Source organism: Hevea brasiliensis, chromosome 6, assembly GCF_030052815.1.
Source record: "Hevea brasiliensis isolate MT/VB/25A 57/8 chromosome 6, ASM3005281v1, whole genome shotgun sequence".
Classification (NCBI taxonomy): Eukaryota; Viridiplantae; Streptophyta; class Magnoliopsida; order Malpighiales; family Euphorbiaceae; genus Hevea; species Hevea brasiliensis.
This window is the reverse complement of record NC_079498.1, coordinates 99905079-99977167: the sequence shown is the minus strand read 5'-3', so window position 1 is coordinate 99977167 and position 72089 is coordinate 99905079. Positions and strand designations below refer to the sequence as shown.

The window sequence follows — 72089 nt, the reverse complement described above, 5'->3', positions numbered from 1 at the left end:
AGCATAGGCACGATTCAAATTGGGCAAGGGTTCAGTGCTCAAAATATTAGAGCGCACTGTTCTGTATCCTTCTTCATCCAAGCCCATCAAAAATTGATGAACTCTCTCTTCTTCACGCTTTTATTCCAATTCAATGGTAAGATCGCATCTGCAGCCTGCATAGACACACACTGGTATCTGATCATAGTTGTTTATTTCATCCCATAACGTTTTGAGTCTTTCGAAATAGGACACGACTAGTTGACCTTCCTGCTTATAATTTGCTAGATCCGATCTCAGTTGCTGCACTTGTGGACCATTCCCAATCGAGAACCTCTGTTTAATATCCTCCCACAGATCCTTTACGTTCTCCATGTGAGAGATGGTTGAGCGAAGCGTCGGTTCAATAGTGTTAAACACCCAAGAAACCAGCATAGAGTTAACCGTCCACCAATCTTCGAGTTTCAGTGAGTCATCCGCTGGTTGCTTGACAAATCCATCAATAAAACCATATTTCTTTTTGGCCCGCAATGCAGTCCGCATAGCTCTCGCCCATTCTTCATAATTCTCGCCCTTCAACTGAACTTGGGTAATCAAGTTACCCGGATTGTCATTCAAATTCAGTATGTAAGAACTAGAAGTTTTCTTCCTTGATCTAGAACTCTCGTTTTTCTTTTAATCAGCCATGGCTCTGATACCAAGTAAAAGAATTAAGGAATTTTCGAATGAGAATTCTGATATTTATTACCCCAGATATCAAAGATATATATAAAAAATTACAGCTAACAAATAGGTTCCTAATCAATCTAAACTACCAAAATTGTATCAGAATCATATAACAAAAGGTAAGAACATATATGTACACAAAAATTTTTAAACAAACGCCCTAAATAAATGCAAAATAAGTGACAGTTAACAGCTGCCTTTCCAATACTGTGCAATCCCAGCAATGTGAGATTGTATCTTCAATTGCGGTTGGGATTGAGCACAGATTAATATGGAAAATTAATGAGGTTGTTGAGAGAAATGCAAGAATAGAAAAACGAAGAGCGCCAAAAACCTTCCAGATGGGAGGAGGGAAGATTAGGAGAGAAATAAATAAATAAAAGAGTAAATTACTGTAAGTTTCCTTGTCAAAATTCATTATTTATTCTTATTTAAAAAAATTAAATAAGATATTTTTTTACTTTATAAAATTAAAATTTTTCTCATAAATAAAACGTTAAACAACTTATTTTAACCTTGGATGGTCATACTTTTTAATATCTGTAATTGCTAACTATTTATATTATTCGGTGCTTATAATTTTAATTAGAAAAAATTACATTTTGCTATCATGTTGCGCATTTATTAGATAGGGTTTTAAGATTAAATTTGTGAAAAAAAATAAAAGTATCTGAGCTTTAATTTTGTTAGTAAATAAAAGAAATTACATATATACTATCAACAAAGTTACGGTAAATTATAATTTAATTTTTGAGATTTAATAAAATTTACATATTAATCCATACTTTTAAAACTCATCTATTTAGTTTTAGATATTTAAATGAGCTTACAGATTAATCATTCATCCAATTTATCATAATTATACTAAAAATATCAAAATAATATAATAAATTTATAATATAAATTTTATTATAAAATACTCCCCATATTTTATAATGTTTATTATTTTAATTATAATATTATTATTTTATTTTATCAATATTTTAGGTATATTATATATTTAAACTAAAAGAATTTAATTGAAAATTTTATTATTATATTATATTATAATTAACAGAAAAAATTAAAAAAATAATTTAAACACTTTCGCGTTTATATACATCAAAGAAAAAACAAATATGTAAGTTTATAATGTCACTAATATATATATTTCACTAAATATCAAAAATTAAATTATAATTTATTCTAACAATATTTAGGTAATTTATTCTCTTCGTTAATGACAAATAAGTTTGAAACACCTTTTTGTTAAAAAATTAACTTCAAGACCTTACTTGAAAAATGCACGAAATCATAGGATAATTTTTTATAATTTCCCTTTTCAACTATCTATAATAGTTAGCTCCTGTGACCAAGACTAAAATAAGTTAACTATTTTTTTTGGGTAAAAATTTAACAGAATAACTAAATTTTAGAAAAGAAGAGACTAAATGTTAATTTTGAAAAAATACAAGGACTTGTAGTAATTTACCAAAAAAAGATAATGACACGAATATGTGAACATAGGGGAAAAATATTAAAGGAACGTTAGTTTTTAAATGATAAAATTATAATTTTATCACCAAAAAAGGAGTGGAATTTAAATTTTATTTTCTTTTAAAATTTTTTTATTCATTTTTTTCTTAACTAAATATAAAATTAATGAAAAATAAAATTATTTTTCTCTTTTATTTTCCATTCATTCAAACACAGTAACGAAAACAACATGAACTTGATATTTAAGATTATCCCAATTTAAATATGGGTTTGTTGAGGCTAAAATCAGTTGCATTGTAATGGATAATGCATAGAAGTTTCCTATTTCATTAGCGTCAACTGCGCCTGTGGGAAGGCACTCAGAAAGATTGGTCGGCATAGCGAAGAAGTTTCTTCGTTGGTCTCTGAATTAGACTAACGAGGACAGGTTGTTGTGTGATTGCTTACCGGTCAACGGGGGGCGGACTAATTAGAAATCAACCCTATGACTGCGTTCGGCTGAGGGACTGTGACATTATAGGCTTAGCACAAAAATAAAAAAATCTACAGTCAATTTCCCTTCGAGTCCCTTCTGGTTTCTCCATGCCACTTCTGCTGAACAAACTGTTGAGCTGGGATGGAAGCTCTTTGTTCGGCTCAGTATCTGGAAACTTTGGAGCTTTTCAGATGCCAAGAAATCAGTGATGAGGGGCTGCAGCTTGTGAGCCAGTTTCCTCGCTTGTGCACATTATGGTTAATGTTTGGGAATTACAGATGATGGTTTAAAGCCTCTTGTTGAGTCATACAAGTTGGAAATCTTGAATGTGGAAGATTGTCAGCAGATTTCTGAAAAGGGTGTTCAAGGAGCAGCAAGATCTGTATCATTCCGGAAAGAATTGCCATGGATGTATTGAACTTGGTACTCAAGGGAGCTCACTCGTTAGTGTAGTCTTCCATGCATGTTTCTTTGATTAGCACTAATGGTTCTCTCTGCATCTGTGATTCATTAATCTTCTTACTTTAGTAGTTGGATTATTTCTTTCTGATTGTAAAGTATGCTGCTGTAAATCACCACCCATTTGTTTTATTAAAATAAATTATATTGTGGTTCATTCATCTTTGTTCTACAGCATATGGAAATGTGATCTGTATTCATCTTGTATTTTTTTTTTTTGAGAAAATCATGTGATTTATTGTTATTGGAGTTTGAAAGCCATTATTATTTGGAGTATATAGGCAGAGCAATTAATTGCAAGTTGATGTTAGGTGTTTAATATGACTGAATCCATCTTTGATGCAAGAATTGTATAATCTACAACTGAGTGCATTTAGTCTAGAGCCTGCACTGTATTATCACAAACATTTTTAGCTTTTCAAAATTTATGTTCTTTAATCTCCGGTCAACTTGTGTATCAGTGTTCAACTTCCTTTAAATGCAAAAAAAAAGAGGCCATTTTTAAATTTTTTTCTTGAGGAAAGGGTTAGGGTTTAGAACTATGATCTTCACCTGGTATTATCAATCTACTGGATTACAACAGAAATGAAGCTAGGAGTTCGAATGATTTGAATGATTATTTTTAGTTCTTTGGCACTAAGAGTTGAGTGATTGTTTCTTAAAGTTGAGTGGGAGTTTCTTAAGCTTTGGGCAGTTTTGTACAGAGATTGTCTTTAGATATGAGAATTGAAGGGCATTACCATGGATGATAAATAGAGAACTTCGAGTCCTTCAAATGGAATCAGATCTTTAGCCTGTGGAACTTCACTCAGTCTTCCTGTGCTGATTATTTCTTCTATTTTAAAGCACAGTGACACTTTAAGAACAGTCAGATTTGGAGCTAAAAGAACCCATGAAAATTCCTCCAGTTTTGAGCAGTTGTCAACATATAATCTGTGAAGACTGTTGAAGAATCTCTTGCTTATGATCCCTGAGTTTCAAAGATTCTGGGATGCTAGGAAGTTTCTTCCTTCCCTGTCAAATTCAATTTTCACCTCTTCTAAGCTTTTGCAGTCGCTCATGCGAAGAACATATAGTTGCTTAATATGCTTCAAAGTGGAAATATCAATTGACTTTTAACCACTGAAAAGCTGGAGAGATAGATCCTGAGTGCAACTTTGGACCATGTGGGTGCTAAAAAATCTGTGGAGATCAGCAACCCTTAGTTATTGTGATACATAACACGCTCAAATGCTGCAGATACTGCAATTCCTCTATGAAGCATTCACTGCTCCTGCATGACAGAAAGCGACAATTGACCAAGTTCAAACACCTTGTGGAACTTCAACCGGTGCACATTTATGATCCAAGTTCAAACACCTCAGCTTTACCAAGGTCTGCAATTCAATTGGAAACTGCCTTATAATTATTTAAAAATAAATACCTCAATATACTGTACAATCAAAGTCAAGACCTATTCATGGTTCAAGTACCTGTCCACCCGAATCTGCCTGTCCCAACCGCCAAGTGCTTTACCCTGGACCATATATATATATATATATATATTCTCTAGAGAACATCGTGTGTAACTTTTCTTTAACAACTTGTCACGTATCATATATACTCAAGAGAATAGGGTAAATTAATAATTATTATTGAACTTATATATTTGTAATACTACATTTCTTAAACTTTAAAACGTCACATAAAATCTCCTAAACTTTTAAATTTTGCACAGTAAAATCTCTCTAACTTTCAATTACTGATTTTTCAATTGAAAACTAATGTAAACAGCTCCCATATGGCTCTTAGTCAACATTTTTCTCTCCTCTCTTATTCAAATTGTAAAATTATTCTCTTTGCACTTTAAAAATCATTCTGTTTACAGTGAGAAAAAAGATTCAATTTACACATAACTTGAGAGAGAAAAGAGAAATATTGATTAAGCTCCATGCTAGAACTGTTCAGGTCAGCGTCTAACTGAAAAATTGACAATTAGAGGTTATAGAGATTTTACTGTGCAAAATTTGAAAGTTGAAGGGATTTTATGTTACATTTTTAAGTTGAAGTTATACTAAATAAGTTCAGAGACGGTTGTCAAAATTTATCCCAAGAGAATATCATGTGTAACTTTTCTTTAACAGCTTGTCACGTATCATCTTTTATAAATAATTCTATTTTATACTAATTATTATTTAATTTTTTTATTTCTCTTTTAATTATTATTATTATTAACATTAATACTTTAACATTTATAATTTAATCATTATTTTCTTTAAATTTTGATTTATAAAAATTAAGACTTTTGTGATTAAATGACATATTTAAAAATGATTTATATTTTTTTTATAAACTTATTTACATAAAAATATTATTTGTCACATAATAATAATAATAATAATAATAATAATAATAATAATAATAATAATGGCTATTAATTTAAACAAACCTAGCCATTACATTTATAAATGACAATTTTTCTTTTATAGGAAAATCAAAACTAACATTTACTTTAAAAGAAAACTAAAATCAGAATATTTTTAAACACATTTATAGCAATTAAATTTAGTATTTAATAGCTGATGATTTGCCAACCCAACATATCTAATTTCAAAATTCAATGAATATTATCATGACCAAGCATCAGGGATATTTGAATTTTTGTGAAAAATTAATAATTAATTTTTTTAAATATGTTTAATTATTAAATGTAATATATCCATTATTTTTTAAATTTTTTTAAAAAACGAGAAAGGTCAACATTAATTTTTTTATATATATATATTTCCTAAGCAATTATAATGTATAACTACTAAATATTATTATCATGTTCCTTAATCATTTAATCAAGATCCACGTTTATTCTGAAGGAAAATTAAAATTATTTATATAACATGCCTAATTTTTAAAATACTTATTTTATATGTAAATATTAATATTTTATTTTATTAAAATTTTGGAAATTTATGTGGAATTTTTTCGAATTTCAGAAATCAAGTTTGATTTTTCAAATTCAATAAACTTTGTTAATTTTTAAAAATTAATTTAAAGACCACGTAGCAAAACCAAAAATATATTTGAATTTTAAAAATATTGTTGAGTTTTTTGAAATTTTTTTCGAAATTTTTGGGCCTCGTTTTTTATCTCAGGGCAGAGTAAAAAATTCAATTTTGGATTTCCTAAATTGAACTAGTCAAAACGAATCAGATCAAATTGGACCGATCTAATCGGACCAGTATTCTTTTTCTTTCCTTCTCCTTTCTCCCGCGCATGACTCCTCCTCCTCCTCCCCTTCATTTCTCTCTCCTCCCTCCTCCCTTGGCCAACCACCCTAGCTCGTCGACGCCCCACCTGGGAGTCCCCCCACCCTTTGCCGGCCGCCGCTTAAATCGCCAGAAAATAGCCCCTTTCTTCCCTTTTCGTGTGCCCAGTGCCTCCCTCTTTTTCAGTCAAAATTTGGCTGATTTGGCTACCAATCAAACCAGGTCTTGTCTCAAACACCTCTATTCATTAAGAGCTTTCCATAGATACCAAGAACACCTATTTTCATTGAGTAGATTGTCCAATTTTTGCTCGGGAAGTTTTAGCTCATTTTGATTTCTGGGCTAAGTTTCTCCCAAACCGGAAACCCCACAGAAAATCCAAGATTACCGACGTGCTCTATACGATGAGAGCTTCATAAGGATATAAATTTCAAAATTTTCTGATACCAAAATATGGATGGGTCCCACGAGTTTTACTGTGATTTTTCTAGCTTTAAACGAGCTTAATTAATTCTGTAAATAATTTTTCCTAATTTCTAGTATTGTGGGCTTCTCGTAGGTACCTTCATTTGGTTGAAATTCGATAGTTACTCGGGTTTACAATTTCGAACTAGCATACAGGCTGCAAAAAATACTTTAAAATCGAGTTGAGGTTATAGGCTACTCTATCATTTTCAAATGCTACAGACGCGTTCCAAGTGCCAGCATTGGCGTAGGTAAACCTAAAACCTAAGTTTTCTTAATTACTTAGTGCCTGAACTAGATTAAAAATCCATAAAATATTCGTGGTAAGGTAGAAAATTATAATTCTTTTTGTATTAGCTTAGTAATATTGCTAAGGACTACGGGGCCAAATTTTAGAACTTTTAAAGCTCGTTTATGTGGTTTTTGCTAAAAAGTTAGCTCCGGGGACTAAAATGTAATTTTTTCAGATTGTGAGTTTGACTGATTTAGAAGACCTAAGAGGGGTCATATGTTATTGATGTGTTATGGTTGTGGGAAATTGAGAATTAGAAGTGTTATTTGAACCTTTTTGCAGAATGGGTAGGTCCTAGATATAAGGGGAACTCTACCGGATTTTTGGCAAAACCTTAGGGCTGTTTTTTGATTCTCTACAGTTTTGTTTCAAGTTGTTTATTGATAAATTTTGATATATTGTTTAGGTGAGTCGAGACAGTCTTCTTCTTCCGCCCAGCCACTACAGTGACCTTTAAAGTGTTGTGAGTAGATATTTATTTTATTTACAATTTCAATATTATTATATTTCTGGCATGCTCATACATCATTTATACTTATATTTATGTAGTTAAATATTAGACATGCCCTGTTTTGCATTTATAATTGATGCATCTCATTCTCGGGGCATGTGGTTTCTAGTTAAGGTATTCAAGTAGATCCCAAGAAAATTGAGGCAGTAACAGACTGGCTTAGGCCTATAACAGTCACTAAAATGCGGAGTTTTTTAGGTCTGGCCTGCTATTACATGCGTTTTGTGTAGAATTTCTCCGGGATAGCAACTCTCCTAACTAAGTTAACTCGCAAGAATTTTCTGTTCATCTGGATCGACAAGTGTGAGGAGAGCTTCGAAAAGCTTAAGGAGTGTTTAACTACAGCCCCTGTGTTGACATTACCGGTAAGTGGTGAAGGGTATACCGTATATTGTGATACCTTCAGAATTGGTTTGGGTTATGTTTTAATGCAGCATGGGAAAATGGTGGCTTATGCTTTAAGACTGCTAAAGAGGCACGAGCAGAATTACCCCACCCATAATTTGGAAATAGGCGAATCCGCAAGTATACGGGTCGTCTCAAGTAATAGAGTGATGAATCAAGTATCGTTCCCACGAGGATTTGTCGTTTGAGTACCAAACTATGAATGAAGCAATTATTTGGGCTAATTATTAGTGAATAAATGGTAAATATAAATGAGCAAAATAAATTAATTAATCTAATTGGAATAGGTAAAGAGCAAGCAAATAAATTCTAAATCTAGATGCAATTGAACCAAATTAATAATGGGTAATTTGAATCAAAGTCTAATTATATTAAAGTTATTCCAGAGTTAGGTGTTTATGCATAAATTAATTGGGATTTGTCTTGGGCATTCCAATTTTTAGGGAAAAATAGAGTTTGAAGGTGATTGGTTCTAAATTCCTTTGATATCTTTTTCAAGCAAACCAAAGTGTATTCTAAAATAGCCAAACCTACTTTTATACGATATTTGATTAATTTAAAACCCATTAAGTTTTGTAACCAATCATTAATTCCTCTTAAAACCCTAATTTATTTCTAAATCTAGGTAATTTTAAATTCCAATCCTTGATTATCTATTAATGATTTTCATCTTTTGGTCCTTCAATCAAAGATTAACACAATACCCAATGGGTACCAACATTAGGCAAGTAAATCAAGCACACAAGGAAGGAATCAAAACTCATATTTATGTAAAATAAGGAAATACCCAGTCCAAATCCACAAATTAATCTAAATCATATTTTTCAACTCTGAAATCCAAAGAGTTTACTCACTCATGTTGGTATTTATAAGAAAGATTGATGGAAAAGTAAAGAAAAACATGATAAGAGGACTAAAAATAGAAAAACCCAGGTAGAAGAACCCAAAACTCTGATTTCTGGAGCTTCAAAAGGTGGTTGCAGTAGCTCCTTTTCTGAAAAATGGCGTCCTCCTCTCTCTCTATTTTTGTCTTTTTCTTTTCTTTTGTTTCTTTCCATTTCCTCTTATGGCAAAAGCTAGGAAATGATGAATTTTTATGGTTCCAAAAAGTTGCCCTAAAAGTGGATAAGAGCCAAGGAGTGGATAGGAAATGAGGTGTAAAATTATCCAAGTCAACAGCATTATTCACGTTTTGGGCAGTCTGCTTAGGATACTGCTTAACCCTAAGCAGCTTCTTTAGCAAATTTCAGCCTCTGGTTGCATTGTCTGCTTAAGGTTAAGCAGACCCTCAGCAAATCTCGGCAGACTTGGAGTAAAATAGACTTTCTGCTCATGCTTGACTTTCAGCTTGACTTGCGCTGCATCTTAAGCACTGCCGCTTTACCCTAAGGATCTTAAGCAATTCTCGGCAGGTTGTGGAGTAAAAGCTTAAATATGTAGGATTTAAGCCATGCTTGACTTTTAGCTTGAACATGCTTAAGGTTAAGCTTATATGACATACCTTAAGCAACATCATAAGCAATGTCTCAAGCAAATTTCGGCTAGCTTGCTCTTTCAAGGCTTGATTTTTTCAACTTTCCTCTATTCTTAAAGAACTCTAAATTTCTTCAAATTACTTCCTAATGCACTTATTAATCTTTGATTTGTCACAAAAACCTATCAAAAATAATAAAATTACAAAAATCAAATATAAAGTATCTAAAGCTAACAAATAAGCTAAAATAAAGCTAAAAATATAAAATATACTAAAATATAAGGGCAAAATAAATGCAAAACTACCCTAAAATGCCTATATGAAATGAGTGCAATACTTATGCTTTAAGACAGCTAAAGAGGCACGAGCAGACACCCATAATTTGGAAAAGGCTGCTGTAGTCCTTGTATTAAAGATCTGGAGACACTATCTGTATAGCAAAGTGTGTGAGATATACATAGACCACAAGAGCTTGAAGTATATTTTCTAGCAAAGGGATTTAAATTTGAGGCAAAGGAGATGGATGTAGCTTCTGAAGGATTATGACTGCAGCATCCAATACCATCCTGGGAAGGTGAATGTGGTGGCACATGCCTTAAGTAGGAAATCTTCTGGCAGCTTGGCGCACATATCTAATGAAAGGAGGCCATTGATTCAAGAGTTGCATGGGTTGATGGATCAGGGACTAATCTTGGATATATCTGATGAGGATGCACTGTTGACACATTTCAGAGTGAGGCCAGACCTGTGGGACAAAATTAGAGTTTCTCGACACAGAGACCCGCAACTAATGAGAATTATAGAAAGGGTACAGCAAGGAGAGGATTGTGAATTTTGGTTTGGTGTAGATGGTGCTCTTATGCAAGGCTCCAGGATATGTGTGCCATATGTGGATAACTTTAGAGTTGAGATCATGCAAGAGGCATACTACACACCCTTCCATCCAGGCCCCATCAAGATGTACTGTGATGTGAAGGATAAGTACTGGTGGAATGGCATAAAGAGAGATATAGCAGACTTTGTATCTATGTGATTGACTTATCAATAGGTGAAGTTTGAACACCAGAGGCCATCAGGAAAGCTGCAGGAACTCCTTATTCTGGAATGAAAGTGGGAAATAATTACAATAGATTTTGTAACTGGGTTGCCTTGTACCACACGTGGATATGATTTAACATGGGTGATAGTGGATCATTTGACCAAGTCAGCTCATTTCTTGCCTGTGTGAACCACCTACACCATTGCCCAGTATGCCAGGCTGTATATTCGTGAGATAGTCAGATTACATGGAGTTTTTGTTTCCATAATATCTGACAGGAGGCCTCAGTTCACTTCTCAAGTTTGAAGAAAGCTGCAAGAGGCACTTGGCATACAGTTAAACTTTAGCATCATCTTTCACCCTCAAACAGATGGATAATCCAAAAGGACAATTCAGACCCTGGAAGACATGCTTCGAATGTGTGTCCTAGATTTTGGAAGTCAATGGGATGATCAACTACCTTTGATAGAGTTTGCCTATAATAACAACTATCATTCTAGTATTGGGATGGCACCCTATAAGGCACTATATGGCAGAAGGTGTAGATCCCCTTTGTATTGGACAAAAGTGGGTGAGACGAAGGTGCATGACTTAGATCTGGTGACTTCAGAGATGATTCCTAGGATCAGGGAACGTTTGAAAACTACCTTTAGTAGGCAAAAAGTTATGCATATCTTAGGCAAATGGATTTAGAGTTTGCAGTGGGTGATTATGTATTTCTGAAGGTCTCTCCGATGAAAAGAGTTATGAGATTCGGGAAGAAGGGCAAGTTAACACCCCGATACATAGGGCATTTTGAGATTACTGATAGAGTTAGAGCAGTGGCCTATCGATTAGAGTTACCACCCAGCCTTTCTCATATTCATCCTGTGTTTCACATATCCATGCTTAGAAAATACATACCTAATCATTTCCATGTGTTACATCCTGATACAGTGGAATTAAACGAAGACTTGTCTTTCGAGGAACGACTAGTAGTTGTAGTGAACTACTAGATGAGGCAGTTAAGGTCAAAACAATCCCTATGGTTCAGGTGTTATGGAGGAGCCAGTCAGTAGAGGAATGCACGTGGGAATCAGAGCGAGACATACGTAGTAAGTTCCCTTATCTGTTCAATGTGTGATCTTGTTCCTTTATTCTGTCTGGTATAAAATTCGAGGACGAATTTTCTGTAAGGGGGGGAAGAGAGTAACACCCCTAATTTTTAAAATACTTATTTTATGTGTAAATATTAATATTTTATTTTATTAAAATTTTGAAAATTTATGTGGAATTTTTTTCGAATTTTAGAAATCAGGTTTAATTTTTCAAAGTTAATAAACTTTGTTAATTTTTAAAAATTAATTTAAAGACCATGTGGTAAACTAAAAATATATTTAGACTCTAAAAATTTTCTTGAGTTTTCTAAAATTTTTTTCGAAATTTTTGAGCCTCGTTTTTTATTTCAGAGCAGAGTAAAAAATTCATTTTTGGTTTTCTGAATCGAACCAGTCAAATCGAACCAGATCTAATCGGACCGATCTAATTGAACTGGTCTTTTTTTTCTTTCCTTCTCTTTTCTCCAGCACGCGACTCCTCCTCCTCCTCCCCTTCATTTCTCTCTCCACCCTCTTCCCTTGGCTGGCCGACCACCTCCCCCTACACCCCCCTTGCCGGGGCCCCACCTAGGAGTCCCTCCTCCCCCTCGTCAGTCGCCGCTTAGATCACCAGAAAACAACCTCTTTCTTCCCTTTTTGTGCGCGCAGTGCCTCCTTATTTTTCTACCAAAATTTGGTTGATCCAGCTACCAATCAAATCGAGTCTTATCTTAAACAACTTCTATTCGTTGAGAGCTTTTCATAGACACCAAGAACACCCATTTTCATCTAGTAGATTGTCCAATTTTTACTAGAAAGTTTTAGCTCATTTTGACTTCTGAGCTAAATTTCTCCCAAATCGGAAACCTCACGAGAAATCTGAGAGTGCCAGCATGCTCTACATGATGAGAGCTTCACGAGGATATAAGTTTTAAAATTTTTTGACATCAAAATTTCGATGGGTCCCATGAGCTTCACTGATATTTTTCAAGCTTTAAACAAGCTTAATTAATTCCGTAAATAATTTTTTCTAACTCCTGGTGCTGTAGGATTTGCATAGATACCTTCGTTTCGTGAAAATTTGACAGTTGTTCAGGTTTGCAATTTTAGGTCGGGCAGACAAGCTATCGAAAATAATTAGAACCAACGCGAGGTTATAGGCTAACCCACCATTTTCAAATGCCCAGGACACGTTCTAAGAGCCAGAATTGGCGTAGGTAAACTTGAAACCTAAGTTTTCTTAATTACCTAGTGCCTAAACTAGATTAAAAATTCATAAAATATTCGTGGTAGGGTAGAAAATTATAATTCTTTTTGTATTAGCTTAATAATATTGCTAAGGACTACTGGGCAAAATTTTAGAATTTTAAAGCTCATTTAGGTGATTTTTGCTAAAAAGTTAATTCTGGGAACTAAAATATAATTTTTCCAGATTGTGAGTTTGACTGATTTGGAGGGCCCAGAAGGGGCCATATGTTATTGATGTGTTGTGGTTGTGGGAAATTGAGAATTAAAAGTGTTAGTTAAACCTTTTTGCAGGATGGATGGATCCTATGTATAGGAAAAACTCTGCCAGATTTTCGGCAAAACCTTAGGGCTGTTTTTTGATTCTCTACAGCTTTGTTTCAAGTTGTTTATTGATAAATTTTGATATATTATTTAGGTGAGCCGAGACAGCCTTTTTCTTTCCCCCAGCCACTACAGTGAATTTTAAAGTGTTGTGAGTCGATATTTATTTTATTTACAATTTCAATATTATTGTATTTCTGGCATGCTCATGCATCACTTATACTTATATTTATGTAGTTAAATATTAGACACGCCATGTTTTGCATTTATACTTGATGATTTAGAGCAGTGTGTGTGAGTTGGTGTGTACGTGGTGTATATGGATATGGGTAGGACGGTTAAACACGGCTGGAACTTGACTCGCTAGGACCCGATCCTTATTATAGATAAGTTAGGATAGGCACGGCTTTGAGTTAATCTCGCTAGCCTTCGCATTTAGATAATAAGAGAAAATCCGGCTTTGAGTTGATCTCACTGGCAGAGGTTGGAACTAAGAGGGCTGGGTAGGGGGATCAGCTCCCTATATATGTATATGTGAGTACGGATTTGACACGGGTGTATGAGTGCTTCAGATTATCTTTGATGTGACTTAATATGATTTGTATGACTTGTATAAAGATGATGCATTTCATTTCTAAGGATGCATTAGAATTAGATAGTTATAGAAATTGTACGTAAAATCAATATTTACTCTCTGAGTCGAACGCTTACTTTTGTTCACCTTATTTTTTCAGGGTGTAGGAGAGTTTTTCTTTTCTTGGGTATTAACTTGCCTTCTTCTTCGCAGGTTCACTTGCTACTATTTTCATATATTGTAATGTTAAATTTGAATTTTAGACCTCCGCATGTGTAAGATCATAATATTTAGTTAGACTGCAATATTTATTAATTTGGGGATTGAAATTTATAAACTTTATGTATGTGTAATTATGTGGTTAGATACTTATGATAGATGAGGGAGCTGAGCTCCTATTGATTTTATTTTGGGGTCGTGGATGATTAATGGTTGAGCTGAAGTCTCCAAATATATTTTATTGAGATTATAGGCCGAGTGAGTTAATAGCTCCCCGTTTGATAGTTCATTTTATGGCCGGACTCTGTCCAATTGATTTCTTGAAATTGAGCTCAATATGGGCTTATTGATTGGTTAAAGTTTAGTTAGGCTTACTACAGGTTTCGAGGGCCTTATACTGATCCAAATCCTAGTGCCGGTCTGACCCATAATTTGGGTCGTGACAGTTTAGTAGAATATTTTTAAACTTAATGACTATAACAATATTTAAAATTTACCCAAAATATTTAATATTTCATTAAATCATAAAAAAATTAAGAATTATATTATTATTATTAAATAGCAACATTAAAATTTTTTCAATTACAAATAACATTTTTTAATTAAAAATAATTTAATCACTTAATTAAATTTGATTTGAATTTTTTTTCTCTTTACTTATAAATGGTTGATGCTTTTTATCATTTGACATACCAAACTTTTTTTTCCTCACCAACCATACTCTTTTCATTTAATTACTCTTAAATCCTTTTTTAATTTTCTCTATTTCTTCTTTCAATTGTTATTGGTCTCAAATCATTTTTTTTTATTTTATTTTTCTCACTCTATTAAACACAGTAAAATTTAAATAAATTAATTTTTTTGTAAAAAAAAATTAAACTGACGTAAAATTTGAATTAAGTTAGTATAATTAAATAAAATTAATAATATATTATAGTCAATTAATATAAAGTCAACATACATTCTTTATATAGAGTCACTCAAATACACAATCTATACTTTTTTTACATACGTTTGAAGTTTTCACTATTAGGGGTTAGAAATCATTTTTTCTCTTTGCCTTTTTATTTGCTATTTTAAGTTGAATTATTTTTCTGTTTTAGTTAAATAATTATATTCTTATACATAAAAATAGAATTACATCGAAAATTTGACTAAAAGTAATAATAATTGGAAATATTAGCTAAAGTCAAATCAAAAAAATAGAATGTACACAATAATTTGGTCAATGAATCAAATGTTAAAATAGTTAAGTTTGTAATCTTATTAGATTAGGCAGTAATTTAGTGTCACTTAGTTTATTTGATCAATAGCATTAATAAATTTTAAATTATTTTTTAAATAAAATAATGTTACTATATTTTAAATAAAATAATTACATAAATTATCATTAATTTATGTATAAAAAGAATTAAAATATATATTTTTTTAAATAATTTTTCCATAAATTAATTGAAAAGTTACTATTAAAACAACTAAAACTCAACTAAGTCTTTATCCCAAAAATTTATTTGGATTGGCTATATGAATTCTCTTTCTCCACTCTAAACGATTTTGTATTAAATCATTTGAAATGTGTAATGCTTATAGGTTATGTTGTACTGCTTTCCTCCAAGTCAGTTTAGGCCTATCCCTTCTTTTCTTTCTATCCTTTAACCCAATGTGCTCTACTTGTTTAACCGAAGCCTCCGTATGTCTATGATTCACATGACCAAACTACCTTAATCTCCCTTCTCTCAACTTATCCTCAATTGGCACCGCTTCTACCTTTTCTCTAATATTCTCATTACGGACTTTATCTAGTCTAGTATGGCCACTCATCCACCTTAACATTCTCATCTCTGCAACTCTCATATTAGACACATCCGGCTCCTTCATTGTCCAACACTCACTACCACATAACATGACCAGTCGAATGACTATACGGTAAAATTTTTCTTTCAACTTATTGGAAATCTTACGATCACATAAAACCCTTGTGGCACGTCTCTACTTCAACCATCCGACTTTAATCCTATGACTAACATTCTCCTCATATCCCCCATCTACTTGAAAGATTGAGCCGAGATATTTAAAGTGATTACTTTGAGGCAATACCACTCCATCCAAACTAACTCTTTTCCTATCACCAATTCAGCCTTCACTGCTCTCGCCCAAGCACATTTAATTTCGAAATTTTGATAGGATCCGGTACATTAATGCTAGTATGATCGCACTCAAAGGAAAGGACGCCGTTGCCAGGGATCGAACCCGGCTCACCCGCGTGACATGCGAGAATAGTCACCACTATATTACAATGACTAACATAGGAAAATTTATTTAAATAAAATTAATAAGATACCTATTAACTATAATTTGTATTAGGTTTATTTTTATAATTATTTTTCATCCAATGATAGTTTGTTTGATTTTAATTTTTATTTAGATATATTTTATTTTTTAAAAATTTATTAATTATAAAATTTGTGTTTTTAAAATAATTTTTTATACCAATAAATTATTTAAATTATAATAAATAAATATAAAATATTATAAATTAGTAATTATATATCTATTTGAATAGTAAAATAAATAATATATATATATGCGTACTACTTAAATTTATCTTAAATTTAATAAAAATTTATTTTAAATTACTCAAATATGTCCTAACTTGATAATTGTTACTTATATATGCAAAACATATAAATAATTTATATTTTAAAATTTTAATAATTTTATAAGATATTTAAATCATATTTATTTAAAATATAATATATAAAATTCATAAATATTATATAAAAATATATGTTTTATATATAATTAATTATTTATATAAATAAATTCAAATAATTAATTCTTAATCTATAAAATCTAAATTTGGTATGATTTTATTTCTCAAATTTAAATTATTTTAAATTTAATTATATACCGTTTGAACTCATTTAATAGGTTTGGATCCAATCCGCTAATCGAAAATGGCCGAGCAGTCCCTAAGCGCTGTGAGTCTCTCTGCTTAAATCAAAACCCCGCCATTTATATAGCATATTCCTCTTTGAAGCATAACGTTCCCAGTACCCACTGCTTTCTCCATCTTCATTGAAGAACCTTAAACCCTAGCCACCCTTTCTACTAAAAACTTCTCTCCCTCTCCATTCTCAATCGATACTCAAAAAATCCTCCCAAAATCTTCGCTTTTCCCCGCATCGAATTGATTCATTTCCTCAATTATTTTCCTGCAAAGCAAATAATTCTCCCCCAATTGAAAAAAGAGGGATAATTTTCCTATATAAACTCAATACCCACAAAGCGTCAAAGACAGAGGACAAATTTCTTCAAGTTTAATCATAATATAGGGAAAATGGGGTCAATCAAGCTCTTTCTCAACCGTCTGATCTCTCTTTCTCCCCCGGCGGTGGATATTCGTCGTTCGGTTAAGACGCAAGCATGTCTTAACATGGACGTGCAGCCAACGGATTCTGTGAAGCTGAATTTGAAGAGTAAGGAGGTGATGGAGATAGAGGCGAAGGTCCTGGTGGGGACTTATGCAAGGAATCCTTTGGTGCTCGCCCATGGCAAAGGTTGTAAATTGTATGATCCTGAAGGAAGAGAATATTTGGACTGCACGTCCGGTATTGCAGTTAACGCCCTCGGCCATGGGGATCCCGATTGGGTTCGGGCGGTCACAGAGCAAGCCAATTTGCTTACGCATGTTAGTAACGTCTACTATTCAATCCCTCAGGTAAAGGTCTTTTTTTTTTCCTAAAAAATGTTATAGTTACGTGTGGGTAATGATAATAAGAGAATAATTGATCTGATTATTTTGTTGGTGTAGGTAGAACTTGCAAAACGTCTGGTGGCTTGTTCTTTTGCTGATCGTGTCTTTTTCACAAACTCTGGAACAGAAGCAAATGAAGCTGCTATCAAATTTGCTAGGAAGTTTCAGAGGGTTTTGCACCCTGATGAGAAACACCCAGCAACAGAGTTCATTGCTTTTACAAATAGCTTCCATGGAAGGACTATGGGGGCTGTTGCTTTGACAAGCAAAGAGCATTACCGCTTCCCTTTTGAGCCAGTCATGCCTGGAGTTACTTTTCTGGAATATGGCAACATACAAGCTGCTAGGGAATTGATTAAATGTGGGAAAATTGCTGCCGTATTCGTAGAACCTATCCAGGGTGAAGGTGGCATTTATAGTGCAACAAAGGAATTTTTGCAATCCTTACGTAGTGCTTGTGACGAAGCTGGGTGTCTCCTGGTTTTTGATGAGGTAACAAGTTTTTTTTTTTAATTATTGTTATTCAGAAATAGCTTCATGTACAGATCCTGAGATGCAAATTTTTTGATAAAATTATTTGGTATGATAGATATTAAGTATCGTGATATTCTATTTTGATATCTTCTATCATTTGCTGCAACTAATGCATTTGACATAAAGGTTAGTAATAGTAATAGTTTTTCAATTCAATTTCAATTAAGTTTGAACCTCTAACATTGTAATCTACACCAAATTCCAAATTGGTGGCATATGCTTGGTAAAACTTAAATCATTCGGAGTAATGCAGGGAAATTTCCTTTCGAAGAAGCTCAGGAATCAAAATTTATATTTATTTGCACTGAATTGGATTTTAATGAAATTCAGAATCATGTATCTGGGGTTGGAAGCAGCTAATCATCATTGCTTTATATTAGATGTCATGAGAAACTTTCCTTCAAACCAGTTGAAATTGGTGCATGCATGTGTGTGTGTGTGTGTGTATTTTGAATGATGGAGGTGGATTGTAGTATTTTATTTGTTCTTTGCTGTAAAAGAGCATAGTCAGAATTCCTGGCTGCATAATGGTTTTTCTTCATTGGAAGGAGTGAAGGGATACTTGTATTAGTGATAAGTCTTTCTTTCTATATTTTTCCCCTTTTTTGAATGATAAGGTTGTCATTGCCAAAGTTTGAAGCATATGTTGGGCCGATATTGTTTTGAAGGACAGGGTGGTGAGCATTGTGCTTCTGCTCAAACTAACAATTTCTGGCACAATAATTGTCTTGCTTATTCTATCACTATAAAAAGTACTTTATTTTGTTTAGGGCGTGAAGTAGTCTGATATTTGATGTAGAATGTTAAATATTCTGTTCTCAGGTTCAATGTGGCTTGGGCCGAACTGGTTATCTTTGGGCATATGAAGCCTATGGTGTTGTCCCAGATATAATGACCATTGCCAAGCCTCTTGCAGGAGGCCTTCCCATAGGAGCTGCATTAATGAGTGAAAGAGTTGCTGCTGCCATGAAGTTTGGAGAACATGGAAGCACTTTTGCTGGTGGACCTCTTGTCTGTACTGCTGCCATCACTGTTTTGGATAAAATATCAAGACCTGGTTTCTTGACCAGCGTCTCTAAGAAAGGTCAGTACTTCAAAGAAATGCTAATTCAGAAGGTGGGAGGAAATTTACATGTGAGAGAAGTCCGAGGTTTGGGGCTTATAATAGGGATAGAGCTGGATGTATCTGCTTCATCTCTTGTAGATGCCTGTCGAAACTCTGGTCTATTAATATTAACAGCAGGAAAAGGAAATGTGGTTAGGCTGGTACCTCCACTGATCATCTCAGAACAAGAATTGGAGCGTGCAGCTGATATTTTGTTTGAATGTTTACCAATACTTGATAAGACATTGAAGTGAGTAGAAGTCATAGAAGTTTCGGGTGACGCCTGTTAAAATTCTCTTATTATTGGACCCGTGTCTTGAACATTTGTTGTTATGCAATCAACCCTGATTTGATATAAGAAATCCTTGAACTTTCCTGTGGCCGTCGTTAACCTTTATTTGTATCTGCTGTGTGTTGTATGTCTACAGACCTTGTTCACTTGTGAGATCCATCCAAAAGTCCTAGCCTAGCTAGAGCTAATACTGAAGCCTTAAAATTGCCTGAACACTAGAGCTTATCATGGATGTGAATTACGTCTCACTGCCCATTAGTATACTTTGGCGAAATCAGTAGCAGTGTAGCGTTTCCAAATTCATAAGGGTTAAAAAAAAATCTAAATTTTTGTTCTGTTATCCTATATAATGTAACATGCCAATTAGAAGCTGATACAGGATTTTTCATGGGATTACAATTTCCGTTGTCAGGCTGTATGTTCCTAACCCATAGTTAACAATAAATATTTGCTATCTTAGTCATTTTTCTGTCTGACCTCGAATTTTTTCACCACTTACATTAGCTGCTGGTCAAGCTGAGAGAGCTCAAATTGATTCGTCAAATTTCCATATCTGGCTTAATTTATCAGTGCACAGGAAAATAAATACTGAAAAAAAAATGGAAGCATCTGAGGGCCTGGCGGCCCGACTGAACTAATGGAAGCAGCAGATGCTAATCCCATTGAATGTATGGCAATAAAAACCTCCATTTGGAAAGGGCAGCCAACTACCAAGTAACAACCTATGTATGATACTGACAGAAGCAGAAAAGGCCAGTGTGTTGGTGAAGACGAACACAGTATAAGCAGTGTTTATCAGAACCTAACATAATGTAGCCTTCCCAGCATCCCCACTAGGGGTTTCTACTCCTGCCAGACTCCGCCAGGAGGATTCAACCCTGCTTGAGAGGTCACAGCCGCAATCAGAGCAGCTACTACAAGAAGGGTATCCCGAGCATTTCTTGGAGAGTCTCGGCTGAGCTTAAACCGGTAGTAATCGAACCACCAGGCATTTGATGGATATTCAGACGAGGTTGTCTCAGTAGCCATCTTGCGCAGCAAACGATGGCAACAACTTGGGTAAGGACGTGGGTAATCTTAAGAAAACACGGGGAAAATTAGAAAGAAGGATAGAAAAATTAAAAAGAAAAAAGCTCCCATTATTTTTTGGATAGATGAATAATATTTTTGGCACATTTATAATCCTCTATACAATATTTTTATAGCGGGAAGTTTTTATTTTGAAGATATATTTTGATATTTTAGAAAGTTTTGATATGGAGCCCCCGATCGTTAAGCTAGTATGTGACCGGAGAACATGATGGACTCTCTTACTTTCTATAGTGCAAATAAGAGGTTATCAGCTCTGTGTTTTTTTTAGTGTGAGAAGTACTTTATTGAGTTAGAGTTTTCATACCTTGTTAAGGTTATTTGAGAAATCATTTATAAATGTTTTGATTGGTTTAAATACCTTGCTCTAATTAGAGTTTGTTATATGATTTGATGGTGAATCTGATTTATCAAGATATCAAAATTCATTAAAAGTAAAATATAAGTGATGTCATTGAGCATTCTCATGTATAATTCTTATTTAACGTGAGTCTTATCAAATGATTCTGTAATAGCCTGCGTAAAAAAAATAGTTGAACTTAAATCTTTCTCTTGTCTATCACTAACATATGCCCTCCGCTGCAAGGCGTTATGACATTTTCGATTACATAGTTTATAACAAAATTAAAAGAAAACCAGAAGAAACATGAGTTTTGTAAGGTTTTGAATTCAAATATTAATTGAAATTCGATTCTAAAAAATAAGAGAAAAGAAACATCCAGAATGATTATCAAGTTTTTTTTTTCTTTAATGCAGAGTCTAAATATTTATTATTCACATTGACCTATTAAGAAAAAAATTTTATATTTAGTGTTTTTAAAAAATTTAAAAATGAAAAATTCAATTTAATTAAATTTTTTTTATCAATTCTTATGAAATGTTTAAAATTTCTAAAATTTAATTCTTTTAATTAAAAAATAAATTATTTAAAAAATGAATTTATGTCAACAGTGACACAATTTTGTAAGAATTCAATTTATTTGATGAAATTTTTTATTAAATACCCAAAACACAATTACTTAAATTATATATTTTTTTGAAATAAAAGTAAAATATGAAAAATAAATTAATTAATTTCACTTATCAATTATTTCAAATAATAGAATCTAAATGAATTCTATCATTTTTAAAATATTCCAAACACACGAATTTCTTTACAAACTCATTTGAATTAAATTCTTTTATCTTGTGTTTGGATGAATAAATATTAAATATAAATTTTACATTTGCTAAAAATATATATTTTATTCAATTAATTAGAGTGTGGAATATATGTTAGACTTACAAATATGGAAAGAACATTATTTAAATGTGGATTTGAAATAATTTATAAAATAATATTATTTAAAATCACTCTTTAAAATTCTTCATAAATAAAATAGTATTATTTAAAATCCACAGTTTATTAGTAATTTACACAAAAATTAAACCTAAATTTTTATTTCAAATGATGATATTAAAACATGATATTAATAAAATTGAATTGAATTTTATTATAACAATCATTTCAAACAGGTGATTAGAAAATCAATAGATGGAGAGAAAGAACAAAAGCCTCAAATAACTATGCAAGGGCTGGGTTTCAAAAATGAAGCAACAGAACTTGTAATTTAATATTTTTCTAGGTTTTTTAAATTTATTCCACTGACCAAAAGTATATTAGTCAAGATTTTTTTATTTAAATCTTGTTCACTATAAACTTAAAACTTAAAATGTATAATGTAAATCATCTATTAAATACATATATCTTATATATTTACATTTTTGACCTATAATCTAAGAAAAAAAATTCCCAATTACTTATTTAACATATTCAGATTTCAGGTTTGAGTTATTGGACAGATCAGATTCCGGTCCTCCTCTCAATCCTTAACTAAAAAAAATAAAAACCATAATGAGAAGACTACGACGAATATGGAAGAAGCTGTACCTGGATTTCTTTTTGTCTTTTGATGATTGTACAAGTTTTCCTCCAATTTCCAAATTACCATTCTCATGAAAAGGATACAAAAACCATGAAAGAATATTCAAAAACGACCCAAAAGAGAAATAACATTAAACAAAACTGCAAGCATATATAATATTTGCCCACATGCCACGAAACGAAACTATCAAAGAAATAGAGATTTTTTACTTTACACGAAAATAAACACTGCCCCAAGTACAAGAATGATAAAGATATCATCATAGCATACTTTCTTTGTCTTGTTTCTTCTTGGGATTTTCTAACCCTAATCTCTTTTTCTTTCCTTCCCACACCCTCCTTGTAAAATGGTCCATTTTTCCCTGATAGCAAGAGAAAGGTCTCTCAGTCCAAAGAGAGAGAGAGTGTGTGTAAAACACTAAACCCCTTCGCGTGCTAATCTAAGCTCTCTTGGGTTGAGAACCCACCATTTTTGTTCCTTCTCACATATATAGACCGACATTCTTCTATGTTCCTTCAGAATGTTTACATTGAACTATCATAATAATAACTAACACATTTCCTTCACCACCTTGAAATATGCCCATAACAAGCCAAACAACACCGAGCAATCAATGCATGATATTGCATGGAGTATTAAGCAAGCACATGGAATAGAAGATTGACTTCAAAGCTTATGGACAAATTTATCTCTGCATTTTCTGTACAGATCGATGCTGTTCTATGTTGTGCTTACCGTTCTTTGTTATGCGAAAAAAAAAATAGCAATTTCGATCTCTTGTTTTGCATACAGTCTTACACCTTGGAATTTTTAGTCTATTTTGTATCTTTGTTATGCATTAATATATGAGAACATTAAAATTTGAATCCTCTCTATTCTATATTGTAGAGATAGTTTATGCTTGATTTTAGTGCTTGATTTTAGTCATCTATTGGCTTGTTTTTAGTAATCTTTGTAAAATAGGAATTTGTAATTTGAGTCCTTGATTGTAGGGTCAATAGCTAAAAATTAGCTCCTACCAATTCTTGTAACTTAGCTATATATACATGTACAGATACTTGGATATTGATCAGAATATAAAAGAATTATTACTGCCTTTTTTTGAACTTGGTACCAGAGCTTGGTTCCGACGTAGAACCATGAGCAAACCAGATGCTGAAACCTTTGGAGCCAAGTCTGTTCCAATTATCATTAAATCTTAAAGTTCATCTTTCAATGCAGGGATCATTTTGAATGAAACAAATTATGATAGGTGGTCTCAAATTATAGAGATGCATATTGCTGAAAGAGAAAAACTCTCATTTATTCGTGGGAATACACAACTCCCTACTGAAAAAGATGAAGGATACGAAAGGTGGTACACAGACAATCAAAAAGTTAAGAGATGGCTTTTGATGTCTATGTCTCTAAAGATTATGAAGCGATATATTCGCCTACCCACTTCTTGGGATATTTGGAGAGCTCTATCAAAAGCCTTTTATGATGGAGCAGATGAACTACAAGTCTTCACTTTAAATCAGAGGGTCTTTTCTGCCAAACAAAATGGTAGATCTCTCTGTTTCTATTATGGAGAATTAATTGAAATTTTTAGTGAATTGGATCATCGTGACAAGGTGATTATGGAAAGTGAGAATGATGTCGCTTCTTACTGCAAGTCTATTCAATGGCAAAGGGTGCACATCTTTCTCGTTGGTTTAGATGGTGAATTCGAATAGATTCGTGGTGAAATCTTAAGAAAGGATCCTATTCCAGAATTAGAAGAATGTTACTCGATGGTCCGTCGTGAATCTGTCCGACATGCAACAATGAATGGAGAACTTGAAAAATCTGAAGCGGCAGCCATGGTCAGCAAAAATAGATCAAATCAGAATCTGTCCTCTCAAAACCAACAAGATCGAACAAAGTCTAGGACTTCTACAGGTATCAACAAATCCACTTATAAGTGTACACACTATGATAAACTAGGGCACACAAAAGATCACTGCTTTGAAATTGTGGGATACCCAGAATGGTGGGATCATAACCATGATTCAAGAAAGAGAAATGCAGGCAAAGCTTCTCCTGCTGGGGCACCTATAAGCAAAACCTCCACTGTTGCAATTGTAGAAACAAATGCTAAGGAAGATGTTGCCGAAAAATCAATAGCCTTTGTAGCAACGAGAGGCAATGGTGGTAAGGTTTTAAATTCATCTGTACTTGTTTCTAATAGTGCATGGATAATTGATTCCAGAGCTATGGATCATATGACATTTGATTCTGAACAGGTTTCATCCCTTAAACCTTCCTCACAAAAATTTATTTCCACTGCTAATGGTTCCTTAGCACCTGTCATTGGAGAAGGGTCCTTGTCTCTCATGAATAATTCGAACTTAGACTCTGTACTAGTTGTCCCATCTTTGGATTATAATCTTTTGTCTGTTTCTCAAATTACCAATGTTTTATCTTGTGTTGTGATTTTTTGGCCTGAATGTTGTGTGTTTAAGGACATCCAAATGAGGCGGACGATTGGTTATGGTACTAAACGAGGTAAGTTGTATTACTTGGACTTGGAATCACAAAGCTCAAATCAGTTACGTCAAGCACTATCGATGGATAGTTCTGAGGATCAAACAAGGAAATCTGATATTTGGCTATGGCATCGATGACTGGGACATGTTTCCTTTGGCTATCTTCAGAAATTATTTCTTAGGTTATTTGCAAAATTTTATGGCTCTAGTTTCAAATGTGATGTTTGTGAACTTGCAAAGAGTCACCGTGTGTCTTTATCACCAGAGTGGGAGGAAAATAGTCTATTTCAACCCCACAAATGGAGGAGGAATATAATGATATTGTTATGCTAAGTGTGAATTCAAAACCAATTCAAAATCAAGTTATTTAAACATTTCATTCAAATATTAAGCAAATTTTCATTTCGCATTTTAATTCACAATTAGGCAACACAACATTTCTCGAAACTCATAATTAACACAAATAGTTCACAATGCACATCTAAACAAGTTTTCTAATAGAAAATAATAAATCAAAATTTATTGTGTGCAAACCTTGTATGAGTCGCCTCTAGGCCTTGACTCACTTTTTCCTTATCCTTTATAGTCTCTTCTTTTATTGAAACACAAAATTTACAGTGTTTCAATACCATACCTCATAAGTAATCCAATAATTGAATTCATACACACTTGATTATATTTTTAAATTTGCTTAAAATGGAGTTCTTTGAGTTTGGCATATTGGGGTTACTATTCATTTTACTATTCAAGTTAAAATATTGACTTTTTCATACTAAATAGATATGCTAATTCTAATTACACTCACACACCACATTTTGAGTCATATTTTTGTTGGCATTGATTGCCAAATTCAATTTAAAGTCTATTAAGGTTAAATCCCAAAATTTCAGTTTCGGGTCACTTGTTTGTACTATTTCTTTGGTCTGCCTACAGTGGGAATTTGGCCAACTTTCCTTCACCAAAGTTATTCCTTAATATCTTAGCTTTAGTTCCCTTTTTTAATCACTTCATTTGGAGTTTTTTAGCTCAAGTTATGTTAATTCTAAGATGGCTGGCCGGATTAGTTCCAAACCCAGAAATTCTAGGCAGAATTTGGTTCAACAGCTTTGGTGCCCTGAATGCGGCTCACTTTTCGAATAGGTTATGGTCAGAATTTGGATTTGTGTTCTTCATGAAAGTTGTAATGCTATGTCTAAGCTTTCCATCGGTATAAAATTTAGGTCATTTGGACCTTCCTAGACCAAGTTATGACCATTTGAATAAGTACTGTTCATATGGTCAATTTTGTGTAGTGCAGTGTGCCTAAATCCGGATTTGACCTAACTTTTCACCAATTTGTGTTCAATTTTAAGGTTGGATTTCTGCATAAAAATTGTAGCTTTGGGTCTTAATTTTCATCTCCAATTGGCATCACACCAATTGGAGCAACCAATTTTCAGTTATGGCCATTTAAGTTGCCAAGGTCAAACTGCCAGAATTGGCTATTTCACCTACACAATTTCAATTCCATTCCATGCATTCTCATGCACTCCCAAACATACCAATTGGTCACTTAAAACCTCAATTAGGTCTAATTAAATCAAATTACCAATTTCTCCCAAATTTTCCCCAATTTTCCCTTTGTTTAAGAACCCTAATTATGCAAATTGTTCAATTCATGAAATTTAAGTATTCTAATAACATTTATTCACTTAATTGAACCTATATGCATGATCAATTGACATAAAACACATCATTTCCCCAATATCCCAAGGCTGGCTGAATTTTATGAAGCTCCCTAACATGTTATTTTCTTTCACTTTTCAACAATTTTTAACTTGTTTAAGGTGCCTAAGCATAATTATAAAGAGAGAGAGATGAAGAACTACTACTAACCTCTTTGGTGGGCTTTCCAATACCTTCACAACTTCACTTCTTTTGTGTCCCAAAATGGTAAGCAAGCTCTAAGGGTGAGTTTTAGTATTGTGGCTTAGGGAAATTATGGCTAATTTTAGGGTTTACAAAAGCTCCAAGTGAGCTTTAATGGAGGAAAGGAAGATATGAAGGAGAGAAGTAAGTGAGAGTAGGGCGGCCAACTCTTAAAGAATAAGACTTTTTCCTTTTTTTTTTTTTTCCTTTATATACTTATCCACAAAATGACTTAATTAAATTATAATTATATTTATGACATCATGCTTACAAATTGTTAATGTCATAAAACTTTTAATTTTCATTTTCTTCTCTTTTCTTTTTCTTTTCTTTTCATAATCTCTTCACTTTGAATTTAATTTTTAATATTTTAATTTCCTACATTTTATTAAACATTTAGGTCAAAAGTCACCTCTAAGGGTGAATTGACCGATTTGCCCCTTACTGATCTGATCCATTTTACCAATAATGCTAGATTGCTTCCGGAAGTCTGATTCAATTATTTGACCTTGTTCTCAACTCTTTTCCATGATTTTCACATTTTCCCTAGCTTCGCAATAATTCTTAAGCTTGCAGTGTCACAATGTCCCACTCGAAAATAGGACAGCGACTGACCTCACAGTCCTTCCCATTTCGGTCACCCATCGCTGTGGCCTTGGCTCATTTAACCCATTATGCCTAGTTTCCTTGGTTTGCATTTAACCTTCATGTAGTTGCTATTAATTTTTGTTTCTGGCTTTTCTAGATGGTTTAATTCTAGTTCTAAGCCTCTTGATTGTCCAGACTGACACTGGTCACCGGAACAGTAAAATATACAGAACTATGCATATAGGGGTGTTACATCAAAAGTTTCATAAAATGATTTGCACACAATATAATGCAAAGGTAAAAGTTCTACACAGTGACAATGGGGGAGAGTATTCCAGCTATGAACTTCAACAATATTTGGAAGCACACGGAATTATTCATCAAACAGTTTGTCCTAATACACCTAAGCAGAATCGTCATTTGTTAGAAGTTATCCGTGCTTTATTGATAGAAGCTCATATGTCATTATCTTATTGGGGAGAAGCACTCACTTCTGTAGCATATTTGATCAATCGGGTGCCTTCTAGCACCATTAATTTTCAAACACCATCACAAGCTCTTTCTGAAGCAATTATTACACCAGCAGTCTCAAATTTAACTCCTCATGTTTTTGGTTGTGTGGCCTATGTGCATCTTCATAAGCACCAGCGTGACAAGCTAACTCCTCGCGCAATGCGTTGTGTCTTTTTGGGATATGCTGCTCATCAAAAGGGGTACAGATGCTTTCATCCTCCACCCAACAAATATTTGTTATAATGGATGTTGTTTTCCATGAAGCTTCTATGTATTTTTCTTCTGAGCCAAAACTTCAGTGTGAGAGCCAGAAGGAAGTTTTCTCTCTAAATTATGAAGAAGTGGGACTTTTTGTACCTAATAACCAGGTTATAAAAATCTATGGTGGTGAACATCAAGATTTGGAAGGAACCAAGATATGGTAGAATCGAATTTGGGTATTTTTGAAAATCAAGAAATTGAAGTTGTGAGTTCACTATCGCCTGAATCCCTCACACCACAAGCAACTGATGTACCAAACCAATCGTCGCCAACTGAGGATGCTCCTGAGTTCGTATCTGAACCAACAAGGAAACAATTACCACCACGACACAATAGAGGTACCCCTAAACCCACTTATGAACCCAAAATTTCTAGTAAAGCTAGATATCCAATGAGTCATTATGTGTCTAATCATCATTTGTTGGAATCAAATCAGTCATTTGTAAATCAATTATCTGTTGTATCTATTCCTAACAATGTGCAGGAAGCCTTAGCTGGCTCAAGGTGGAAAGCAGCTATGAATGAGGAGATGAAATCCTTATAGAAAAATAATACATGGGAGATTATTGATTGTCCACCAGAAAAGAAAACAATTGGATGTCGATGGGTGTATACAGTCAAGTACAAAGCGGATGGTACGAAAGAACGCTTTAAAGCAAGATTGGTGGCTAAGGGATATACTCAGATCTATGGAATTGACTATACAGAGACATTTGCACTGGTTGCCAAAATCAACATGGTTCGGGTTTTATTATCTTTAGCTGCAAACTTGGATTGGCCATTACAACAATTCGATGTGAAGAATGCCTTTCTACACGATGAGTTGTCTGAAGAAGTCTACATGGATCTTCCTCCGGGGTGCATGATCCCAAAAGCACAAGATCATAAAGTATGCAAGTTAAAGAAATCGCTATATGGGCTGAAACAATCTCCAAGAGCGTGGTTTGGAAGGTTCACAAAATCTATGAAGGCATTTGGCTATAGTCAAAGCAATGCAGATCACACTTTGTTCTTAAGAGACAACAAGGTAAGATCACAGCACTTATTGTGTATGTTGACGACATGGTGGTGACTGGAAATGATCCTGAAGAAAGGAAAGCTCTTCAAAGCTACTTATCTAAGGAATTTGAGATGAAAGACCTTGGTCCATTAAAGTTTTTCCTTGGGATTGAAGTGTCTAGGTCAGCTAAAGGAATTTTCTTATGCCAAAGAAAATACACTTTAGATTTGTTAAAGGAAACTGGTATGACAGCTTGTCAAACCTGATACACCTATTGAAGAAGGTTTAAAATTGTGTATTAAACCTAATCAAGTTCCAGTTGATAAAGGGAGATACTCAAGTTCCAGTTGATAAAGGGAGATACCAGAGACTTGTGGGAAGGTTGATGTACCTAGCACATACAAGACCAGACCTTGCTTATGCCTTAAGTGTTGTAAGTCAATTTATGCATAATTCCGGAGAGCAACATATGAATGCAGTTATGCGTATTTTGAGATATTTAAAATCTACTCCAGCAAAGGGAATTTTGCCCACAAAATTTGCAAACCCTCAAGGCATAAATGTATATATAGATGCTAACTGGGCTAAAGGTATAGATGATCGACCATCTACTTCCGGTTATTTCACCGTTGTGGGAGGAAATCTTATTACATGGAGAAGCAAAAAACAAAATGTTATTGCACGCTCAAGTGCGGAAGCAGAATTTAGAGGAATGGCACTTGGAATATGTGAAGCATTATGGTTGAGACTTCTCTTAACGGATTTGGGTTATCCACCTAAGGAACCAATTCAACTATATTGTGACAATAAGGCTGCATGTGATATTGCTCATAATCCGGTTCAACACGATCGTATGAAGCATGTGGAAGTAGACAGATTCTTCATCAAGTAGAAATTGGATGGGAAGATACTGGAGTTACCTAAGATTCGTTCAGAGGATCAAATGGCTGATGTTCTTACTAAAGCAATTTCTAGTCAAGTGTTCTCAAAGTGTGTAAGCAATTTGGGCATATGTGACATCTATGCACTAACTTAAGGGGGAGTGTAGAGATAATTTATGCTTGATTTTAGTGATCTGTTGGCTTGTTTTTAGTAATCTTTGTAAAATAGGAATTTGTAATTTGAGTCCTTGATTGTAGGGTCAATAGCTAAAAATTAGCTCCTACAAATTCTTGTAACTTAGCTATATATACATGTACAGATACTTGGACATTGATCAGAATATAAAAAAATTATTACTGCCTTTTTTTGAACTTTTATATGCCAAGCCAAAATTCATTTTCACTTCTCAAAATTGCTAATTCGTATTTTTGTATACTTTCAAAGTCTTGAATTTGGGAAGAAAAAAAAATTGCCATGCTCGTGTACAAACACATTTGAAAGATTGCATCAACTCAGACTAGGAAAAATCTTTTTACTCATTTGGAATAAAAACATAGATCTTAATTTTTCTGTTTCACTAAATATTTTATATTATATATTTAAAAAGTAGAAATTACAATGAGATAGGTCAATGATAAGATTGCTCCTCTTATTCTTAATTTGTAAAGAATTGAGATCAAGACAAGAACTTTCTTATTAAAGAGTGGGACAAGAAATATTTTATACGGAAATTTTCTTTCTTTTATATTTGATTTCCTTATTTCAATTTATTATTATGCAACATAAATTTATTTATTAAAAAATAAATTATAAATTAAAAATATAAGTTTTAAACATAATCTTAATAATATATATGTATTTCTTATTAATATTATGGTATTTAAATAATTGAATACATAAAAATAAATAAATTTTAATAAAAATAATAAAGGATGAATTTTGGGGATTCAAAGTCTGGTGATCTTTCCCATCCCTCCCTCGCACAATATCGAATTCAAAATGGAGTTAAGAAAAATTAATCAAATGTAAACTATATTGTATCAAATTTGAGAATAATTATCATTCTAAAATAAATAAATACCTTTTGTATCTTTTAAAAAAAAATTAAATGTATGTATACAAATGGAGTAAATTTATAGTAAAATGGTGATCGTGTAAGCAAATTACAGAAAATGATAAGCTATTAGACTATTAACATATAAACAATTATAGTTTTTAAAATCAGTTGAAAATACTATATGGTAGTATTATATTTTTGTGAAACTCACTTATGTATATGTATAATATTAATTGGATTATTATTTCATAAAAATTATCTTACACAGAATCACATATACAACTCAATTCAACTAAACTTTTATCCCAAAGATTTGGGGTCGGCTATATGGATTCACTTTCTCCACTCTAAACGATTTTGGGTTAAATCCTCAGAAATGTATAATGCTTCTAGGTCATGTTGTACTTCTTTCCTCCAAGTCAATTTAGATCTACCCCTTTTTTTCTTTCTATCCTCTAACCTAATGTGCTCTACTTGTCTAACTGGAGCCTCCGTATGTCTACGCTTCACATGACCAAACCATCTCAATCTCTCTTCTCTCAACTTATCTTCAATTGACACCACTCTTACCTTTTCTCTAATACTCTCATTACGAACTTTATCTAGTCTAGTATGGCCACTCATCCACCTTAACATTCTCATCTCTGCAACTCTAATCTTAGACACATATGACTCTTTCAGTGCCTAACACTCACTATCATATAACATAGCCCGTCGTATGGCTGTACGGTAAAATTTTCCTTTCAACTTATTGGGAATTTTACGATCACATAAAACTCCCGTGACACGTCTCCACTTCAACCATCCGGCTTTAATCCTATGACTAACATCCTCCTTACATCCCTCATCTACTTGAAAGACTGAGCCTAGATATTTAAAGTGATTACTTTGGGACAGTACCACTTCATTCAAACTAACTCCTTCCCTATCACCAGTTTGGCCTTCACTGAACTTGCAAAGCATGTATTCTGTCTTCGTTCTGCTTAACTTAAAACCCTTTGACTCTAGAGTACTTCTCCAAAACTCTAGCTTTCTATTGACTCCTTCTCGTGTCTCATCTATCAGAACAATATCATCCACAAACAACATGTACCAAGGAATACTCTCTTGTATATGTTTTGTCAATTCATCTAAAACTAATGTAAAAAGGTAAGGGCTTATGGCTGATCCTTGGTGTAATCCAATTGAGATCGAAAAATCTCTTGTGTCCCCTCCCACTGTGCGCACAATAGTAGTTGCTCCTTCATACATATCTTTCAATACTTGTATGTACCTAATAGATACCCTCTTTTACTCTAACACATTCCATAAGACATCTCTTGGAACACTATCATAAGCCTTCTCCAAATCAATAAAAATCATGTGTAGATCTTTCTTCCCATCTCTATATTTCTCTATCAAGCTTCTAATAAGAAAGATCGCTTTCATAATTGAACGACCGGGCATGAAACCAAATTGATTGAGAGAGATAGAAGTATAATGACATAGTCGATGCTCCACAACTCTCTCCCACAACTTCATAGTAAATGAGTTTAATTCCCCTATAGTTTGAGCAACTCTGAATGTCTCCCTTATTTTTAAAAATAGGTACTAAAATACTCCTCCTCCATTCATCAGGCATTTTCTTTGAGTTTAAAATCTTATTAAATAATTTAGTTAACCATGCCACTCCCATATCTCCTAAACACTTTCACACTTCAATTAGTATTTCATTAGGTTTACAGGCTTTACCCACTTTCATTCTCTTAAGTGCTTCCTTTACTTCTAAAGATCTAATCCTTCTAGTATAATTCACATTCTTTTCTATTTTTCTATAGTCTATATTCACGCTATTACCATTTTGACTATTATTAAAGAGATCATTAAAATAATTTCTCCATCTTTCTTTAATGTCCTCATCTTTCACCAACACTTTTTCCTTCTTTATCCTTAATGCACCTAACTTGATTCAGATATTGACATTTCCTTTCTCTCCTCCTTGCTAATCTATAAATATCTTTCTCCCCTTCTTTAGTTCCAAGTTTCTCATATGACTTTTCAAAGTCCTGTGCTCTTACTTGACTAACTGCCTTTTTTACCTCTTTCTTTGCTATCTTGTATCATTCATATGCCTCATTATTATCACATTTAGGTAATTTCTTATACCATTCCCTTTTTCTCTTCACTACCTTTTATACTTCCTCATTCCACCAACATCTCTCTTTTGAGGGTGGTCCATATCTTTTAGATTCTCCAAGTACTTTTCTAGTTACTTCTCTAATCTTTGATGCCATCTGTATCCACATATCATTGGCCTCCATATCCAACTTCCATACTTCGGACTCGAGAAGCTCATTTTTGAACTTCACTTGCTTTACTCCTTTGAACTTCCACCACTTTGTTCGAGTTGCACTATTTCTTCTGACCTTACTTAAATTGTTCCTAAACTTGACATCCAAGACCACCAACCGATGTTGACTTGCTAAAGCCTCTCCTGGAATGACCTTGCATAGAGCTCTATTTGTGTTCCTGATTAAGAGGAAGTCGATTTGACTTCTATGTTGCCCACTTTTAAAAGTCACTAAATATGACTATCTTTTTATAAAGTAAGTATTTGCTAGTATTAGGTCGTATGTCATAACAAAATCCAATATACTTTTTCCCTTCTCATTTTGAATCACATATATATTATAAAATTTTCTATACAAGTGATTATTTAGTCTATATATACATCCTTATATATATATATATATATATATATATATATATATATATATATATATATATATATATTTTAATGAGTGGTAAAATATTGTATTAAAAATATTGTAAAATTTCTTGATATATATATACAGTGCCTAATTCAGCCCTACATATCCCGAAATTTTAGACCAAATCCATATAATAAAAACAACACTATTGTACACCCTCCCTATATAATCCCACCTATATGCTAATTTATCAAATTTCGTAAATTGAATAAGCTTCTCCTCTCAATAAACTGTTGGCAATTTTTTTTCTGAAAATGAATTTTGGTTTTATTTAATAAAAGAATAATTAAAAATAAATAAATTATCCAGCATTAACCCATCATTTGCTAACCCTATACCTAAGTGGGATCATTTCAACCCTCAGATTTTCTTTTACACCACCCAAAAGATTACAGTCTAATCAATATTTCTTCAAAGATTTTGCTTCCTCTCTTAATAAATTAATAAATAAAAAGCAATCTTCCGTGGGCCCTGACCCAAGCTAAATCAGTGATTGATATGATCAAGACCATTTGTATGCTATTGTACGCTAATGATATATAATATTCACACGATCACACTCTACCATCATCATCATCTCTCTTGCATAGTGGTCCATCGCATGCACCATACGGTTACATTGGTGTGCCTGCGTGACACCAGATTTTTGTCTCCGTATTAAGCAAGCAATCAAAAATTATAATAATTAAAAAAATGGTAAACTTGCTTGATGTCTATCTAACGAAAGCTAAACACAAAGCAGTCAACACAATCTTGTCCGTTGACGACACCCTGACGCTCTCTTGGCTTAAATTAAAAGGTTTCACGTAATCCAACCGCTATTATAACTCTTCGATCTACTCTACTTTCCCTTAATACCCATCAAAATCAAATCACTTATTTCTTTTTTTTTTTACATATTTGTCCCTCACTTTTTTATTTTAATTTCTTATTTTCCTCTGAAAAAATTGGCCCATCAGAGAATATTGAATTAATTGAATACAAGCTAAGGAATCCAAAAGGGTAGTTCTGACATTTGGAAGCAAATATCCCCCCTGGCTCCCTGGCCCTGCCCAGCTAAGATAGGCTTGTAAATATGACGGGATTACGGTCTCGTCAAACTTGACACTTGACAGCAATATCTCTGATTTCTTAATTTAAATAATTTTTTAATATTAATTAAGCCTACAAAATTTAAAATTCTTTTTATTTAATAATATAAATTTTCTAGAATTTAATTTATTTTTTTTACGCTAGTATATATATGTATAAACTGTTATTGTCTCGTCGTTTCCTATGGCCACGACTCTATCTTCGGTGGAACGGCAAAACGCCATGAACAGCCAAAAATTGCTCTCCGTTCCGTTTTTCTCCGTCCCTGAAACATCTCAAGTAACCGAAACTTTTCGGTTCTTGACCGACTCATCCTCGTTCTCTCCGCCTCTTTTTGGTCCTCAGTACCCGTTCTCTTCAGGTTTCTCCATTAACCACCTTGACCCAACATGCTACTGTCCTGTTTCGGCCGATATGTCGGCTGTTCTTTCACATTCTTGTTTAAGTGAGAGAACACCACCTGAAGTTGACAAGAAAGGAACCGAGATCCAAAACGAAACGCCACCGGTTCTTGATGGAATTGCCGCTGTCGTTGGTCAACATGTCCTGTTTGGAACTAATGCTAACGTAAATGCTAGAAACCCTGAACCTCCCATTTCTCTGCATACTGGGTCCCAGACCAAGCATGAAGGTGACAACCAGCGGAACGGCAGCGTTATGCCCTTGCAAAGGAGCTACAGAGGCGTAAGAAAGAGGCCTTGGGGAAGGTGGTCAGCAGAGATACGTGACCGTATAGGGCGGTGCCGCCACTGGCTGGGAACGTTCGACACTGCAGAGGAGGCGGCGCGTGCCTATGACGCGGCGGCGAGGAGACTGAGAGGTGCAAAAGCCAGGACAAACTTTGAAATTCCTTCCGTGCTGCCCATTCCATCGCCAACTTCTTCTGGGTCTTCCACAGAGTTGAGAAAGAGAAACAACAAGGCAAACAATGGCGCCGGAAGAAAGTGTGCAGTGGTTACTTCGGTGGCTCATTTGTTCAGTGATATCAGTAACAGCAATATTGGTTTGCAAGGGAAAGAAAATGGTACTGTCAGGAGCAACAATGTGGAGCTGGACTTGAATTTGGGGATGGGATTTGGCAGCAATGGAAACCGGAGCTCTCCTCCATCTATGGTTGCTTAATGTTAATTTGGCTTCCATAACTATAACAGTGTCCCTTGTTGTTTTGGGTACAAATTAGGGTAGCGTAATATCCGTCATGGGTCTGAATTTTGGCAATGCATGTGATGTCCGCCAAGCTAGTTATAGGCCGAAGCTTATGTAGTAATTAGTAAAATACCTTGTATTAAACTCATCTGTGCGTTCGATAAGGGATTTTCAAACATCAAGAACTGCTAATTTAGGTTAATTTGATGTTTTAGGAAAATGGGTCTAATTGAACACCGATCCTTTAGCAGAAATGCCCATCAAGAACCCTTTCTGCTGCAGGATCTAGTGTTTATCCCATTCTGACCCACTGCAACTCTTGTGGGTACAGGAATTCTACTGTACTTGGTACAGTATAAAATCGGGTTTTAGCTATGAAGTCAATAGAAAAGCACGATTAACAATAGCAAAGTACAAAGAAAAATTAGAAAGAGTCAAGATCAAGACTCCTACTGTAGGGTTCAAAATTAGGTCGCCCATGAAACGCGCTGTCGGCGAGGGAGTAATGATGCTTAGGAAGAAGAGTGAAAATATGATGATGTGTGTATTAATGTTTTAAAGTTTGAGGTTGAAAATCCAGAAGAAATGATTTCGCTCTTATTACAGGTGCGTCAGTGACAGTAATGGAGATATGGGTACAGATTCAGACTGACTAGCTCCATCTGAATGATTGAAAGCGAACGCTTTTGATTTTCTTTTCAATTTTTTTAATTATAATTTTAATTTGTTTCCCTGGCGACCTGACTTGTGTGGGGAAGGAAAAGATTGGTACCTGGTTTTTACTCTCAACTCCAACTCGCTGCAGCTCTTTAATTATCATCATCATTATCTGTCATGAGAGGAATTAGAAAATCACGGCTGTATATCTTTTTCTTATATAGTTTTTGAAGCTAAAAAACGGTTAATTATGATCTCCCCGATTCTGGTTTATTGAAACCCAGCTTCGGAAGTGGCACACTGGCTCCAATACTGACAAGGATTTTCCAGCAAATTGACATCCACCTGGAAACCTGAAAATCTGACAATAGGACATGTGCAGATGAGAGGGAATTGCTTGGGAAATTTAAGATGACCATAAGCATCTGTTTATTCCCTTCGGCTTCTTAATGTTTATGTGAATTGTGATGCCTCAGTACTTGCCTTTCCCTTTGTTTTTTATTATGCAGTGTGCGTTCGTGGGGTTTTACTTCAGCCTGCAGAAAAATGCTGACATATCATCTTGCACAATTTTTTTTGAAGGGTACATTATAACTAACTCCCTCAACTATATAAAAAACTATATATGAATCTTCTTATTTTCAATTTAAAATAATTCTCTCATTTTTATTTCTATCAACTAAATAATTCATCTATTCAAATTGGTCCAAATTGTCATTAATAAATGATGAAATGTAAAAATTAATCTTACATTAAAGCTGAAAGAATATTAAATTTAATTGTATTTTTCTCTCTCTCTTTGTCTCTCTCCCTTTCCTTCTCTCATTCTTTATTTATAGAGTAAGCGGGCTAATGTTTGACGAATACATATAAAATTTTAGTAAGTAGGCTGCCTTAAATTAGAGTTTCCAATTAATTTATCTTTAGAGTAATAATAAATCCAGTACACATGGACCAATAATAGTACACAATGTCCGATCGGGCTAGCATAATCCGCAATTCGTCCGACTAGTTTCTTTGGGGTTGTTGTGTGCTGACCTACTTATAGAAGATACTCCAATTTGTGCAAGTTAGAAAATAACGTGGACTACACTCATTAGTGCTAGGCCTCTAATTCTTTCTTCCCAACAAAGTATCAATTATCAAAAGATTTCACTCTCGATATTCATGTGTTTACTTATCATACTGAGTATTTTATTCAGAGAGTATTCATTATAACTTGTCCGTGTATTGTGAGTGAAGATTGTCAATAGAATTTCCCTGAGAATAAATTGATGGTAACCTTTATTTTTTATTTTGCAAGTTATACGACTACTTTCAATGTTAAGGTTAGTTGGACAAGTTCTTTAATTCTGGGCTAGCAGTGAAATTAAGGCTAGGGTGATAGCATTATTAGATAGTTCTTTATATAATCGAATTTGAGAGATATCTATTTCCTATTTGAGGCGGAGCTTCTTTGCTCCAATGATTAGTGTAATTTGTTCTTCTGAAGATATCTGACTCCTTTTTGTGATATATAAACCCCCAGAGAAGGTTCACCAACCTTCTTTGCAGTGTGTCTATGACCTCCTCATACATGCACACATGTCACTAGTTTGAGGACTTGCTTGCTTATTTAACGTTACGAAGAGTACATATGACTCCTTTCATACAGGTACACCTTGTGGAGATAAGAGGTCGTCTACCTGACCTGTAGGAAAATTATGACTCCCTTGAATGTGTATATGTGTCAACCATCAATGGCCTTGCCTATTTTATGATGTATCACTAGTGTTTGGTGTTTAAAGTTTGAGGCAATATTTTATGAAAAGTTATCACTTTTTAATTTTTAGAGATTGAAAAAATATTTTAATTAAGATCCATAAGATGATATAACTATTTTGATATTTAACAATTAATTCAACAATTATTTTTACTAAATATTTATATTTTAAAATTATTATATAAACAACTAATTATTAATAACTAATAGCCTGTAAAATAATTAACAATGACTAAAACAATTAATATTATCAAACAGTCTATATTCCTCCTTTTTAGAGCATGAAATTCCCTCTTCATTGTCAAATTTAATTCATACACAGATTCTCTTCTCAACCCAATCAAGACTAGTAATAATAGGCACAAATCTAAAACACAAATCAATCATTCTTATTCTAATTTATACAAAATTGCTATTAAAATTTGCAATGGTTCATATACTTTAGATGTTCAATATTGCAATTCTCTATTAACGAAGTAGAAACAGAAAATTCATCATCAAAAATCTTGCGGTACATTAATAGAAGAGAGAAATCTTGGTCGCAAATGTACCCATAACAAGTAGAGGGTGTGAAAATTAAATCAGTGTAGTTGTCGACATCTTTTTTCCTCCGGCTGCATAGGCGATGAACATCCAAAGCTTGACGGTGACAGCTAACATGATTCGATTTGTATAGTTTATCTCTTAATCACACTCTCCAGTGTGATTTCTAATCTATCATGGATAATAATGTGTATTTCTACTAAAATTGGGTTAACTGGCATTCGAATTCAAGTCTGAAAAGGTGTTATATGCCTTCAGTTGTTAAATTAAATCAGGCTAGATACTATTATTTCCTTAGATATTTACTGCTGCTAACATTTAATTTATTACAAAATTGCGAATGAAAACTCATCAGTGGAGGGATCAGCCATATATTGAGCGGAGTGAATTGATCCACTGACTTTTTTTATTTTTTTTTCATATTGTATTAATTATCAATATTAATTAAAAAAATAATTTATTTGACCCATCTAAAATTTTTAAAATGTTAATAATCTTAAATTTATTAGACACTCACTCTAAACGTCTATTATTTTAATTTTTTTATAAAATAAATAATAAAAACTAAAAAAGTCAAAGCCTATATAATAAAAATTCCAAAAGACGTAATCACCTCTTTTCCTACCTAACTCTTCATTTTCTAACTTTTATTTCTTCTCTTTCTCATATTATATTTATAAAATCATAATTTTTTTTCATCTCTTTTTTTATTCTTTTTAACCATATTTTTTCCTTTCTAGTGAACAAATTCAAGTTCATAAGATAGATTTTTATTTTGTATTTTATAGTTCATTTTCTAAATCATTCAATCTGTTGAATAATAAAAATTAAGTTTTTCTAATTATTTACGTATTTTAATTATAAGTTAACTATATTTGTTTAATTTTACAATCAATTGGCAATTAGTGTTTATTAGTTTTTCAAGGGAATTGTAAATTTACAATAATGGCAAGAATTTATTATTTCATGTTTATAGTTTATTATAATATAAAATATTTTTTTCTCTAAATTAAGTAAAATATAATTTTTTTACCCATTAGTTCAATTTCCTCGCCTCTAATAGAATGTGTTTTATTATTAAAAAAAATTATATATATATATACTCCAATTAATAAATTTAATTTTAATTAAAATTTTTAGATTATTATGAAATTACTTTTAGTTGGCTAAAAATGAAATTACAATGAATATCAAATAAGTAAATGAAGAAGAAGAAAAAGGTCTTCGTGGGCCTCTTGCCTGGGTTGTCGATTTTCAATACAAGTCCTACGAGCAACTAACAAATGCTGCTCTATTATATCCAATTATCCATGCTACTTTTTTATTTTTGTTATTTTATTATCCACCAATTATATTATTAAAAAATTTTAGTTTTATTATTAGACGTCCTAAAAAAATAATAAAAATTACAGAAAAATAAAAAATAACATCAGAAAGACAGCCTAAAATCAAAGAGTTGAGCTGAGTCAATACCATTTGCTAAATCTGAAAATTTATGATCCATTACTTACTTATAAAGGCAATAAAAAAGCCGTTGCACTGTTAACATAGTAAATCATGCTTTCCAGTTAAACCTAAAACTTGGATTTTTATTAGAACTTATGGAACTATTTTGCACGTTATAGCAGTGATGCTTCCTCAACGAAGAATATTAGTTATTGATGGGTTTTGCAACCCCATCATTCTTCTCTTTTTTTTTTTTTATTTGTATACATGTATAAGACTTATTGTACATACAATCAGCATGACAATTTATTGACCTACTTACATGAATTAATTGTCTTTTGATTTGTATATACGTGTAAGACTTACTATGCAAGAACACACATTCAGACAATTGTTAACCGAACGGTACACCTGACATGCTTATACACACACTCGCCAGAGAGCCAACCCAATTGCTTAATTAATGGCAACATTCCTAAATTCCCAAATTGCCCTAATCATCATCCAACTAAATGCAAACCCTATAAATCATATCCCTATCCCTATCCCTATCCCTATCCCTATATACTTTACCCAATCAATTGGATAATAGCTCGTGCAAGGCTCTCTCATACAACCCACCAAGTCGCTCCCACACAATTGATGACAAGTAACACTGAACAAACTCTTTCCACAACATGAGACTATACATGTCATTGTCGCCCATACCTAAGCTAAGCATCAACAATACCTACTTACAAACTTCTCTGGTTGGTGTTATAATGAGCATTTTCACTATACAGTTTACAAAAACCAGCTACAAAACATTCCACAACTCACGTTCCCAAGTACTGCATGCCAATATCATAATAACAATCAAAAATACCTGCAACTGGTATTAAAATCTAGCTAGCTATACAAGCAACATGTTGCCATTTCCAAAAAAACCAAAATCTGAGCAAAATAAATAAACTGAAAACCGATGAAACATCTAGTTAAAATCACATAGTACCAAAACATGTGATTATTTATGGAGTAATTACAACTTATCTGTTAATATTTCCTAAAAAGAAAGCAGAAGGAAGGAGGGTTGGTTGGCCCCAAAGAATTTGGATGAATGTAGAAATCTGCTCAAAGAAAGAATCTAAGCTGTAACTAATGATTAGGATCTCTACACTACCCCTCAGTACTTTCAGTATAAATAACAGAGTTCGCATCCAGGTAAAGATGCCGTGAAGTTAATTGGTTATAGTACTTACATTAACTCAATTTGTGATGCTGTTAGGACTGCAGATTAAAAGAACAAATGCTGCTATTGATTTGAAAAGAAGACTACCAGTATATAAGTGATTCTTCTCAGCTAATCCCATATAGAACATCAGGGCCCGAGTTATCTTCAACAGGAAGATTTAGGTCAGGTAGCACGAAGGAAAGCTCCTGATCTCCAACCTCTTCTTTCTTGAAAGAAGAATTGGGCGAAGATGGCTCAAGTTTATTGCATGCTGCACTTATTGGCATAATTGAACACGGAGGATAATCACAGGATACTTTTCTTTGATTTGGTTGGTTTGAATTAACCTCTTCAGTTTTAACAGCAGCTGTATCTTTTTGTGAGGTATGCCCAGATAACAAATCCAGCTGTAAAGAAAAACAGTCATCGTTGTATTATCATTGATAAAGAACTTGGTACAAAGTATATTATTAGTAGTTGGATGGGAAGTGCCAAACCTGATAAGCTCATGCTAATGTGTCAAAAAGGACCACACAATAAAGGAACAATAAAATACTAAAAAAGAGCACTTCCCAGGCAATGACTAGATTACAAAAACAGCTCTCAAATCAAACAAGATGATGTTGGGTAACATAGTAAATTTACAGGTGAAGTTCAGTTTATATGTTAAATTAGCTAATTAATTATTTTAGAGGTTCATAAGATAAATCTAAAACCCGTGCAACTGATGTGTATGCGAAGTTAGAAATTATAGAATTCTCACTATAAAAAATCACAAGTTCCAGTTAACACATCACTGATCATTCTCACTATAAACAAGCACAAGTTCCAGTTAACACATCACTGATCACACGTAGGCATTTGACATAGGCAACATAACAAATACAAAAAAATTATAAAAAAAAAAAGCATACTTAGATGAGTAAATAATTTATACCGAATAAATAATATCAATATGAATTAATTCATTACATTCTCAAGTAATTGCAAATATTAAAATGCTTATAAAAATGTCTGCAGGCGTTAATAAGAAAATCGCAGGAATTAGAGGATGACTATGTAGGAGTATCGTATTCACCTTCAATCTCTTCAAGCTTTCATTAGCAGCTCTCTGTTTCTCTAAAGTAATCCGCAAGCTTGCCAGTTGCTGCTCAATGAATAAATCACAAGATTAATATTGATTAGTTAGACGAACATCCATGGGCAAAAAAGAATAAAAGAAGTAAGGATTTGATAAAACATACATTTTTCAAATTTCTTCTTTCTTTCAACAATAAAATTTCCTCCTCTTTAAGCTCGGGTAGGGTCTGCCAACAATCAAAATATTCCAGCCAACATGAGATAGGATAACAAATAGATTGCTAAAAAGTACATTTCTCAGAAACAAAAACAGTTTTGTTGCCTCTCAATTGTCCCAAATGAAAAGAATTCAATACACAAAATAATGTGCAAATACAAATACAGTATATAGAAACAAGCATACATATATATATAATCGTTACAAGTTGGCAAATTCAGCATTACCTTTTTCTTTCTTGACCTCTTGGTGGCTGGTGTTTCACTGGCAACGGCAACCTGCAAACGTTGAAGAGCTTAGATTAATAAAGTAAAACATGTAATTTACCAGCTATTTAATAAATTAATTAACTTGTTAGAACAGAAAATAAAAATAGCGTAAGTGTGCCATAGCGCTTAGCTCCTTTTCTTTTCTTTACATTACATGAAATGTTAAATGCCTCTCCGATGGCCAATAAATGCAAATATTGTGATAGGTATGAATAATGGAGATCCGCAAAAGAATCCAGACAATTCAAGCACTTAAGCAACGTTTGACACTGAGTTTCATGGCTAAGAAGTCCTTTTATATATATATATATATATATATATATATATATATATATATATATGAAAAAATAACTTCCAAAAAACTGATTTATTATTTTATGTCACTAAAAACACCTCAAATTTAATTTTAAATTAATTTTTAATATAAATTTTGACGGATGCTAATACCAATTAGACCCTTAAACAAGTTTCTGTCTAATGAATGAGAATGCAACCAAATAAATAAATAAAGGAGAGGGAAGGAAAGAAAGAGAAAAAGAATTTCTTAGGAAAGTTCGCTGAAATTATTGCTGAATGCAGAAGGTTCAACAAAGCAACCCAGTCGAAGGTCGACCGAGACGACCTTGACAGTAAAAGGGTCGCATGGCACGCTCAAGACCGGGTCTCGAATACGAACCCACAAACACGTATGAAATTAAAAATCCAAAAATAGAAAGAAAGTGTGGCCTTACATTACAAGAAGCGACCCAATGTTACCACGTAGCTACATTTGTTCATTTATTTTGGTATAAAATTAAAAAAAAAAAAAGTTAGTTGGACATTAAAAAACACGTCAGCTTGTACAATGAATTTGGTCCCCACTTCTGTTCCCAAGCTAATTCCCCTCTAAAAATCAACTTTTACCTTTATTTCAAGTTCAATCGAGCTTATTAATTCCCTGCTTTCAGCTCCATTATATGCAACATTTAATTGACCAAAGAAATTCTACTTTTCTGGACTGGACCCACCATAACCCATAGACAGCCTGTCAATATTATTCTTCAAATACTACATGCCCCAATCAACTGCTTCCACGCTTAATAAGAGTTACAGAACCCATAAAAAGGGTTGCGATGGCTCGCTGTCACGTGAGAAAATACAAGGTTTTGGTGCGCCCACTGTAACTGGAGCTGTTGCGGCGACTACACCAAATCATTTGCCCAATAAAGCGCATAACAACTAACAACACTGCACAGAACTACACCCAGACCTACTTTACCACGAAGACACGCCACCCCACCGCTTAAACAGGTTAATTTTTTTTTTATGAAAAAATTTTCCAAACGAAAAGAACTCATTTTCTCTTTGACCAAAATATCCTTCAAGATAAAATCTTTAAATAAAGAAGTTTTCTTTTCATGGTAAAGAAAAGCTAAATACAAGTTCAGGAGGTTTGACTCTAGGTAAGGACAGAATCGTCGTTTACGGGAATTTGTACACGATCAGGTACAGACCCGACACATCGCTTCGATTCTGGAACTGATCCTCAGACTATAATGCCCTTCCGGATAAGGGCCTTGTGGTCTTTTTAGTGAGAGATGTGCAATGACTTGTCAAACCCTCTGACCCTCAGCCTCCCATGCGTTCAACAAAAACTGGAATTTACAGAAAAAATTTGTACCAATAATATGAAAAAAAATTCAATAAGACATGACATGAAAATAAAAGGGCATTTCAGTCAAAAAGAATTTCAAATATTTTGTTTTTAAAAAGTTAGCGGCATGCCCGGCGACCGGGAATATCCCGATCCGGTCCTAAAATGTCCGATTCAGCCCTCGATATTCACGAAATATATCCATGCAACAAGGGCAAGATTGTAAAGAAGAAAAAAAAAAAGAAGAGGCAACCTCGTGTCCAAGTAAATATCGAGCTTCTCGAAGGGCAGTTTCGTCAACGTAAAAAAATTAAAAAACCACATACCGAGTATCAGAGTCAGAACCGCCGGTGCCCATAACCCAAAAACAACAGCAAAAAAGCCAACAAACCTTAGATCTTGCGATGTCAATTGTCTTGGCAGGGAAGCTGGACTCCTCGAATCCATCGGCTGCGCAACCGCTAACAGAGGTGCCGCCGCTCCAAGAAAGCGGCGTGGTGGGACTAGCCCGAGTGGCATCGGCTTTCTTCCTTGGCACGTGCTTAGAGCGAGGTTGTCTCACGGTCCAGTGCAACTGCAAAGCCGGCGCAGAGCCGCCCTTATTGAACAGTGGGGGGGACGGCGGTTCCGCTTGGCTTAGCTTCAAAAGGAGCTGGACGACGAGCGTGTCATCACTCATGGCCACTGTAACCCAGTCGTCTTCCCTCATATCTCTGTTTGAGAGAGAGAGAGAGAGAAAAGAAGAAAAAGATAGAAAAAGAGAGAGAAATGGAAAATCTTTGTATGGAGAGTGGGTGGCTATATATGAGTGGGTGTGGTGCGTGGAAGATGCTTCTTGCTGTTGTTGACAATAGCCCTTTCTATTTCTCGTTTTGTGAATTGGTCTGTGTTTTATTCATTTTTTCTAATTATTGTTATTATATTTATCTGTGTGAGAATGAGTGGGGCCCAGTGAAGTGACGCGTGATATCATGTTAAACACGCGACGGACTGCCCGCCTCTCTCTCCCTATGCAAAGTTGCCAACCCTAGTAAACGGTCTGCGCAAATCCATCAAACTGAATTCATTCATGAAAAATATTTTTCTTTTTTATTTTATCAACCGTTTAGTTGACTTGTTTGAAAGCTTTCCACTTACAATCAAACATTTTTACAATTTTTTACTAATAAAATTAATGAAATAAGTCAATTAAACTAATTTAATAAACTATTTTTTAATTTTATTAGAAATTTAAATTTAAAAATTTGTATTTTTGAAATGATTTTAATATTATTAAAACTAAATTTATTTTAAATATAAGTTATAGGAGATATATTCATATTAATTATGAATTTCTTAAATTTATTATTAATGAAATAATATTAATATAATATGCAACAAACAATTAATCTATATACAACTGCAATTAAATAATATTATTTAATTATTATACATTATCAATTATAGTATTTTATTTGTGTTATGTAATAATTAACCCTTGAATTATTATATTTAATAAATAGACGAAAACTTACTTAAATTTTGTTTTGTTCGTATACTTTAATATCTTTGTTCATTTTTATTAATTTATCCATTAATCAATGGTTTGAAAGATAATTGGTAAAAAATAAAAGTGTTAATAATAAAAAAAATTTAAATAATAATGATAAAATTTAAGAATAAAATAATAATTTATGCTGTTAAAGTATTTTCACATATTATTAATAGTTAAAATTAAAATTAAAAAATGTTAGAATAGGTTTTTTCTCCTTTTTATTTAATTTTGTATTTTAATTGTATTTTTTATTCAATTAAAATTAAAAATATATATTTTTGTTAGTTAAGAATTCCTTCCTTATTCGTATATTTATATATATATATTATAGATTATATATTAATTATATTTTATATTTTGCATTTATTCATTTCTTATTTTAGTTAATTATTTTTTATAAAATTTTATATTTAATTAAAGTTAAAGATAAGAATTAAGAAATTTTAAATTTATATACACTCTAAAATTAATAATTTTAAATTTATATAAATATTAAAATTAACTGAAATAATAAAAATATAATTATAATTTATTTAAAAAATAAGAGCATTTTTAACAAAACCAATATTTTCCCCTTCTAACATTTATATATAGTATATCTATATAGTATAAGGGTCTGTTTGGATTAACTGTTGAATACAAATGATAGCTGTTAGCTGATAACTGTTACTGTTAGCTGATAGCTAATAACTGATAGCTGTTTTATATTAAATGTTTGGTAAAATTATATTTAACTGTTGCTGTTAATATGTGAAATGACTAATAATGGTATATATCATATAATTTATTTTATTATTTAAATAAATATAAAATTATAAATTTATTACATTATATTATTTATTTTATTATTAAATTAAATATATAATTATTAATCTTTTATATTATATCATTTATTTTATTATTAAAATAAAAAAATAATTATTTTTTTAAGATAATTAAATAATTTTAAAAATATAGATAAAATAATAAAATTATTATTATTATTATTAGAAAATTTTATAATTAATTTTAAGTTTTTTGATATAAATAAATATTTTATATTTTATGTTATTAATAAAAAATATTTTAACAAAGTTGAAATACGTGAATTAAAATATTAAAATTATAAATAAAAAAAATATTAATAATATTAATTTTTAAGTTAAATAAAAAAGGATAATATGGTCAAAATAAAAAATAAAACCAGATCAGTTATCAGCTGATGAGAAACAGCTCTAAAAATAGAGCTGATACAAACTGCAGCTGATGGGTATCATATCAGTTGCCCATCAACTATCAGCTCTATTTTTTAAAACTTATCAAACACCACAATTTACCTGTTTGGATGTCTATCAGCTATCAACTGCACCCAACAGATAAACCAAACACCTCCTAAATAGATACAGATTAATTATTATTTATATTACTAAAAGTAAAAAGTAAATTCATTGATTAATTGAGTTAACCTTTTGATGATTAATTTTCTATTGGATATGGAATTAGTTAAAGAGGGAAGCAATTAAGCAATAGGTTGGATAAACATGAAGCAACTAGGGCCTTATGTTCGCGTTGCTGTTAAAATTGCTATTAAGAAAATTATTTTTTTAAATATATTAATTAGAGAGTATTAAAAAATAATTTAAAATTAATTTTGATAAGTTTTAATCATAAGAATATTAAAATAATAAAATAATTTTTTTTAATTATTTTTTTAATAATATTTAATTATATTTTTATTCAGAAAAACAGTTTTAGCCTCTAAAATTTAATGCCAAACTGACATTAAGTTGATAGAGGTTGTGATGTGAACCTTCAAATAACTAGTAACTTGAAAACCCACATTCAATAATTAAATGAGCAATATGAAAAGCACCAAATCAAGATGTATGAACTTGATTATTTGAACCAGCACAAAAGTGATGTGTAATTCAAAGAATATTATCAAATAGAATTGAAATCCTTGAGCTGTTTGGATGTGAACCTCAAGTAATGAGCAACTTGAAACCAACATTCAATAAATAATGAACTCAAAATGGAAAACACCAAATTCATGCCATACAAATTGGATTCATTGAATCAGCACAATCAGATTGATTTGTAATTCAAAGAAAATATCAGAAATGAAATTCTTGACCTAATTCATATGGAGAATTAATAAACTAAGAATATTATGCACATTAAACATTGCAAGATAGATAATCTCAGCAAGTTAATGAGCTTTATAATAACAAAGACAACAGTCAATTTACTCACTGATAGAGCAAAAATAATCTTTCATTAATATTCAAAGTGTGTCCTCCACCTCTTTCATTACACTTGTATTTATAGCATTTTGATCCCAAAGCTAAAGACTAAAATATCCTTATTTTAGTAACAGCTGCAAGGAGCTTTAATTCCAAACAAAAATTAAACTACAAAAAGACTAAAAGGTCCCAAACAAAAAGTAAACTTAATACGGTAGCAACAAAGGCATTTTAAGTCCAAAAGAGAGGTAATTATAACAGAATGGAATATTTCTTCAAAAAGATGACAGCTGCACTTTTGTACACATGTGCATGTAACCCCCCAAAGGTGCGAGTAGCATATTTCATTCTTCATGTGTGTGGAACTTGATGCATGTATATGGGTTGGATCTGGTACATGCATGTTCACAGGTTATTCTATGTAACATAATGCTCCACACGACACTGGTCACTTTCAAACTTAATTTTCACCAAATTTATTCATTTATAATTTTCTTTATACCATTTTAGCTTACAATCCTTACTTCTTAATACTTCACAAATTAAATTATGAAGTGATTTAGTTCTAACTCTAATAATTGGACCTTGGATGAAATCCTTTGGCGTGGATGTAGTTTGATTCTCATCAGGCTGAGCTGGTGGGTCAGCTAGGCAAGAAAAACACAATATTGTTGAATCCATTACCAACCAATTGACAATATTTAGCCATTTCAAACATTATATTTATCCAAGTAGGATTGAGAATGTATTGAGCATATTTCAATATTTAATTTAATTAAATTATATTTAAATATATTTATATATAAATAATTAATTAAATATAAAATATATGTGTATAAATTTTATAATTTATTTTTAAACAGATACAATTAAAATATTATAAATTTATTAAAATTTTAAAATATAAATTATTAATAAAACTATTTCATATATTATTAATTAAAAAATATATATATAATTAAATAATATATTCAAATAATAATAATTAAATTAAATTTAAATATTAAAAATAATAATAAAATTTAAATTTAAATAAAATAATTTTCACGAATTATTTATCCATTATCATCCCATAAAAGTCATTTTCATAAAATTATATATATATATATATATATATATATATATATATATATATTTTTTTTTTGCCACTTTCGCTAGCTTCTAATGTGTTTTGGATTTGACTTCCCTGTAATTATTGATTTTCACTTGAAAATTGCTCATACATTGACAGCCAGCCTATTTCCAAAGTCATTAAAAAAATATGAAAGTGAAAGTGAAAAACGTCAAAAAGATGTTGGATTTTACATAAAATTAATTAGAGGTAACTTTTAAATAATTTAAATATTTAATCAAAATAGGCTAAAAGCATTGTTATTAAATTTTGGACTAACTTAGGAGGTTGATCAAATAAATTGATGATCTGCACATAAAATTAATCGATTTTCTCCTTAAATATTAATATTAACTTTTAAAATATTAATATAATTGATGCTTAAAATTTAAATTTATATTTAATCAATAAGTATGATATTATTTAGTTATTATTCTTTTATCTATATAATAAAAAAAATTGTCAAAATGATATGTTTATTTTTTTTATTTTTAATACATAATTAATATTTCATAAATATTTAAAAGATAATTCTTATTTTTATTTTATATATGAACTATATATATTGAGAATAAAAATATTAAAATTTAAATATTTTTAATATTTTGTATAAATTTTAAGAATATTATTAAAATATATGTAAATATAATCTAATAAATATTGAGATATAAATTTTAAAAATAAAGTTTGATTTTTTAAAATTATTTATTTATATTAATATATATTTAATTAATTTTTTTAATGCTTTATTGATTTAACTGTTGACTTAGTAATTGAATAAATGACTGGTTGACTCTCTCAGCCAGATCATTTTTTGAGCAAAAATGTTGTAAATAGATATTAAATTTATTTTTAAAATTTTAAATTTATTTTATCAATTTATAAATTAAGTTAAACTTTTTTTTAATAATATGTTTAAAAATTTTAATATATATATATATATATATATATATATATATATATATATATATAATTGAATATTATTATTGTTAAAATGGAGTATATGGCTTTTTAAGTAAACTGCCCCGTTTTCATCATCTAGCTCTCTTTCACGCGCCCGCTCCTTCACCAAATTGAGCGAAGCTCTCCCTCGCGTGGACGATAGGGTTTTGCTTCAGACTCTGCATGGAAGATGCAAATCACCCAAAATCTGTGAGTTTTTTTTTAACTCTTAGCAAAATTCACTGGATTTTATTTGTTTATTTTATTTTCTGTCAATATTTTTGTTCATTCAAATTTGTTTCTGCCATACAATTTCATAATATAATTTCTTCTAGAACTTGATCTTGATCATTATTATTAAGTTTTCCTTAAAAAAAAAAAAATCAATTGAAAGGGAGAAACACATCCTCGATGCTTTTGCTTGGATCGGATTGGGACTTACTCCTGGGCTTGTTTGGTTGTTGGTGACAAAAGGGGAAAAGGGGTTTTTCTTTTTTTCCTGGTTAACTTTGCTTTTGAGGTTGTGAAATGGTTTTGCGTCTTTGGAGATTGGAGCTTTATAGTTTACTAGTTAGACTCTGTTTTATATGGCTTAGATTTTGTTTCCTAATTCACCTTTCTGGTACAATTGGTTGAAATTCGTTCTTTTTTTGACTTACCACTTGTTATAATATTTATTACATTGGACCATATTTTAGTCCAACTGTGTTATAGTATAATCTACCTGGTTATGATTTCTATTTCCAAAATATTTTCCCCGTTTCTGTTAGGATTGTTTAGTCTTTCCATAGCTATTAGGCATTAAACAATTGGAGTATTTTTATTTCTTGGTTTTTTCCCCTAATTTTGTGTGAATGATAATATTGTGATGGATTCATAATGAGCAACAACAAAAGTCAAAAGGATTATTATCATAATCCCACATCTTAACCAATAGTTATTTTTTAGATATTCATTATATATAATAAGTATAAATTAAATCATCATTTAACCTGCTTATGTGTTCATTAGAAGATGTCATATGGTTTTTTTCGGGTACATCCATGAAGCAGGAAATCCCATTTTCTCAACTGAGCTGCAACGGCATGGAAAATGCAAAAAGAAAAAAGGCAGGATTGTTTCTGAATTTTCCTGAGGATTTACTATGTGACATACTGCTAAGACTACCGTTAAGTTCACTGCTACGATTTAAAGCTGTGAACAGATGCTGGCATTCTTTAATTTCAAGTCATGGGTTCGCCATTGGGCATCTTAATTATCAAGCTAATAATGCAGAACCTAGCCCTCGCAAATATGGAGTTATCCAAGTATCAAACATACCTCAACAACAACTGCCACGGCTTTCTCTCTACATGCACAGAAAAGCTGAAGAAGAAGATTCTGATGTATTAATTGTGCAGACTGTGGGGTTTCCTAATCCTCTTTTGCTGCTAGAAGATTTTAAGAACATCAATGATTCACAGGTCTTTGGTTCATGTAATGGTTTGCTACTTCTAGGCCATGGTAAAAACCCAAAGCGCTTCATCTTGTGGAATCCGTCAACTGGGCAGGATAAGGAGCTACCATTGAACCACTTTTGTGAGTGCCCTACGACATTCATGGCTGGCCTTGGTTATGATTCTTTCTCTGATAATTACAAAGTGCTTGCAGCAGTTAATGATGGAGGTTCACAGTTAACCTATGTTGCTGTATATAATCTTAAGACCAATTCCTGGGCTATGTTGGAAAAGACTGTATTCCCTTATGAGTTCTCTTCTGATTCTAGCCAACCAGGGATAACTCTCGCAAATGGAGCTCCTCATTGGGTGCTGAAGCGTAGGGGTACTGGTCATGTAGCAAATGTGATAATTTATTTTGACTTAGTTCAGGAGAACTTCAAGGAGTTGCCCCTGCCTGGCCGGCTGGTAGGTGCTAAAAATGTTTTTCTGGGAGCTTGCAAAGGTTCTCTCTGTGTTGGCTCTTTATGGCCCGTTAACAGTCAGATATGGATAATGAACCAATATGGTGTGAAGGAGTCTTGGACCATGTTGATGCTTATCCCAGGAGCTTCTTCCACTTATAGCATCCTAAATTTTCAACATTTGATGTCAATGCAATTTCCAAAGAAGAGTATAGTTCTGATGATATTAGATGGGAATAGTGCAGCCCTATTCAAGAATAAAGTAAAGGAGTCTAACTCATTTTCCTTCTCAGGTTGTCAAGAAGGGTTGATAATAACTGCATACATGGAGAGTCTTATATCACCCAATAATTACGGTTGATATACAAGCTCTTACACTAGGGATTGAAAGATCTTATCAAAAAAAGGGATTGAAAGATGAAAGATTGGTGAGATTGCAGCTTACCCTTCTTAATTCTCTAGTATCTTAAATTTTCTCTACATCTTAACTGGCCATGAATCAGTGACTTGTAAGGATAATGTGATGCATATATATCTTATCATTAAGTTATTCTATTTGTCAAGCTTAGAATACCAGTATCCTGCCTATAGTTTTATTTTGTTTTATTTATTATTGGGTTTGTAATGTAATATGGTTCTGTTCTTGTTAATAATACCTTTTGGCAGTCTCATGGTCTGATGGGTTTGGATAACAGTACCTGCACAGTCTGGATCAGCTTTGTTGTTTAAGTTACCAAGATTATTGTCCGACAATATGAGCTTGATAATCATCTGCTACTGTTTTCATTGCTTATTAGGAATAAAGATCAAATCGGCTCTTGTACTTTTGCAAATGAGCTTTTTGACCGAATTGGTTCGAACCTCTACATTTAAGTCCATTTAAACCCAGAAATTGACCCTGTGAATAATGTGCGCCTGAACAGGGCAGCAGCAGCACCACCACAAGAACCACTAACAGCAATATCATCACCGCTTCTGGCTCTTATCCTTTGAACCCACATGGTCTACCAGGTCATGATCCTCTCAAGGAATCCTTTGCCTTGTATACACAGATCACCAAATGAATCTTTCTTTCGTTTGTGTTCCTTCTTTATTTCCCTTCAGAATGGCAAAATGGTTTAGGTGGAGGCCTAATTTTCTTAATTTTATGAATAAAATATTTTAAATCAATAGAGTTTAAATCAGTTAATATGATTAAAACGAATTACATAACGTCACGCTAAACATGTTGAACGTTGCAGATTCTCGACATAAAGCAGGCTGCGATTTACTTTCAAGTATCAGGTCCTGAACTTTTTCTTTCTAATTTATTCATGAAACTCACGTTTTCTCTTGTTTATGTACTTGGTTATATACGTAACTGCTCATCAAATAAACTCCAACTTTTGGATAAATAAGTTTATTTATAAAACAAATAAATTAATTTTTTTTTATTTAAAATTGCTTTTTCTAACTTTTGGACACTTAGAAAAGAATGATAAGATAAAAATTAAGTTATTTTTAAGAAAAATAATTTTCTCTTTTTTAAAAAGCAAGTCATTTTTTAGATTTAATAATCATATTAAAATGTGATAACACTCGTACATGCAGATATAAATCTATTAATTTTATATTATAACTAAACAATGAAAATTATTTTCATGAAAAATGTTTCATATAATTTATTTTTTAAAAAATAAATGGAGCTTAATTTCATCATAAAATATAAATTTTTATTTTTTTAATTATGAATTATATACCTTCAATATTAAGATATTGATGTAATGGTTTTTTTTTTTTTTTTTTTAAATTCAAATCTATTTCTCATTGTTAACTATCTTCATTGTCATTTGTCTTTCAGTTATGGGAAATTTGAAGAAGTGTGATGAGAAATTGAAAAACTTTATCACACACACCAACCTGCTTATAAGGAAATTGGGATATAGAAGAAAGAAAATTGAGAAAAGATTCAAGAATCTAAAAGAAAGGAGATTGAGAGAAACAAAAAGAGAGTGTCACGTATCTTCAATGTTTTACATTTACTCATAATTAGTATTTATTGGTCGGGTATAACATATTTAATGTAAATTAATAATTCAATAATAAAAGTGTTTATCTAAAGATGTAAATGGAAACAAGGATTTTATTAAATTATCATGGTTTTAATGGTAGTTCATTTTCGTTACTAACTCATGTGTATGTATATTTTATTTCTGACAAAAAAAGGCAAAAAACTGAGAGGAGAGTTAATGTGCGTGAGTCTGCAGTGAAAAAATCGAGGCAAGCCTATTTGCCAGTGAGTTAGTCTTTTGGAATCCTATATCGGTTGAGTGTGTGTGAGTGTGGGTTATATGAGAATAAGAATTCTATTAAAATTGCTATGGTTTTAATGGTGATCAATTCCTATCACTAATACGTGTGTGCCTGTGCTTTACTTCTAACAAAAAAAAAAAAAGGATGTAAATGAATCCAGCTGAGTAATGTTGTATTAAATTTTAAATACTTCAAGCTTAGCTCATTAAATTTTTATAGAACTTAAGTTAAATTTGAAACTTGAGTCCGACTCGTTTAAATTTTATCAAGCTTGAATTTAGTTTATATTTAACTTGTTAAGTAAAGTCGAACTAAATTTTGAATACTTCAAATTTAGCTTTAGCTCAATTCGCTTAGATTTTATTGAGCTTGAATTTAGTCTACATTTAACTTGTTTATCGAGTTTGCGAGTTTAGTTTGCATTTAGTTCATTATTTAAGCTTGCAAGCTTGACTTATATTTAGTTCATTTTAATTAAGCTTGCGACTTTGAATTCAGTTCGTTAAGCTTAATTAATCAAATTATTAAAAAAATTATAATTTATTAATTATTATCTAAAACTCATTTGATGATTAATTCAATAAATTTTAACAATGTCATTAATTAAAAAAAATACTTTTTAATTATACTTTCAGTTTTAAAATCATATTTTAAATAATATAATTATATTATAATTTTAAATAATAATTAATTATATATTATTTCATAGAATAAATATACTAGATAATAAATAATCTAAATTTCAGTATAATATGCTAAGCTAATGTGCTTATAAAAGAGCTAATATATGAGTTATTTTAATGAGTTAATTTACGAGTTTATTTAATAAATTCACTCCCAATTTAGTTTAATGAGCTGATTTACAAGCTTGTATAACAGCTTATAAATAAATTAGTTAGCAAACTTTAACGAACTGAGCATTAATGAGTTTGGATTAACTTATTTATTAAATGAATCTAAAAATTAGGTCTAATTTCAATTATTAAAAAAATGAGTTGAATACTTTTATTAAGTTGAATATCAAATAACTTATAAGTAATTCAACTCATTTATACCTTTATGGCTTGTTAGAGAATTTGGGCAGATTGTACATTTTTTTAGGTAATTTAATTTAAATTTAATTGTATATTAAATTAAAGGATGTCTCTACACACGTTAAACTTGCAAGTGCTTTCACGTTTTAAGTTCATTACAATAGGCCAATGGACCTCCTTGATAGTCTTGCAGAAGGGATATTAATTAGTCCCAGAAGATCCCCAAATTAAGGGACTGTTACGTTTTGGTCTCCAAGAACAGACTATATAGCACTGCTTTGAGGCTCTCTAGTCTCTTTTATTATCAAATATGGGTTTTTTGCTATCAGGTTTTGTTATTGATTAGAAAAAAAAAAAATATATATTTTGCTAGAAGGAAAATGTGGAGGCTGAAGATAGCAGAGGGTGGCAAAGACCCTTACATATTCAGTACAAACAATTTTCTGGGAAGGCAGATATGGGAATATGATCCTGATGCTGGTACCCCTGAAGAGAAAGCTGAGGTTGAAGAAGCTCGTCAAAATTTCTGGAATAACAGATTTCAAGTGAAGCCCAACGCTGACCTCCTCTGGCAAAAACAGGCACTGTTACCATTTTCCTTGTCTTTCTGTTGTTTTTGTTTTAATCAGTCTTCCAATCATCAGTCTGGTTTTTCTGATTTTCTATTGTTAATTAATTATGCAGTTTCTTAGAGAGAAAAATTTCAAGCAAACAATTCCTAAAGTAAAGGTAGAGGATGGTGAGGAAATAACGTATGAAACAGCAACAGCAGCATTAAAGAGGAGTGTCCTCTTATTCTCAGCCTTGCAGGCCACTGATGGCCATTGGCCTGCTACAAATTCTGGCCCTTTATTCTTCTTACCTCCGTTGGTGATTATTCTCTTCTTCTTCTTCCTCTTCTTTTTAATTATTATGTGAACTTCATTATTTTTATCCTGTGATCTTGCAGGTGTTTGTTCTGTACATTACAGGTTATCTAAATGCAATGATCTCCGACGAGCATCGCAAACAAATCCTGCATCACCTATACTGCCATCAGGTATAAATAACAAATAAACACATTAAGAAGCCACTAGATTTCAAATATCAACTAATAGACATATATAATATACAGAATGAAGATGGTGGGTGGGGGCTGCACGTAGAGGGTCATAGCATAATGTTCTGTACAGTTCTCAACTATCTCTGCATGCGTATGCTTGGACAAGGTCCTGATGGTGGAAGAGACAATGCATGTGAAAGAGCACGCAAATGGATTCTTGATCATGGTACTGCAACTGCCATACCTTCCTGGGGAAAGATATGGCTTTCAGTAAGATAGCTCTCAATAATCAATTACACATTTTTTCCTTGTTAATAACATTTTAACATCTTAATTAATAGAATTTTCGTTCAGATGATTAAATTTTATATCTTGTATAGATACTCGGTCTCTATGACTGGTCTGGAACCAACCCAGTTCCCCCTGAGTTTTGGGCAATCCCAAGTTTCTTTCCACTCCATCCAGGTTTTGTTAAATTTCATAATACTGCATTGAATAACTATAACTTAATTGGATTCTGAAATCATGAAATTTCTTCACTCTGATGTAGCCAAAATGTTATGCTATTTTCGGATGACTTATCTGCCCATGTCATATTTGTACGGGAAAAGATTTGTTGCTTCAATAACACCTCTCATTTTGGAATTGAGAGAAGAGATCTTCAACCAACCTTATCATGAAATCAATTGGAAGAGTTTGCGCCATTTATGTGCAAAAGTGAGCTAGAAAATAGCCTATTCGTTTCTGCAAATTTTGGAAGTTACAGACAAAAAAATAATAATTGTACTGTTATTGCAGGAGGATCTCTACTATCCTCGTACTTTTGTTCAAACATTGGTGTGGGATGTTTTATATAATTTTACAGAGCCTTTGCTTACTCGTTGGCCCTTCAACAAATTAAGAGAAAGAACTCTTGAGAAAACAATGATCCATTTACATTACGAAGATGAAATCAGTCGCTACATTACTATTGGTTGCATAGAAAAGGTAATTAATTAATCAACTTTTTATATATCAACAATTTTTTTTAAAAAGAAATAAACTTCAAAATTTTAGGCTCCATTTGTTTGATGAAAAACATTTTTCAAATTTTTTCTTCTAGTTAAAAAGAAAAATGAAGTCATTTTTAAAGAAAACCACTTTTTTTTTTTTTTAAAAGAGAAGTCATTTTTCATTGACTTTGATAATTTTATTGAAGTGTAAAAATATTTATATATACATGATATAAATACATACTAGTAGTTTAACATTGCAAATAAATAACGAAAAATATTTTCATGAAAAATATTTTCTGCCATAGAAAACATTTTCCACATATAAGTTATTTTTCATAAAACAAATCAATCACTAAGCTATTAGCACAATGTGATTATTTAGGCTTTTTTTTTTGGGTATTTTGAAAATTTTTAAAGGGTGCAAGGGTTTTCAGAGTTTTAATATTTAACATCTTACATTATGAGACAAATACTTAACTATTAGGTTGCGTTTGAATTATAATATTTGGATTTGAAATTTAGATTTCAAATGTTTGATTTAAAATTCATAAATTTAAAAATCTTTTGTTTGGCTAATAAAAAGAATTTCTATAGAAATGCGAATATATTTAGTCTAAATGCAAATATATAGAATCAAATATTTCAATTCAAATATAGCATTAAATTACCGATTCAATGATTTTGAGGGGTTAAATAGACATATTTATAGATATGTTCTAGAATTAAAATGTAAAAAAGAATCTTAAAATCATAAAATTTAATTTAAAGAATAAATCTAAACTATGTTTTATTAAAGGTCAAGCAATTTTTTTTATAATTCTTTCCCTTTTCATTTTCTTGAGACTTATGAAACATGATATTTGCTATTGACCAGCCGCTATTTATGCTTGCTTGCTGGATTGAAGATCCTAATGGAGTATATTTTAAGAAGCATCTTGCAAGGTTCTGGGATTTCATGTGGGTTGCTGAAGATGGAATGACTGCTCAGGTTAAAACAATATTTAACTAGATTCTAATGAGGGCTGCGAATAATTTTTTCTAATAAAAAACTTGTAAAATGCAGAGTTTTGGTAGTCAGGTATGGGATACTAGTTTTGCCCTCCAAGCTCTGCTGGCTAGCAACCTGTCTGATGAAATAGGGCATACACTCAAGGACGGACACAACTTCATCAAGAATTCTCAGGTTTCCGAGAATCCTCCTGGAGACTTCAAAAGCATGTTCCGCCATATCTCAAAAGGTGCATGGACCTTCTCTGATAAAGATCATGGATGGCAAGTTTCTGATTGCACTGCAGAAGGCTTGACCGTAAGAAACTTTATTCAAACACCTCAAAACAGATGAGAATTGATAATTACTCATAGCCAAACCATTTTAACTCTAAACTTTAATTTGCTTGTCTTACAGTGTTGCCTACTTTTCTCAATGATGCCAACAAAAATTGTTGGTGAGAAAATGGAACCTGAGAAGTTATTTCATGCTGTTAATGTCATACTTTCTCTTCAGGTAAGGATTAATTGTATTATAAAATCGATTTAGGTAATAACCTTTCACAATTGTACAAAATTATTTCAAAAAATTTGAATTAGAATCAAAATCCGAAACATTAAAGAATTGAACTAAAACCATATCGAAAATTTACTTCAATTCCAATTCCCAAACAGCCTCCAAACTAAAATGGAACCGCACACTTCTAATGTGAGTGATATAAGCACTGTAAATCTGAAGCCGGTTGTTTACACCAATTAATTTGCATAATCTTCTGCTTGGTTATTTCTATTTAAGGATTGATCATAGAATCCATCTGCTTTGTTGTATAACTTCTATTGCAGAGTAAAAATGGCGGTTTGCCTGCATGGGAGCCGGCACCATCAACTTTTTGGATGGAGGTGCCTATCTACTCATATGTATTTATTTAACCTTACTAAGTGTTCACTAAAATCCTTCTTCTTTTTTTTTTTTTTTTTTTTTTTTTTCAGTGGCTCAATCCTATAGAGTTTTTTGAGGATGCTGTCATTGAGCATGAGTAAGACTAATTAAAAATGAACATTGAACTCCACTGGAATTTTCCTTTAATCTTTTTCCTGAAGGCTAATAAAAATCCTATTTCAGGCATGTGGAGTGCACTTCGTCAACTATCTATGCTCTGGTTCTGTTCAAGAAGTTGTATCCACATTACAGAAAGAAGGAGATCGAAATTTTCATCACAAAGGCTGCAGAGTTCATTCAAGACATACAGAGGCCTGATGGCTCATGGTATATATATTTCCTTACTACGCATATAATATCATTCATATTTTTCATATAACTTTTTTCACAGGTATGGAAATTGGGGAATCTGCTTCACATATGGCACATGGTTTGCTCTCAGAGCTTTATCTGCTGTTGGCAAGACATACCATAATTGCTCAGCTGTGCGTAAAGGAGTGAATTTTCTGCTGAAATCACAAAGAGTGGATGGTGGCTGGGGAGAAAGTTACCTTTCATGCCCGAAAAAGGTAATTAACACTTTATCACAACAATCTAACAGTATCTATTATGCCTAATGTGAACTCTTTAGAAGAAAGCTCTGACAAGAAGATGCACCAGTAGAATATATCACTAAAATATAGAGATCATCTTTGTACTTGGTGATACAGGAATACGTACCTCTTGAAGGCAGTAGGTCAAACTTGGTACATACTGCATGGGCTTTGATGGGTTTAATTCATGGAGGGCAGGTCAGAGACTCGTCTCTTTCATCTAATAGACAATCTTGCAATGAGTTATATATAAATATATATCATACAAGCCAAGTGTGGCCATAACTACAATTGTGCACCTGTTTCAATATAGGCGGAGATAGACCCTGCACCCCTGCATCGTGCTGCAAAGCTGCTAATCAATTCACAAACAGAACTCGGTGATTTTCCCCAACAGGTGATTCTTTCCATCTTTGTGGAGAAAAGTTTATTATTCTAGCTAATTGCTATTCTTTTTTTTCTCCCTCGGTAGATTCAGACAGAACAAATTGAACTTCAAAAATAATATGGGATAGACAACATGAAATAAAAACTCAAAAAGAAACAACAAAAAATGTTAAAAAGGATGATGAATGATAAATGTGATGTAGTACTCATCATTTCGAATGCTTAGTAACCATTAATTGATTAAATGTATTATTGCAGGAAATTTTGGGAGTTTTCATGAGGAATTGCATGTTACACTTTGCAGCTTATAGGAATATTTTCCCCCTGTGGGCTCTGGCAGAATATCGCCACCATGTTCCATTGCCTTCTGAAAGAATTTGAATAAGAAGGTTTACGTTGCAATAAATAAAGTTTATATACAGCAATGCACAAGTACAATTAGTGCATAAAACTATTTTGGAAATTAAACACCTTAATGGAACTGGCAAATGTAAATGCAAAGAGTGCTCCAAACCCAACAACCACAGCTGCAACCAGTCCCAGGAAATCATGTTTGAAACCGAAATATATTCTCACAAATTTTTCCACTGTTTGCCCTGTCTCAAGGGTATCCTTTACATCTCCAAACTGCGATACATCTAATCCATACAAGGTCCATGATCCTGAATGATGTGTTCTTGGGTCTCCAAGTCCCACATCGGTTGGTAAGGAGGTCTTGGGTGCTAGTTATATGGGTTAGTAGACCTTCACCCTTAAGTTAGCTTTTGAGGTTCTCTAGCCTGACCTAACACCGTGTCCCCTACACGAGGACGTGCAGTTTAAAGGAGTTGGGAATGAACCGTTATTGGATCTTCAAGTCTCACATCTGTTGTAAACAGAGAATGATAAATGCAGGAACAAAGTTAGCCCACATTCAGGCATTAAGAAACTTGAACAGAAAATACTTAGTTTCTTTCCACTCCACACAGGTTTTGTTAAATTTCATAATACTGCATTGAATGACTTAACTTAGATTCTGAAATCATGAAATTTCTTCACTCTGATGCAGCCAAAATGTTATGCTATTTTCTGATGACTTATCTGCCAATGTCATATTTGTATGGGAACAGATTTGTTGCTTCAATAACACCTCTCATTTTGGAATTGAGAGGAGATCTTCAGCCAACCTTGTGATGAAATCAATTGGAAGAGTTTGCGCCATATATGTGCAAAAGTGAGCTAGAAAATAACCAATTCATTTTTGCCAATTTTGCAAGTTATAGACGAAAAAAAAAAATAAAATAATAATAATAATAATAATAATAATAATAAAATGTTATTGCAGAGGTCCTCGTACCTTTGTCCAAACGTTGGTGTGGGATGTTTTATATAATTTTACAGAGCCATTGCTTACTCGTTGGCCCTTCGACAAATTAAGAGAAAGAACTCTTCCGAAAACCATCATCCATTTACATTATGAAGATGAAATCAGTTGCTACATTACTATTGGCTGTTGGCTGCATAGAAACGGTAATTAACAAAATCAACTTTTTATATATCAACAATTTTTTTAAAAAGGAAATTGTTAAAAATCGGGGAGTCCAAAGTGCCTAGAGAGAATATTCTTGATGGCTCTTTATGAAAAAACACACTTATGGACTTGACACCACATCCAATTCAAAACCTTGGGTATATAGTCCTTCCCACTTATATGTTTCTCACTCATTCCATTTTTTTTCGATGTGGAAATTTCACACTTACATATTCCTAACAATCTCTCCCTTAGGTGTGAATTTCTTCTACATTGAGCTTACTAGGCCTACTTCCCTCAAATAGAAGTCTTTTTTTTTTTTTTCCTTTAACTCAAGTATTATGGTGTCACTAAGAGTCCCAATTACTCCACCAAACCCACTCGAGCATGCACCTCTAAGAGCCACGCTAGCGCCATCGGTCTGCTCTTCTCTAGAAGAGTGCATTCCTGCTCCATTGGACCTATCAGGAGTCTCCTAACTTTTCTATCCACGTTTCAGAGTGCTATGGGAATCATTAATCACCGAACCATAGTCGTCCCTTGGGCTATATTCACAAACATGCCATCTTTCACTATTATCTATAATAAATAATCTATTACAAGTTCAAAACTATACTACTCATACTACACATTAACCCAATTATACCAAAGAGATCCTTACATCAAATTACTTATAGTAAATATATTAGTTAATCCTTATAGTCTCCTTTAGACATAACTCAATATATTTACTACTATAACTGCTACACAACAAATGGTGTCTTCAAATATATGGGCAAGAGCCCTCTCACAAATGGACAAGAATCTCTTACTCTTGAATTGTATGTCATTTCTCCACCTTAGGCCAAAGCCTCTCTCCACTGCTGTCATGACATTTCAAGGGCCGGACCGGCACTAGGACATGGGCCGGCCTAAAGCCCCCAAGTTCAGTAGTAAGCCTCAGTATACCCACCCATAATCAGGATCAAAATCCAGGCCCAACATGCAGATAAAATAAAATAAAATATTGTAAATTTATTTGAACCAACCCAATCCAATAACTATAAAAAATCCTCTCTATGGGAGTCTAACTCAACCCTGAAACACAACATGTACAAACTATTTAATATCATTAATTAATACAATATTTTTATAAATTAATGTCACAGTGGAGTTTTAGTAATTAGACAAATAGATAAATAAACAAACAAATAAATAGGCACAATAAAAGCTATTAAACTAAGAAGCACCACAACCTGCAAAGGAAAATGCAGGTTAGACTAGAAAATAAACTCGTTTCTCTTATAACCTGGGAAAAATATTTGAACAGGAATGAACATTTGACTAAAAGAGTAATATATTGATTTTAAATATAATTTCTATAACTATCTAAATCTAATGCATTCCTATGTATGAAATACAATATGTTCACATAATTCAATCAATATTCACACAAAAGATAATTCAGAAAACACACACATCCATGTATCATATCAATACTTATATAGGAACTGATCTCCTATATAACTTTCTTGATCCAATACTTGCTAGTAAGGTTAACTAAAGCCGGACTTTCACTTAATAATCTATGTGCAAGGGCCAGCGAGATCAACTCAAAGCCATGCTCACATCGACTTATCCATATATCAAAGGATCGGGTCCCAACGAGTCAAGCTCCAGCTGTGACTACCCGTCCTCTTGCCCATACCCATATCAACACCATACTCACGCCAACACGCACATAGAGCTCTAAGTTATCTTAAGGCGATATTCACAAACAAATTCAATAATATATGCAGCAAAGGAGCATGTATAGTATTTAACTAATTATATACATACATATAATTGAATACATGAGGATGCCTTAAATATAAATTAATAATATTGAAATTACAAGTAAAATCGATATCCAACTCACACACTGGTTGACTCGATTGCAGCTGGTTCGGCTGGAAAGAAGAAAAGTTAGTCGGTACTGATCACCTATATAGGCACAATCACCTCTATCAATTTAATGACAGAATTAACTAATTAATTTAATTAAAGAAGCAGAAATAATTTTTAAGGTCTTACTGAAATTTCGGCAGAGTCTCCCCTATAACTGGACCAAACCCTCCTGCAAGAAAACGCAACATTAACAACACACATGGCCTTAGGCCCACAACAACAGTTATAATGCCTATCTAAGGCCTACAAAAAACCTAATCTAGGTTTAATATTTCGAAATCTAGCTCGGATCCCTAACTCCTCTATAGTCCAAATAATTATTTTCAACACTTCAAAAACTTATAAAAATATTTCTGGAAGTCCTTTACATCATTGTTGTATCAATAAAAATCATGTTACTTAATTTTACTAAGTCAAAAATATTTTACAAATTTAACTAGATAACTTAATCAAAGCGCAAAAAACTTGAGTTAGGGATTACCTTTACAAATTCTGCTATCTGAAATACATCCGAAATGTCTAAAAATGCTAGGAATGGCTATAAATATAATCCTTTTTTGGGACAACCGGCCGAACACCCAGACCGGACTGAACTCAATCTCAAGTGCCAGCGAGTTGTCACTGATCTAATTGCGCCTAAACGAAACCCATAAATTGTTAATAATTATCATGTAATTATTTTTAATTTATAAGAATCGAAAATGATAAAAAATCTCACCAACTAATTTAAATCTTCCAATGATCGCTTTTTTCAAACGGTGTCTGATTAGAGCGGAGCCAGTTTCATCTCAAAGGTTTCGTCGCTCTGAGTTCAACGGTGGTCTTGGATTTTTGATCCAAAGGTCAGATCATTGAGAAAATGGCTAGAAAGCTGCTATCACCCATTTTCTCTCTCTTCTCTCCATTGCCAGAAAACTCTATGGAATCTAGTGAGAGAGGTCGGAAAAGGAACCTAGAGGGTAGAGGAGTCATTTGCCACCAGTTACAGGTCTAGCTGCTACCAAGAGCCATCGAAATCGACCTTAGAAGGTGATGATTCGTGTCACTCTCTCTCCTCCAAAACACATCAGATCTTCGCCGGCCGCCGTGGAGCTTACCGGTTGACACTGGAGTTCGGTGGTCCACCATCGGTGTCACTGGTTTGCCGGTAGGAGGGAAGACGAGAGAGACAAAGTGAGGGAGGGAGTGAGATCGAGGAGAGAGAAAGAAAAAAAGGGGGGGGGGGAGGGTCTACTGCAGTTTTGAAAATTCTTTTTTTTTTTTTTACTTTTAATTACTCTTTTAGTCCTTGAACTTTTCATGATTTTTTAATCAAGTCCAAAATAACTTGGGTCCCAAAATACAAATATATGTATAATTAAATAATAAAGAAAATACAATAAATAATATTGATAATAATGATAATAATCAAATTAATAACAATTAAATCAAATCTTAGAGCCAAGGTTAACAATAATGAAATAATATATTTGTTATTTGATTTAATATTAATATTTAAAACTAATCATTTAAATTAAAATTAGACTATTGAATAACTTATAAAATATGTTTAGAAATAACATTAAAAATATATAAATGAAAGTATTACAAAATTATAAATTAGTTAGACAATATCAAAATAATATTTAAATACTATGAAAAAAATATAAAATTTATATTTTAAAATTCAGGTTATTACAACTGCAATGAGCAAATGTCCCTCATCAATGGATATAGCTAAATCCTCAGCAATTGGCAAAATCAGCTATTCTCTATGGACAAAGTCACTCCTTACATGCTAAAGTAAATAATATTTTCATCATTTTCCTATTTATAGTGTTAATTTTCTTAATTTTAATATGATTAGGAGTTTCATTTAATTTAGAAATAACATTAAAATAAGAGTTCTACTATATATAGTAAATATTTCTCCCACTCAAATTAGAAAAAAGTTTTCCAAATTAACTAGGATTTTAGGTTATAACTCTAACAGAAATAAACTAGGAGTTTGGGTCATCAATGGGCAATATTTATATTCAATCACTAAGCTATTAGCACAATGTGATTATTTAGTTTTATTTATTTTTTTTTTTTTTTTGGTGGTGAGTGGGGTGGTATTTTGAAAATTTTTAAATGGTTCAAGGGTTTTCAGAATTTTTATATCTAATATTTTACATTATGAGACAAATACTAAACTTTGAATTCTATGATTTGGATTTAAAAGTTGAATTTCAAATGTTTAATTTAAAATTTAGAATTTGAAATTCATAAATTAAAAAAATCTTTTATTTGGCTAATGACAGAATTTCCAGGAAATGCATTATAAGTAAAAATAGTTATTTTAAATCTAAATTCAAATCCATATAGTCAAATCTCTCAATCCAAATATAGCATTAAATTGCTGATTCAATGATTTTTAGGCGTTAAATATACAAATTTATAGATATGATCTAGATTTAAAATGTAAACAAAGAATCTTAAAATCATAAAATTTAATTTGAAGAAGAAATCTCAAAAGTATGTTTTATTAAAGTTAAAGAATTTTTTTTTTTTTTATAATTCTTTCCTTTTTCATTTTCTTGGGACTTATGAAGCATGATATTTGCCATTGACCAGCCTCTATTTATGCTTGCTTGCTGGATTGAAGATCCTTAATCATCCGAAAGAAAATTTTATTAATTAAGATGTTAAAATGTTATTAACAAGGAAAAAACGTGTAATTGATAATTGAGAGCTGTCTTACTGAAAGCCATATCTTTCCCCAGGAGGGTATGGCAGTTGCAGTACCATGATCAAGAATCCATTTGCGTGCTCTTTGACATGAATTGTCTCTTCCACCATCAGGACCTTCTCCAAGCATTCGCATGCAGAGATAGTTGAGAACAGTACAGAACATTATGCTATGACCCTCTACGTGCAGCCCCCACCCGCCATCTTCATTCTGTATATTATATATGTCTATTAGTTTATATTTGAAATCTAGTCGCTTCTTAATGTATTTATTTGTTATTTATACCTGATGGCAGTATAGGTAACGCAGGATTTGTTTGCGATGCTCTTCGGAGATCATTGCATTTAGATAACCTGTAATTTACAGAACAAACACCAGCAAGATCACAGGATAAAAATAATAAAGTGCAAATAATAATTAAAAAGAAGAAGAAGAAGAAAAGAATAATCACCAATGGAGGTAAGAAGAATAAAGAGCCAGAATTTGTAACAGGCCAATAGCTATCTGGGGCCCGCAAGGCTGAGAATAAGAGGACACTCCTCCTTAATGCTGCTGTTGCTGTTTCATAGGCCAATGGAGCTCCTTGATAGTGAAGGGATATTAATTAGTCCCAAAATGTCCCCAAATTAAGGGACTGTTACGTTTTGGTCTCCAAGAACAGACTCTATAGCACTGTTTTGAGGCTCTCTAGTCTCTTTTATTATCAAATACGGGCATATTCAGTACAAACAACTTTCTTGGAAGGCGGATATGGGAATATGATCCTGATGCTGGTGCCCCTGAAGAGAAAGCTGAGGTTGAAGAAGCTCGTCAAAATTTCTGGAATAACAGATTTCAAGTGAAGCCCAATGTTGACCTCTGGCAAAAACAGGTACTGTTACCATTTTCCTTTTCTTTCTGTTGTTTTTGTTAATCAGTCTTCCAATCATCAGTGTTGTTTTTCTGATTTTCTGTTGTTAATTAATTATGCAGTTTCTTAGAGAGAAAATTTTCAAGCAAACAATTCCGAAAGTAGAGGTATTCAGGCAAATATTGGATAGCATAAATTATGCAGCAAATAAAGGAATTGTATTTTAGGATCTTTAGCTATATCAGTGGATGTATTTTTAGTAGTTTACTTTATATAGGAAATCTTGTTTTGTACAGATATAGAAGTTTATCTTTAGTAGGAGTCTTTTCTTGTGTAGGAGTCTTTGAGCTGTATATATGTTGGGATGTTAATGAGAAAGGGGTATCTTTTCGGCCTCAATATTTCTGTTTTCTTCATGGTATCAGAGCCATGGCTCCCAAAGATGAAGAGACTACTGGTTCTGATAAGAAAACTTCCAGTCCTTATACTTTGAGCTCTAATGACAATCCAGGTAACATAATTACTCAGGTGCAATTAAAGGGAGAAAATTATGAAGAGTGGGCACGGGCAGTGCGGACTGTGTTGAGGGCCAAAAAGAAGTATGGTTTCATAGATGGAACTGTTAAACGACCGGCAGATGACTCGGTGGAAATTGAAGATTGGTGGACAGTCAATTCCATGCTTATCTCATGGGTGTTCAACACCATTGAGCCCTGTTTACGTTCAACTATTTCTCATATGGAGAATGTAAGAGATCTATAGTGTAACACCCCTAATTTTCAAATTTATTATTTTATGGTTAAATATTAATATTTTATTTTATTTAAATTTTGAGAAATTATTTGAGATTTTTCAGGTTTTAGAAATCGGGTTTGATTTTCCAAAAATATAAAACTTTGATGATTTTTAAAAATTAATTTAAAGACCACGTGATAAAACTAAAATTATATTTGGATTCTACGAATTTTTCTGAGTTTTCTAGAATTTTTTCGAAATTTTTGAACCTCGTTTTTTGTCCCAAAGTAGAGTAAAAATTCAATTTCTGGTACCCGGAATCGAACCGACCAAATCAAACCGGACCAGATCAGACCGGTCGAATCAGACTGGCCTCTTTCTTCTTTTTCTTTCTTCCCCACGTGCGCCCCGTCTCTCTTCCTCTCTCTCCCGTTTTCTCTCTTCTCCCTCCTCCCCACGCAGGCCAGCCACCGCCCCAGCCTCCCTAGCACACCGGCACCCCTCCAGCAACCATCCCCCTCGTCGGCCTCTGCCTGGAACGCCAGGAAAATGCGCGCGAAGTCACGCGATGCGCAGCGCGATGCCTCACCTTCCCGGCCAAAATCCGGCCGATTCGGCCACTGTTTGGGCCTGGTCTTGTGTCAAACACCATTTACACCTCGAGAGCTTTCCATAGACACCAAGATCACAAAATCCATCGAGCGATTTGTCCAATTTTTGCCCAGAAAGTTTTAGCCCATTTCGATTTTTGGGATAGATTTCTCACAAACCGTGAATCCCACGAGAAAACCGAGAGTACCAGAGCGCTCCACTAATCGAGAGCTTCGCGGCAATATAAATTTCAAAATTTTTCGACACCGTTTTTTGGTGAGTCCCACGAAACTTCGTAGTGTTTTTCCGAGTACTAAATGAGCTTAGAAAATTTCGTAAAAATTATGTACTAACCCCCGTGTTGTGGGCTTCGTGTAGGTACCTTCAATTCGCGAAAATTCGACGGTTGCCCGAGTCTGTAAATTTCCGGCCAGACAGACAGGTTACTGAAAAAGTCTCAGAATTGGGTCAAGATTTTGGCTACCCCACCATTGTCAGACATCCCGAGCGCGTTCCCGAGATCGGAATCGGCATAGGTGAGCCAGGACAGCCTTCCTCCTTCGCCCAGCTGCCACAGTGACTGCGGTTAAGTTTGTGAGTAAAATATTAATTTTAATTGTAATTTTGATACTATTATATGTTCAAGTATGTCTATGCATCACTTATAAATATGTATCTATGTAGCTAAACACTAGGCATATTTTACATTGCATTTATAAATGTTGAAGTGCCATGGATGTTGTTTGTGGTAATTTGGAGCAGTGTGTGTGCGTTGGCGTGCGTGTGGTATAGTGTTGGATATGGACAGGACGGGTAGACACGGCTTGAGATCTTCGCTGGGACCCGGTCCTTCGGGGTAGACATGGCTTGAGTTCTTCGCTGGGACCCCATATTGGTTTATTAAGTGAAAGTCCAGCTTGAGATCTTCGCTGGCAGAGGTTGGATTAAGAGGGCTGTATAGGGGATCAGCTCCCATATATGTATGGTTTGACATTATCGGGTGTGTGTGAGTGCTCCAAATTACCTTTTTGCTGTTATGATGTGAAAATATTGACGATGTTGCATTTCACTCTACAGGGTGCATTAGTTTTAGATAGTTATAGAGATTAAAGTTAAAATTGGTATTTTACTCTCTAAGTCGAACGCTCACTCTAGTTCAATATTTTTCTAGGCTACAGGAGGATCATTGTTGTGGTTAACCTACTTTTCTTCTTCGCAGGTCGTCTATTCATGTTTGTATAATTTTGTTAACTCCTAGAATTTTTAAATATGTTAGAAATATTTATTTGATTTGGGTCTGTAATATAGTCATGTTGGGCCTATAAATTTATTAAATGCATGTATGGCTGGATTGGATGAGGGAGCTGAGCTCCCATTTATTTTTATGACATTTGATTATGTGGAGGGTGAGCTGAGCTCCCCAAAAGATTATATATTGTGTTTACAGGTCGGGTGAGTCAAAAACTCCTCGTTAAATGGTCCATTTTATGGCTGAACTCTATCGGGTTGAATTCTTGAAATTGGGCCCAAATGGGCCTCAGAGTTGGGTTGAGGAATAGTTAGGCTTACTACGGGCCTCGGGGGCTTTAGGCTGGCCCAGATCCTAGTGCCAGTCCGGCCCATAGGTTGGGTCGTGACAAATGTAGTATCAGAGCTTAGGCTCCAGATTTATAGGGAAAATTTTCTAAAGTGTTGGGAAGAGTCTAATAGGAGTCACATGTGGAATATAGGGTCCACATTCGTCTTGCATTGTCATCTTTGCTTCTTGTTTCTGCTTTATATATTGTGTGTAAATATGAGTCTATAGAGCTATGTAATATGCAGTTTTGAAATTTTGTGGGCTAATGCTGCTGAATTTCAGGAAAATGCATAGAAGCAGGAGAGCTGCCACTGCACCAAAACCCAATGTGCCTGACGAGGTTTTGGCACAAGATAAGGCGCCTGCCTCGAGGAGGCAGGGTAGGAGGCCTATAGCTGCTCAAGTATAAGAGCAGCTGCCACCAATTCAGGATCAGTCTTTTATGGCACAGGGTCCCATGGACCCAATGGCAACTACTCTAGCTGGTTTGCAGAGAACCATCGATATGATGGCACAGTATATGGTCCACCCTTCCCAACAGTAGCAGTCCACAGCACCAAGAGGGGAACCTTATAAGCAAATAATTAATTTTAAAAAGTTGGTGCCTGGTACTTATGATGTGTCAGACGATGCCTATCGATTTTTGGATTCCCGCAAACAGGCAGGGATGGAGTTGCAGTTGGCTGATAGGAGGCTCATAGAGTGTGTGCAGCATGTTATGGGGCCTATGCCTAGACAATGGATGAATGACTACATATTACCTCGGATGGAAGGTTTATCATGGACCCAGTTTATGGAACTGTTTATCAACAGGTTTGTGCCAGAAAGTTTCAGAGATCAAAAGCAGTAGGCCTTTGAGGCCTTAAGGCAGAATGGCAGGTCTGTAAATGAATATGCTATAGAATTTCTGGAATTGAGCATATATGCCCCTACAACAGTAGCTACAGAAAGTATGAAGGTAAAAAGGTTTCTAAAAGGGCTAGACAGGAGGTATGCAAACCTGGC

General features: G+C 32.9%; 5 protein-coding genes and 1 long non-coding RNA gene across 10 annotated transcripts; 4 read left to right on the top strand and 2 right to left on the bottom strand.

Annotated features, from left to right (window-relative positions):
• Positions 1–16926: 16926 nt before the first annotated feature.
• LOC110637143 (acetylornithine aminotransferase, mitochondrial) lies at positions 16927–19780 on the top strand. The gene is made up of 3 exons (XM_021787104.2): positions 16927–17702; positions 17796–18230; positions 19095–19780. The coding sequence occupies exons 1-3, from the start codon at positions 17322–17324 to the stop codon at positions 19629–19631; spliced, it is 1353 nt and encodes a 450-aa protein (XP_021642796.2). The 5' UTR covers positions 16927–17321; the 3' UTR covers positions 19632–19780.
• Positions 19781–35389: 15609 nt separating this feature from the next.
• LOC110637119 (ethylene-responsive transcription factor ERF084) lies at positions 35390–36607 on the top strand. The gene has a single exon (XM_021787059.2). The coding sequence runs from the start codon at positions 35425–35427 to the stop codon at positions 36361–36363; it is 939 nt and encodes a 312-aa protein (XP_021642751.2). The 5' UTR covers positions 35390–35424; the 3' UTR covers positions 36364–36607.
• A 5122-nt stretch (positions 36608–41729) lies between these two features.
• Positions 41730–46056, bottom strand: LOC110653844 (uncharacterized). Its single transcript, XM_021809648.2, has 5 exons — positions 45596–46056; positions 43530–43580; positions 43250–43312; positions 43084–43152; positions 41730–42412 (listed from the first exon to the last, which is right to left on the bottom strand). The coding sequence occupies exons 1-5, from the start codon at positions 45911–45913 to the stop codon at positions 42131–42133; spliced, it is 783 nt and encodes a 260-aa protein (XP_021665340.2). The 5' UTR covers positions 45914–46056; the 3' UTR covers positions 41730–42130.
• Positions 46057–51060: 5004 nt separating this feature from the next.
• LOC110639793 (F-box/kelch-repeat protein At3g23880) lies at positions 51061–53666 on the top strand. Of its 2 annotated transcripts, none has more exons than XM_021790879.2 (2): positions 51061–51223; positions 52066–53484. In XM_021790879.2, the coding sequence occupies exons 1-2, from the start codon at positions 51197–51199 to the stop codon at positions 53272–53274; spliced, it is 1236 nt and encodes a 411-aa protein (XP_021646571.2). In that variant the 5' UTR covers positions 51061–51196; the 3' UTR covers positions 53275–53484. The 2 variants fall into 2 exon arrangements, with proteins under 2 accessions (XP_021646571.2, XP_021646570.2); XM_021790878.2 differs by having other exon boundaries at positions 51066–51223; positions 52063–53666.
• A 2789-nt stretch (positions 53667–56455) lies between these two features.
• Positions 56456–61597, top strand: LOC110639792 (lupeol synthase-like). Its single transcript, XM_058148763.1, has 17 exons — positions 56456–56820; positions 56924–57109; positions 57189–57278; positions 57354–57551; positions 57662–57746; positions 57832–57998; positions 58080–58268; positions 59151–59264; positions 59340–59582; positions 59682–59780; positions 60107–60163; positions 60254–60300; positions 60387–60530; positions 60595–60772; positions 60914–60994; positions 61110–61193; positions 61442–61597. The coding sequence occupies exons 1-17, from the start codon at positions 56620–56622 to the stop codon at positions 61562–61564; spliced, it is 2286 nt and encodes a 761-aa protein (XP_058004746.1). The 5' UTR covers positions 56456–56619; the 3' UTR covers positions 61565–61597.
• Positions 61578–65812, bottom strand: LOC110639795 (uncharacterized). Of its 4 annotated transcripts, none has more exons than XR_009149534.1 (7): positions 65338–65812; positions 65101–65255; positions 64746–64788; positions 63506–64655; positions 62520–62679; positions 62192–62401; positions 61578–62048 (listed from the first exon to the last, which is right to left on the bottom strand). It is a non-coding gene; the product is annotated as an uncharacterized LOC110639795 (long non-coding RNA). The 4 variants fall into 4 exon arrangements; XR_002491965.2 differs by having other exon boundaries at positions 64591–64655; XR_009149533.1 differs by having other exon boundaries at positions 62520–64655.
• Between the last annotated feature and the right edge of the window lie 6277 nt (positions 65813–72089).

Coding starts and splice junctions, on each gene's coding strand:
- LOC110637119 (XM_021787059.2), top strand. CDS start 35,425: ATGGCCACGACTCTATCTTCGGTGGAACGGCAAAACGCCATGAACAGC.
- LOC110639793 (XM_021790878.2), top strand. CDS start 51,197: ATGGAAGATGCAAATCACCCAAAATCT. Junction 51,224..52,062: donor ATGCAAATCACCCAAAATCT/GTGAGTTTTTTT, acceptor ACATCCATGAAG/CAGGAAATCCCATTTTCTCA.
- LOC110639792 (XM_058148763.1), top strand. CDS start 56,620: ATGTGGAGGCTGAAGATAGCAGAGGGTGGCAAAGACCCTTACATATTC. Junction 57,552..57,661: donor GGGGAAAGATATGGCTTTCA/GTAAGATAGCTC, acceptor TATCTTGTATAG/ATACTCGGTCTCTATGACTG. Junction 59,583..59,681: donor GCACTGCAGAAGGCTTGACC/GTAAGAAACTTT, acceptor CTTGTCTTACAG/TGTTGCCTACTTTTCTCAAT.
- LOC110637143 (XM_021787104.2), top strand. CDS start 17,322: ATGGGGTCAATCAAGCTCTTTCTCAACCGTCTGATCTCTCTTTCTCCC. Junction 17,703..17,795: donor TCTACTATTCAATCCCTCAG/GTAAAGGTCTTT, acceptor TTGTTGGTGTAG/GTAGAACTTGCAAAACGTCT. Junction 18,231..19,094: donor GTCTCCTGGTTTTTGATGAG/GTAACAAGTTTT, acceptor TTCTGTTCTCAG/GTTCAATGTGGCTTGGGCCG.
- LOC110653844 (XM_021809648.2), bottom strand. CDS start 45,913: ATGAGGGAAGACGACTGGGTTACAGTGGCCATGAGTGATGACACGCTC. Junction 43,313..43,529: donor AGAGGTCAAGAAAGAAAAAG/GTAATGCTGAAT, acceptor GATTGTTGGCAG/ACCCTACCCGAGCTTAAAGA. Junction 43,153..43,249: donor AAAGAAGAAATTTGAAAAAT/GTATGTTTTATC, acceptor TTCATTGAGCAG/CAACTGGCAAGCTTGCGGAT.